Source organism: Sciurus carolinensis, chromosome 5 (genome assembly GCF_902686445.1).
Source record: "Sciurus carolinensis chromosome 5, mSciCar1.2, whole genome shotgun sequence".
Classification (NCBI taxonomy): Eukaryota; Metazoa; Chordata; class Mammalia; order Rodentia; family Sciuridae; genus Sciurus; species Sciurus carolinensis.
Window position 1 is genome coordinate 39942769 of NC_062217.1, and position 72089 is coordinate 40014857.

The window sequence follows — 72089 nt, forward strand, 5'->3', positions numbered from 1 at the left end:
TACTACAGATATACATTTTTTTCAAATATTTTTCATCTGCAGTTGGTTGAATCCATGGATGCAAAACCAGCTGGTATGGGGAGACAACTATAATAGAAATAAAAAATGCAAAATAGAAATGAAAAAAACAATGGATTAGTCACAGCCGAATCCAAATTAGGTTTATAAAATAGAAACCTATACCTCAACATGTCTTGGTATTATTTCACAACACAAAAGACAAAGAGAAAATCTTAATGCCAAACAGGGAGTTGGGGGAGCGAGCGGGGGAGGATCTCATCTGTGAGGCAGTATCACATGACAGTTTAGTGCAGGGGATAAGAATGTAAGAGTTAAGTGTGGTCGGTAGGAATGTGAGCTCTGGAACATATTGGCTGGGTTTCAATACTGGTTCTATCAACTGCATGTGTGATTTGGCAAGTTACTGCAGGCTACCTCTCTATGACTCAGTATCCTCATCTCTAAAGGATGCTCATTTCCATTCATTCTATTACCTGAAAAATGCACACATGCTTTTTAGAAAAGAGCCTGACATTAATAAATCCTACCTGCTGTTATTCAAGGAATGTCAGCAACAAGCAGCAGAGGAGAGTGATCCTGGCTAGCAAACTGGAATTCTGAATTTACACCCGTATTTATCCATATCTTTGCTCACTGTTTTTTCTTGAATTTGAACTGCCCACCTGTTACCAATTTTCTTTAGCCAAGAGTACAAACTTTGTAATTGCCTTTAGTGAGTGTAGATTTATTCATGGTTAACTCCTTAAATTTTCTGTATTTGAAAGTCATATGAAACCCCTATGTTTAAACAGGTTAAAAAATCTGACCATCTCAAACACTTCCAAGGAGGTAGATACATGGGAGTTCACATACACTGTTGACAGGGGTGTGAATTGGTAAAACCACTTGAGAAAAGAGTATTACTCAGAAGATGTTGGTCACAGAGACATTCCTAAGTATATGATCTGTAGAATATTTTATATGCATGTACTGAGAAACACGTATAAGAATATTCATAGGTGCATCATTCCTAGTGCAAAATATGGACAATAACCCAAATCTCCATTAACTGAAGTGTGGATAATTAAATTGTGCTAGTCATCTAAGCGGCAGCACCTGGACTGAATCTCAAAAGATAAAGATGAGTAAGGAAAAAATGGTTTCTATATTATTCCGTTTCTAAAATGTGCAAAAATATACAAAGCTAAATATTTTTGCATGGAATACATTTATGTGATAAAATGATAAATAGAAGCAAAAGAATCATTAGCATGCAATTCAGATGGGTGTTGATCTCTGAGATCAGGAATACGGAAATGATCATGGCAGTATGAATAATATTTTATTTCTCAGTCCAGGGAGTAAGAACATAGACAACAATTTTATTCCTATTTACACATTTTTGTCTGTATGAAATATCTTGTGAATGAAATAAATGAATGGAGCTGGGGTTATGGCTCAGTGGTAGAGCACTCGCCAGGTATGTGTGAAGTACTGGGTTTGATGCTTGGCACCACATAAAAAATAAATAAATAAAATAAAGGTTTTTTAAAAAGTGTATCAAGTTTTAGAAAAACAATGAGTGGAAACTTATAGTCAAAACAACTCCATAGCATCATACTTAATTTTAAGAACATTAATTTATATCAGATGTTAAGGCACCCATCCCATCAGGCTAATGGGAAATTCAGTCTTATGCATTACAAGTGTTCGCCAACTTGAAAGTTATACAACAGTTAGATATTCCCTAACTTGAGGGATATGCAAAGGTACTGAGGTCCCGCAAGAGCCAGTTCATCAGGGAGGCTTCTCTGGTCATCAGCCACAGTTCCACACTGGTCCATGAAGCCATTCTGCAGGTTCTCTTCATGTCTAGTGTGTCCCAATGTGTCTACCCCACACTTGGGATACAGAGTCTTAGCGAGTGGGGACTGGAGATCCCTGGGCTTGGAGTTCAGCCTCCTCAGCACATCATGCAACTAACCTTTCACAGGCCTTTCCAACTCCCCATGTAAATCAGTCTCTGTTTTCAGGCTGTTTCTTTCATATCTCTGTGGATTCTTAAGCCAGTGCTATACTCTAATTATTAGTGTGCCAAAATATTTATCAACATTGTAATAAGCCCTTTTTCATTGTGCTTCTCCTTGTGGCTTTTTTTTTAATTTTTTTTTTTATTTTTACAAACTGCATTTTGATTCATCGTACACAAATGGGGTACATCTTTTCATTTCTGTGGTTGTGAACAATGTAGATTCATACCATTCGTGTAATCATATGTGTACATAGGGTAATGATGTCTGTCTCATTCCACCATCTTTCATACCCCTGCCCCCTCCCTCCTCTCATTTCCCTCTATGTAATCTAAAGTTTCCCCATTCTTCTCTCACCTCCCACCCTGCCACCCCCATTATATATCATCTTCCACTTATCAGGAAAAACATTTGGGCTTTGGTTTTGGGGATTGGCTTATTTCACTTAGCATGATATTCTTTTAGGGAGGCATTTCTATTACTAAGTCCTCCTTTCTCAGGTGCTCAAATTTTCTATTTTGGAAAAATCATCTTGCTAATTTCCCACACTCTCAGGATTTAGAGGATATTGAAATATGATAACAAAATAATTACCAATTATTATATAAAATGATCTATCCTCGTGGCTTTTATTAGCCCTAAGTAATTGCCCCATCTTCTGTGGATGAAATGTCCTTGAAGTGAAGCTCTCTCATCTCCCCACCTCCTCATTCTCCCCTGCTGGGTCTCTATTTCCAAACTCTTTTCTAAAAAGAAAAGTGAGCAGGGCACAGTGGCAAACATCTGTAATCCCAGCAGCTCTGGAGTCTGAGGCTGGAGGATCACGAGTTCAAAGCCAACCTCAGCAACTTAGTGAGGCCCTAAGCAATTCAGTGAGACCCTGTCTCAAAATTAAATACAGAAAAGGGCTGGGGATGTGGCTCAGTGGTTAAGCGCCCCTGAGTTCAATCCCAGCTACCAAAAGAAAAGGCAAGTGAATTCTCTACAGAAAGTCATCAACCTCTGCCAATCTCCTCTCCTAACCCATTTTTGGTCACAATAACTTCATCTCTACTTGAGAATAAATTGTAATGATTAAATCTAAAACAGAGAATTGTTTCTTTAGCATAGTTACAGAATATAACTGGCACTTGCCTCTTAGGTCCCCGTTGAAAAAGGGCACTTCCAGAATCATAATTCTGCCAAAGTTTGCACAACAAACTTTCTTTCTCCCAGTTGAGCAATTTGTATGTTTGCTTGAGGAGCTATCTAATCTCTCAAACCAAAAGAGCTATATCTAAAACCCCAGGAATTTCTTGGCCTTCACTTTCTGAAATAAAGACTTCTGGGTTTGTTCTCTTTCCCAGGGGCAATATTCTTTACCAAATCAGAGACTTCTCCCTGATTAGAAAAAGGAAAAGTCTTGGGGAAAAGGAAAGCTAATAATTTATTAAGGCTCTCTCTCTCTCTCTCTCTCTCTCTCTCCTCGATCTCGCTCTCGCTCTTGCTCTCTTTCTCCCATCTGTATTCAGTCTCCATTTCTGGTGATCTTTGTATTCTCATTCCTTAAAAAAAAAACAAAACTAAAAAACTAAGAACTACTTTGAATTTTAAAATGTAATTTAACTTAATTTTTTAAATTTTATTTCAGCAACACACATTCACAGACAGTTAAACAGGTTTTAGAAGGAACACAGAAATCCCCACTTCCTTCTGCCACACCCAACTTCTATCTAGAGACAATCTCTATCCATTCTTCTTGCTGCTGTTTCTGGTATTTACCTCCTATTGCTAAATAACATGCTCTGCAGCTGTTTATCATTTTCCAGCTTTATTTGGGATACTTTCTCTCTGCTGAAAGATGGGAACTCAGGTTTCTTAGACCTGTGTCTCACACATATACATCATCTCTCCTATTTCCTGAAAAAAAGTGATATCACAGTATTTCTATATGTATAATACTCTCTATGGAAATATTATTCACAGCTGAGCCATGTAGTGTACTGTGGTTACTTCCCTTCTCTGATACAAGTTTCTTTTTCTCTAGATTCATTGTCTTCTGTATATTCATCACTAGTTCACCCGAAGCTATCCAAAGGAAGCAGAGTCCCCTCTCAATGGGTGTGGGTCAATTGGCTTCTTGTTTTTCTTGGATTTACCCTTCCTGGATTCCTCCTCTGACCTGTCTGAGTTGCTTTCTAACCCTGCCGCACATGCACATCTGGGAATTCTCTTCCCCTTTCTTTAGAGTCAGATTCCTTCTTTCTTAGCATCCATGTTTTCCTTTCTCTAGATTTAATCTCTTAGCCTGTCTTCCAGTTGCTTTCTGATAAAAATGCAAGGATGATAAAAATGTTGAGCCCTTTCATTCTGAAAAGGCCTCTATCTACTCTCTTGTTTATTTGTTTCCTCAAATGGACAGTGGTCATTGATGGCTGTTCATGATCAGGAGTGATGTTATAACCGGATGATGTGATACTCTAGTGAGTGGAAGAGATTCACTGCATGGCGGGCTTCACCTTCACTTCAGGTGGAAAATAAGGTAGATGCCCAGCTTTTAGGCTGGAGGATTCCCAACATCTGTCAGCCTTTTTTCTAGGATAGAGTAGTTTCCCTACAGGCAGAAGCTCCAGGGTCCTGTCTTGACAGGCATCTGTCTGTCCTCATTCTGGTAGCCAAATTAGGGAAGGACACTGGGTCCTCACTTAGCATGAAGCCTGCCTTAGTCTCTCAGAGCTTCAGAACATCAGCTCCCTCCAGCCTTCCACTACGCCAGGGATCAACTCCAAAGAGAAAAACCTTCATTTTCTCGTGAGAATGAGGAGGAGCATATTCCTGGTGGGAGAGGGGAGCTCTTATTCAGTCTTTCAAACAGTGTCCCTGGAGGTGTGTAAGGGTCCAGTGGGTATAGAACCCGGTCAACCCTTCTGCAGGGAGGGTTTCAAAACTCTCACTAGCTGTTTAAACTTAGACACATTTCTCAAAGTCTCCGAGCTCCCATTTCTTCATCTGTGAAATGAAAACTGACCCAGAACCACGTGTGATGTTTTGTGGGGCCAATGAAGGTGAAGTGCCCGGCACAGTCTGCCCGGCGCAGGGAGGGCGCTCAGCGGTTGGCAGTACCTTGTCCTGTTGGTGGGGTTGGTAGGATCCTCAGCCTGGTTTCAGTGGACAGAAAGGATCTCCTCCCACATCCAGTGCTTTTCTTTCCCCTCTGCCCAGGTTCTGCTGAAGTGTAAACAGGACTCCATGGGTGCCGGGTTTTCCACTCCACCCTTCCTGGAGTGCCCAACCCAAACCTTTAGCATCACCTCCTTTACTCTGGCTCCCACCCCAGGGAACTCCTGGCAAGAGTAATGACTGCAGTGACATCAATCCAAATCCAGGTCTCAAAGTAACACAGAGATATGTGTCATGACCCCACCTTCTCCCCTATTCCATGCCTGATTTCTCCACCTCCCCGCAGGGCCCAGATCCCCCGCCCACTCCTCCTGCCCTTCCTAACCCCAGGGCAAGAAAGAGGTCAAGGAAACATTCTGGGTATGCTAGAGCCCTTCCCCAGGGCCAAATGAAATCCCTCTTTCCCCTGCTTATCATCGGCTCTCCCTGACCTCAATCCTTCTCTCCTCTATTCTCTCACTGTCCTTGTTTGGGGCCTTGATAATTGCTTTGTTACAGGGAAGGCTTTCTCTTCAAGATGTCTTTGCCTGAATTCAGTAACTGGGATTGAACTCAGGAGCACTTAACTACTGAGCCACATCCTCAGCCCTTTTTGTATTTTCTTTAGAGACAGGGTCTCACTGAGTTGTTAGGGCCTAGCTAAGTTACTGAGGCTGGCTTTGAACTCGTGATCCTGCCTCAGCCTCCAGAACCTCTGGAATTACAGGCATGCAGCACTGTGCCCAGTCTCTTTGCCTGAATTCTTAGGAAAGGCTTCTTCTCTGGTATATTTGTTAATGGGCTGTATCTCAAGGGATTAATAGGGAAGGGGAGCTGGATATGCTGGGGAAGTTCGAGATGTCTTAAAATTAAGAATTTATAATGCCTGGTGGGTCAGAGATCCGGTTCAGAATTTGATGAAAAGCAGGATCCACTGTGCTTGACATTTTTTCCTCCAGTCTGACATTTCAGCATGCAAGACTCTACTAGGGGGTTTCTCCTCCTATATCCCTCATTTAGACTCAGCCACTGAAAATACACCCAATGAAATGTCCTAAGTAGGTCTTGTTAACAAAAGCCATGGTCAATAACATTTGTCAAGGGTAATGTAATTACAAAGTCATTTGGAGACTGAGTGAAGGAAGGTGGACACAAAGGTCCATGAACGAGCCTCATCTAAGAATTTACACCCTCGTTTCTGTTTTCAGCCACACACAAATAGGAAAGCTGCGCTCCGTCTTTGCCTTCTGCAGATGATCTTTTCTGAATACAGCCCTTAATTTATCCTTGAAATTTTCCCCAGCAAAGTAATAGAGAAAAGGATTGAGGCAGCTATTGGCTGCCGCCAAGGCCAGTGTGATAACCACAGCTTTGTGCAGCCTGTCTCCACATGAATTCACATTCCAAGTGACCAGGTGGAGGGTCCTCAGTGAGTGATAAGGCAGGAAACACAGGAGGAAGATGATCAAGGTGATGATGATGGTGGTCACCGCCTTCTTGTGAGAAGCCTGCAGACTTGATTCTGGGAGCTCCACCTTTGACAGGACCCGGATGATCAGAAGGTAACAGATGCTGAGTGTGAAGAATGGCACCAGGAAGCCTACCACCAAGGCAATGTGGTTCATGATCAGCAGCTTATTACGTTTTTGGGGATCCAGCTCCAAGCATGCTATGAGGTTGCCCTTCTGCTCAGAGCCTCTCTTCAGCAGCATCACTGAGGAAGCCATGATAAAGAGCCATATGATCCCACATAGGATCCAAGCACTCCTGATGCTGGTGACATGGAGAAGCCGAAAGGGGTAAGCAGTGGCCAGGAAACGCACAACACTCAGCACAGTCAGGAAATAAATGCTGGTGTACATGTTGACATATAAGGAATATGACATAATTCTGCAGGTCAGGTCCCCAAATATCCAGTTGGAGCCTCTGAAATAGTAGTCAGCCCTGAAGGGCAGAGTACTTATGAATAGGAGATCTGAGATGGCCAGGTTGAGCATGAAGACATTCACAGATGTGGCTTTCTTATAAGTCTGCAGAAAAACATATATGGACAAGCCATTTCCCAAGGCTCCCCAGACAAATATAATCAGGTATGTGATTGGGTAAAATTCTCTCTTGAAGTTTTCAATTGTGCAGTTCCTGAAGCTGAAGGTTTCATTTGGTTCCATTACTGATGTGGAGCTGAACAGAAACAAGGACATGAGTTTTCTCTCCCAGCTGTGTGAAAAAGAAACAGACACAAAAAGTTACTTTATGCATTTCTTTTTCCTTTTACTCACTGATTATATCTTTCCTGGTTTTCATGAAACAGAGAGAAATAGTAGATTTTCCTTGAAACTTGAATTGGAAAATATTGGTCTGTCTTTACAATAGGCCTCATTATATTTTATGATAAATTTCTTAATTTATAGTATAGAGAAGAACCAATAATTTATTTGACTGAAGCCTGATACTTGGGGAACTTCTGACCTCATGCTCATGTTGATATGAGTACCTTCCTGCGATACTGCAGCCTAAATCTCCTGGACAGCAGATTTCTCATCAGAAACTATGAAAGGCAAAAGGCATTTCTCAAGTGCTTGAAAGATCCTCCAGACTAGGATTCTCTATCAAACAAAAATATTTCTCAGTCATGAAGGGAAGATAGGGACTTCTCAGATGGTGGAAAACGAAGGGATTTGTTTTGTTTTGTTTTGTTTTTTTAACCACCAGACCTATCCTAAAAGAAAGACTAAAGGTAGTCCTTTAAACAGGAGGGAATTGATAAAAAAAGAAAACTCAGGACAATAAGAAAAAGTAAAAGAACACATCAGGCAAAATATGGGTAAATACAGCAGACTCCTCTTCTCTTTATGAGTCCAAATCATATTTAGGGTTTGAAACAAAAAACTATTAATACTCTCGTATGGTTTTAGATGGATGCAGAGGAATTATTTAAGATAACTATATTATACTTGAGAAACTAAAGAGACATAAAGAAGGTAAAGTTTCCTCAAATCATCTGAACAGATAAAATGATGGTGTTAATAGACTGTTTGCATAATGTGATATGTAGATCATCAAGTAAAAGCTGTATGAAGAGATACACTCAAAAACACTACAGATAAATAAAATAGGAATTACAAAAGATTTCAAGTAACCAACATAAAGGCAGGGAAAAAAATAACACAAATGAAACAATGGTAAATTTATCCCCAATGTTCAATAATTATATTAAATATAAATGGTCTAACAATTAATGGAGAAATTGACTGACTGGAATATAAAAAAAAAAAGTAAGACCCAACTATCTACTATCTACAAGAAATTCATCTCAAATGGCATTATTGGAAGGTTGAAAGTAAAAGAAAGGAAAAAACATATCATTCAAATCAAAGAAAGTTAGAAAAGTGAACTACAGAGCAAAGCAAATTATCAGAGACAAAGAGGAGCATTATATAATGATAAGAGCATTGTTCACCAAGAAGGCTCACAAGTTCCAAATGGGTATTAATCAAACAAGAGTTTGCAAAATATATCGAGCAAAACTGGTGGAACTCAGAGATGAACAAATCCACAATTATAGTTTGTGACCTCAAGGCCTTCACCCAACAATAGATAGAGAAAATAGACAAAAACTCAGCAAGAATACAGAAAAATGAAGAACACCCTAACCACCAGAATCTATTTGACATTTAGAGAACATGTCATCCAACAAGAGAAGGATGCATATTCTCTTCAAGTGACCTCAGAGCGTCACATCTTGAGATACAAAACAAATCTCAGCAGATTTAAAGAAATGGAAATCATATAGAATGGGTTCTCTAACCACAATGGAATAAGCCAGAAATCAGCAGCAGAAAGGAGTAAAATCTCTGAACACCTGGAAACTAAATGAGGCATTTCTAAAGAATCCATGGATCAAAGAGGAAGTCTCAAGGCAAACAGAAATAGTTTGAGCGCCTCTTTTCCTATTCATATCCCTTTAATGTTTTTCTTTTGCAGGAAGTCTCAACAGAAGCTAAATAATATATTGAACTGAATGAAAATGAAAGTGCAACATAACAAAATTGGTGAGACAGTAAAGTGATGCTGAGAGGAAACCATATAGTTCTAAAGATATATGTTATAAAATAAAAAGTCTCAAATCAATAATGTAAGCTCCACTTCAAGCTAGCCACAGTAACTTAGCAAGGCCCTAAGCAACTTAGTGAGACCCTGTCTCAAAATAAAATATATAAAAAATAAAAGACTGAGGATGTGGCTCAGTGGTTAAGTGCACCTGGGTTCAATCTCTGGTACCAAAATCAAAACAAACAAACAAACAAAAAAAAAAAACTAAACTAAAAAGAAAATCATAAAAAACATAAAAAAAAAACCAAACAAAAACTACCACCAACAAAATAAACCCAAAGTAAGGAGGAAATGAAGAGCAGAAGTCATGAAACTAGAAACAAAAATAATAGAGAAAATCAATGAAATAAGGGTTGTTTTAAAAGACCAATACAATTGGCAAACCTCTTGAAAGTCTGGAAAAAAACCAGAGCAACAGCAAATTACCATTATATGAAATAGGGAATATCACTAAACAGACCCTAGACATTAAAAGAATGACAACACAATACTCTGAACAACTCTACATAAAGTTGACAACTAAAATGAGATGGACTAATTCCTCCTAAAATACAAACTGTCCCAACGTACCCAATGTGAAATTGATGATTTTAATTGCTCAATAACTATTAAGAGGATTAAAATTTTTCTTTAATTCTTTCAAAAAAGAATTAGGTCCAGATGATTTCACAAAAGAACTCTACCAACTATTTAAATAAGGATTAACATCAATTCTATACATTCTCTTCCAGAAAATAGAGTACACTTCCTATTTATTTTATTACTCTGATACCAGAACCACACAAAGACAATATAAAATAAAAGACTACATGTCAATATCCTGTATGAATATAGATGCAAAATACACTTAGCAAAATATTAACAAATAAAATCTATCACTGTATAAAAAGAATTATTCACCATGACCAAATAGGATTTATTCCATGGACGCAAAACTGATTCAATATTCAAAATCAGTCAGGTAGTCCATATTAATTGGCTAAAGAAGAAAAACCACATTGATCATATATTAATACAAAAAAGCATATGGCAACATTCAATAGTCATTCATGGTCAAAACTCTTAGAAACATAGTAATAGAGAAGAATTTCCTCAACTTGAGAAAAAATATTTAAAAAATCCTAAAGATAATGTCAAAAGACTGAAGGCTTCCCCTAAAATTAGGAACAATACAAGGATGTTCATGCTCACTGCTCTTATTCACTAAAGTGCTGTAAATTCTAACTGGTGAAATAAGGCAAAAAGGAAATAAATGTCACACAAATCAGAAAGGAAGAAATAAATACCCTCTAGTTTCAGATGACATAATTGTATAAAGAAAAAATCTCAAGGGATCTACAAAACACCTGCATAGACACACACATACATGCACACACATACACCTTCTAGAACTAATAAGTGAATTCAGCAAAATTCAAGAGAAACATACAAGAATTAATTGTCAGCCTGGGAATATAGCTCAGTTAGTAGAGTATTTACCTTGGAAGTACAAGGCCCTGGGTTCAATCCCCAGCATTGCAAAAAAAAAGAAAAAAAAAGAAAAGAATTAATTATCTTCCTATATACCAAAAGGGAACACATATACCCATGGAAATTACAAATGCAATCCCTTTTTAAAAAAAAAAAAATTTTAGTTGTTGACGGACCTTTATTTTATTTATTTATTTTTATGTGGTGCTGAGAATCGAACCCAGTGCATCACACATGCGAGGCAAGCGCTCCACTACCGAGCTACAATCCCAGTCCATAAATGCAATCCCTTTCTACTCACTCAAAAATCAGGTGAAATGCTTAGTATGAATCTTACAAGACTTGTACAGGACTTTCATGCTGAAAACTACAAAATGCTGAGGAAAGAAAGCAAAGTTCTAAAGGAAAGGAGAAGCAGCCATGTTCATGGATTGGAAGACTCAGCAGAATAAAGATGTCAGCCCCTCCAAATTGATAAAAAGAACTAATGCAAATCTCAATAAAATTCCAGTCAGTTTTTTTTTTTTTTTTTTTTTTTAAGAAATGGACAAGATTATTCTAAAATTTTCATGGAAAGGCAAAGGAACTAGAATAGCTAAAACATTTTGAAAAAGAAAAATAAAGCAAGAAGAATCCATCCACCCAATTTCAGGACTTATTTTATAGGTATAGTAATCGAGACTATGTTGTACTGGCTGAAAAACAGACACAAAGATCAATAGAACAGAGTAGAAATCCCAGAAATGCACTCACACAAATATGCCCAGCTTATTTTTGACAAAGATGAAAGAGGCAATTAACTGGAGGGAAGAGAGCCTTTCAAATGTGCTGAGCAACTGGATATCCATAAGCAATGAATGAACCTTGCACTAAACCTCACGCCTTAAACAAAGATTAATTAAGATGAAATATGCACTTAATGCAAAATGTCAAATTATAAAATATTTAGAAAAAACAGGAGAAAATCTTTGGGATCTAAAGCTAGGCAGACACCAAAAACATGATCTATAAATGGAAAAATTGATAAATTGGACTTGGTCAAGATGAAAATTTTTTGCTCTGCAAAAGATCCTGTTAAGGGGACACAAACACAAGCTACAGATAGTATGAGAATATTTGCAAACCACATATCTAACAAAGGATGATCTAGAATATATGAAGAACTCTCAAAGCTTAAGAGTTAAAAATATACAATTAGAAAATGTACAAAAGACACAAACAGACTCTTCAGAGAATATACACATAATGGACAAGCACATTAAAAATTGATATCTCTAAATGTTAGGGAAATGTAAACTAACATCACAATAAAATATCACCACAAACCTGTTAGAATGGCTGAAATATAAAATATCGACACCACAATATACAGAGAAACTGGATCACTCACGTATTACTGGTGATAATGTAAAATGATACATACCGTCATTCTGGAAAGCAGTTCAGCAGTTACTTTAAAACCTAAACATGCAACTGCCATATAATCCACTAATTGTGTCCTCGGCACTTACCCCAGAGAAGTGAAAGTTATTTTCAAATGAAACTGTCTATGAGTGATTACGGCAGCTTTACGATTAGTAGCCCAAAACTAGAAATACCCAGCTATCCTTCAACGACTAACAAACTGTGGTACATATATACCATAGCATATTACTCAGCAATGAAAAGAGAACTATTGCTACATAACATAACTGGGATAAATCTCCAAGGAATTATACTATTTGAAAAAAATAATCTTAAAAGATTACCTGCAGTATGAATCCATTTGTACAACATTCCTGGAATAACAAAATTATAGAAATGAGATTAGCCAGGGACTGAGAAGGCACGAGGGTGGGAAGAAAGTGGATGTGGCTATAAAAGGGCAGTTTGAGGAATCTTTATAGTGATGGAAATGTTCTGTATCATTAATTGTATTAATGTCAGTATTCTCATTGTGATGTTTACTATAGTTTTGCAAGCACTTCCCATTGGGAGAAAGGGTGTAAGCAATCTCTGTGTTATTTCTTATGCCTGTATGGGAATCTATAATTATTTCAAAAAGGAAAGATTAATTACAATTTAAAGTTTAAGTATGGTTTGAACAGAATATCCTGGGAGAGTTGCAGAATTCCATCTAAAAAGAACGGCTCCAGAGTTGTTTTGTTTAGGAAATTGCTTAGATCCACAAGGTCCTCCTTCCCCCACACACTATTCCCACACCCCACCTCCCACCCTGGCCTGTCCACACTCCACAGCTGCAGAGGTGATCTCAGGGAAGTGGGAGAAGACCCTCAGGGGCCTGTCGAAATTAGTGATGAAGGCAGTTGTTCAATTACAAGGGTGTTTCAGGGTCCTGGGCTGGGGAACAGGATGGAGTTTCACCAAGATCCACCCGAAGTCTTACTGCCTGGAACAAGTGTCTACTCGGGGCAGACATCTGAGACCCCTGCCCCTGGCTGAGAGAAGTCCACCCTGAAAGGAGCTCTAACATGTGTTGAGGGAAACTCTAACAGGTTCTTGAGAACCTTCAGTGGTGTGTCTTTTTTTCCTCCCTAGGAATAAATCTTCCGAAAGCGTTGGTTATCTGATCAGACTTTGTAAAATCTGGTAAGTTGGAAAATTTGTTTTCTAGCCTTCTGTTTAATGATCTATTGTCCTGAATGTTGTTTGTCTGTAAGAGGGAAAATCTATAAGGAATGGACAAGCAAAAGCCTCGTAAGTCTGTCATCCGTCTGACCCCCAGACCTGGGAGTTCAGAAGACTGGCATTCTTTGCACAAAATGTCCTTTGGATAAACTGTGCGTCGTCATTTAAAAACTTTAAGAACTTCCTCTGCCTTATCTTTGTGACTGTGAGAACTACTTTATTTCATTTTTTAGCCCTTGATAGGAGATAACTGACCTTTGCCCAAATTCTAGAGACACAAGGTCCAACAGGCGACATCTTTACAAACCATTGCAGCATTTGTGGGCTCAGCTGAACCCAAAACTGCCCCTCCTCCAGGCCAGATACCTCTTCTTTCAATTTCCTCACTGTCACACGGATGTACATGTGATCTCCGTCTGACAGGTACAATTTCACCAGGGACAATATAGAATTGCAATGGCCACTTTGGAGAATTCTAACAAAGATTATTTAAGTGAGAGGTACTTTCAAACAAAAAGTAAGGAACCCTTCATGAGAAGATCGTCTTGTTTACCATGAGAGATTCTTTTGTCTAGAGTTGGAGATACAGTGGCTATTCTTTGAGTTCATTCTTTGGGGATCAAGTGCTGACTTTTCAATTATGTTAATTGATAAAATTGCCAAGGACTTAAATCAGTTGTAACATATAACTTTTTTTGTGTTATTTTGAAATTTTTTTTCTCTATATGACTTTATTCCCTCTTTTTTCACAGGGAGTATGATTAAGCTTTTTCATTTGCTAATTTTCGTATTCATCTGAAGCAGACTCCTCTTTTTCTTTTTCTCTATTCTGCTTCCTCTCTTTTCTCCTGTCCTAGATAATTAATGATTACCTTACCAAAAAGACTTTCACTTTTTTTTTTTGGCAGTGCTGGGGATTGAACACAGGGCCTTGTGCACTTTTTTTGTGTACATTCTAAGAAGATCCAGATAAACGGTTAAAATGTCTGATTAAAAAAAAAAAAAAGAGTATTAAACTTTGTATCTTTTTGTGGACCCTGAAAGTATATTTGTGTGATAGATTTCATTATTTTAAGATAAGACAAAAAGTCACGATCTTCAAGTTAAAAGAAGAATAAATTTTTGGCATGAGTTACAATATTCAGAAAATGAATATGAAATTTAATATCAACATAATATTTTGATTTGGACAAGGCCAGGGTTGAAATTCTTTTGTTTGAACTGGATTTCCTACATTGGTTGTATGATTCTACTATTTTCATAACTTATTTAAGACTTAATATTATACATATAAAATTATATTGATAATAAAGAATGCCTCTTAAAGGTTTAATTTTATGAAATTCTTACAGTGTTACAAATCATAAGGATTAAATGAATTAGCTAAACTTCTAATGTCCTGATCCTTTAACTAACTTTAAGACTTTAGACAAAAGGTTAATTAAAAAGTTGTGACTTGATGATTTCTAAATAAGGAACAGATACAGATACTGACCATTAAGTATCATTTTTACCTTTATTTCTGAAAATGGCAATAGACTAACAAAATAAGCAGAAGCCTTTGAATGACAGTATATGTTTATACATCAAAATTGCTTAAGTTATATGAAATAAATGCCAGTCGACATTTATCATCTAAATAATTTCTCTCTGTGTAGAAAAGGAAGTTGACAACTTGGGTAAAAGATGATTACTAAGGGACTGGGGATATGGGGATATAACTCAGTTCGCAGAGTGCTTGCCTGTCAAGCACAAGGTCCTGGGTTCAATCCTCCACACAGTAAAAAAAAAAAAAAAAAAAAAAAAAGATGTTTATTAATATACATGATTAATTCAGAGTGCTAAGGTTTGAATATGGATAGTAACCCCCTAAAGTCCATAGGTTAAAGTCTTTATCCCCAAGGTGGGGCTATTGAAAGATGCCACGGATTTCTAGGAGGTAGAGACCAGTGGAGGAGCCTTAAGTCAGTGGGGACCAGCCCTGGAAGGGGATTATCAATCCTGGCCTCTTCTTCTTCTTTTTTTTTTTCCTTCCTGCCTGATGAGATGTGCAGTCTGCTCTTCCATGTGCTCCTCTCATAATATTCTAAGGCCCAAAAGTATGATGCCATTTGATCATAGACTGGAACTACCAAAACCATGAACCAAAATAAACCTTTTCTCTTTTTATAAGTTAATTGCCTTAAGTATTTCATTATAGTAACGGAAAGGTGACTAATACACAAAGAAATACAAGTAACATATAGGATAGTAAATATGATTTTCTGATTATTTAGGAACTTTAGTAAAGTTGAAAGTATAGAGAGAGTAAATTTAATATGACACACACATTGATTTATTTAATAAATTTAATCTTAAAGCTGTAGTTAACACTTTAAATTCATTACTTATTTGTTTACTTATATATCTGTGTATGCCTAAATGGATACATGTAAAGGCATATTAATAGAATCTTTACTGCAGTTTATTACTGAATAATGTACAAAAAGTAACATTAGAGTTTGGGTCTTTTTAATATAAAATGATTAAGTTTTTTTATGCCTGTGTGAGTAAAGATTTCTTTTCAACAAAAAATCATTAACTTTCCATGCTTTTAAAAAGATTCCATGCTTTAATAAAAATAAAAGTTAACTTCCTGTTAACTATTGTTAACGTGTGTCTTCACAATGTGGCCTAAGTTATTTCTTGACCCTAAATAACATATGCCTTATATCTTGTGCCCTTGAGAAACTATTCTTGATTCTTTTGTTTATAAATTCAGGCTCCCAAAGCAGATAATCAAGCTCTTTGGGGCCTTACTATATTTCTTTGAGTTTACTACAATGGTCACTAATGAAGATTTTCTCCTTCATCCTATGACAAGAAGGACAAAGGGGACACTGAGATTTCTAAATATTCTTTGATATTTGTAACTATTAAACTATTACAAGCTGGGTGCAGTGGCACACGCTTGTAATTCCAGACACTCAGGAGGCTGAGGCAGGAGGATCACAAGTTCAAGGCCTGCCTGGGCAACTTAGCAAAACCCTATCTAAAAAAAATTTTTGTTGTTGTTTTATTGAAGGGTTGGGGATGTACCTCAGTGGTAGAGTGTCCCTGAGTTTAACCTCCAGTAGGGAAAAAAGAAAAAGAAAGATGATTCTGGATTGTTTAGCTAATCACCCAGTCTCCCACGAAGTTTCATTATTCAGGAAACATTATCACACACTGCCAACACTCTAAACCCAGTGATCCTTCTTCCCCCATCTGTAGAAAAGCAGCCCATCTGTGATTGGGTACCTCGGTAAGGAAACTGTCCATACCTTACAGGAAACGTCTAGAGTCTCTCTGGATATTTCTGACTTAACTTTGTTTGTTGCTGGTTCATACTAAAGAAGAAAAGTAGGTTATAGTATTATTGACTTTACCCTTGAAATATGACTTTTCCTAGAAATAAAATAAGTTCCAGCAGCTAAGTCAATTGCCCTCACACAGGCTTGCCAGCTGACAAAAGATAAAAGAAAACTACTTACACTGATATAAGGTATATGAATTTAAATAAGTCAGTCCATGGCTTCAAGACACTTTAAAAATAAAAAGGTTTCGTGAGACTACAAAAAGCCCTCTAAAATAGACGATGAATTAAGGAACCGTGAGCTTCTTTGGCATTACCTAAGGAGGGAGCCATAATGAAAGTAAAGTTCAGCAAAACTGCTTCATGATGTTCCTACAAGAGCAAAACTAAACTGGCCATGATCTTAACCCAACACTGAAGGGATAACTAAAGGCTATTTCCAAGGAAGTCCCCATGCATGCCCTGCTCACGCTGGCACAGTCATTTAATGTTGGGAGAAATCCTAGTTCTTGGCTCACAGCAGTGACTGTCTCAAGTGTGTAAAGGAAAACCTTCGCACATTCACGCACATTCGGGAAAACCTGCGGAGAGGAGCATTCCACTCTGGCCACCTAGGAAAGTAAACAAGGGCCCCAAGTTGACCTAGTGTTACCAAGGGAACCTGTATAGGAGACTGGTGGTCTGATCCCCCGTGGCACATTGTGATTGGGCAAGAAACCTATAAAATGTATGGCTATTCCCGCAATAAACGAGTTTGCAGGCTGCTCGCCACAAGCCTGCTTCCACCCAACTCCCGGAGTCTGGGGGCTTGACTCCGTGGCCCTTACCTGCGCCTGAGCTACCTGGCACCACTGCAGTTTAAGGTTGCAGAAGTAGAAGGTGAGGACCACAGCCTGGAGACCACTTTGAACTTCTCCCTAGGGCTCTGAAGACGTTCTGGTTATTGTCTCTTCGCAGAATGTACTCAGGCTTTTCTTTGCTGGAGAGCTATGTCTATGATGGTAAAACTTTTGCTTCATTTTATTTTCTCAATTTGGGAAATTCCAACTCTCCTGTCCGGGAATAGAGGCAGACACGCATTTCACTGCTGTAACTATTAAAGAACAGTCAAGTTTTGCCTTTCACATAGAAACTTCTCTGTCCTTATTGTCCACAAACACCAAGAAAAGTGAAGAGGACTAAAGGAATTCTAAAGTCCTCAAATGACCTAGAGCCACTGTATTCCATTGGCCTGACGGAGAGTTCAGCCTCCTGTAGAACTGGCCCATGGTCCCCTTCTGAGGACAGAAGGGACTGCCTCATGCATTCAGGATTTCTTCCACTTCTCGATTCCATCCTGTTACAATCTGAGGGGAAGACTGCAGGGAAATTGTAGTTTTGGAATATCGCCCAAAGCAGCTTCTGTGTGATCTGAACCCCAGATGTTTATTATTTTGGAAAGGACAACAGAGAAAAGCCCTTCAACCCTGATGGGAGAACATCACTGGGTACTGTTATAAAGGCACTGTTATAAAACCTCCAGTAGTTTAATCCTGGATTCATGTCTACAGCTAAAATGACATGTATAAACCCTGCATTCCAACTACTCGAAGCCCGTTCCTCCAAGAGTCCTTGAGCTTAAGACTTTTAGAAATTCCTCAGAAGCTGTTAATTTACAGAAGAGGACGCCTCCTGTCCAAAACAGCATGGCAGCCCACTGACCACAGAAACAGCTTTTACACATGAGAGAGAGAAAGAGAGAGAATTTCCAATTTGTTAGCACATTGTTTCTTTCATTTTCTCTGTGTCCATCCTATTTTTGTACCTGGGTCACCTCCCTTAACTGACATGACCTCCCTTATCTTCATCCTACCACTTTTGACCCATCGTGGTCTTTTGTCACTTTAGGGTAAGAAAAGAACAAAACTCTCTGGTGCATTTTGTTCAGATAATAGATAACTTTTGAATTTAATTGACTGTGGATGAAATTTAATAACTGGGTTAACTACTTTAAAAGATAAATTTTCTTCTATATATCTCTCTGATGTTTAAGTTTCTCTTACATAATTAATCCCAGATGCCAGTCTTATAAACATTGTACATTGACTCCACATCCACCAAAGACTTCTGCCATCAGCAAACCTAACCCTGCAGGAATGGGGACAAAGATCTGGCCTTTCCTGAATAAAAACAGTCACTCCATTTGCCTGATGGACATTCCAACTTCTCTAAAGGAATCTGTCCATCTCAAGTGACATCCCCCACAATCAAATACCAAATTGATGTTGTTGTGATTGATGATTCTTAAATGCACATTACCAATCCAGTCTTCCCCACTAGGACAGTCCTTGGACGAACGTTAGGCTTACTCCTCTCTGCCCCACATGAACTTATCTGTGTATTCAGGATAATTGTTAGAGAATTTCAGATGTTCTAAACAATCACCCCTTCAGTGGATCATGTTTTCCCTAAAAGAATTCATAGAAATCTCCAAGGCAAGCACAGGCTTCTAGAGAGTACCCAAGGAGGGAAACCTGACTCTGGGAACTGCCTGCCTTGTGTGCAATGACAACCACAGCTGGGATTACACAAGTGGAAAGGACCATCCAAAATTTGTCTCTGAGCCTGGAAAAAGTCACAAATTATACAACTTCTGCTCCGGAAGCCCAGTTTTAAATTTAAATTCATTAGGCAGAGTTGTCATGGATAATCATGTTGTCCTTAATTTCTTCTTAGCTAACCAAAGAAAAACTTATGTTAGAGTAAACACTTTGGCTGCACCTGCATAAATACTACAAAGCACTCTGTAACTTGGGGACAAAGGCCTCCCACATGTCCAGAGAAAAAGGCAGGTAGGTTTGGGAACATATTTTAATTGCTTGGGTGTAAAAATTTCAGAATCTGGGTCTTCATTTTCAGAATCTGTTATAAGAACTAATGACCACGTTTGTTTTCTAAAAAGTCCTGTTTTCTTGAATTCTATCCCCAAATTACCTAAAACAAGCACAAATCCTATAATAATTCCTGTCTAATGTTGTTTTTCTGAGACATCTGTTTTCAGTTATTTTAATTTAGAATCTTTAAGTTGGAGAGTACCCTTTCAATGATTAGGAGAGACACAGAAGAGAAATAAAGATTTTTTTTTCTCACTATAGATCCTGGAGGTCAAGCACAAGGAATTCAGGAAGTGCAGGCAGGGAGAGAAAGAGGGTCCCACTAGCCAATGTCTTTGTTGGGTCCTGGACTTCCTGTGGGGAGTTCTAGCTGGTGAATTTAAAGCAAACAGACATGAGTTCCAGGAACAACACTAAGACTGAGGTGGTCACTGTGACATATCCTCACAGTCCGTATGGAACATGGTGGTCAGCAAAGTCAGTCAAGTAGAAAGCATTAGCTGTCCTATAGGAAGCGGGTCACAAGGCGGTTGCATAGGCAGTTATTTGGATTGACCACACTGAGGACCTGGGGAATGGAGTGGAGATCTGGAAACAGTGTCAAGGGTGACTGAGTCCTGGTTTGAGTATGAATAAATTAAGTTTATATTTAAAAGGAATGCTTAGGCAACATAAAATTATAAGAATTCACTATACCAATGGTGTGCATTCTCCCTGGATGTAAGTTCATAAACCCCACTTTGTTCAATTATAGTTGTGTCCTTAATGGACTTTCTCTAGAAGACATTGACCCTAAAAAATCCACGTAATGACCAAAATAACAAAAGGGGTACAGTTCAGCATTAATTTACCCAGGCAAAATAGATGGTTTATAAATGTATATCTGATGCAGCAAGAGGAGGGAAGAAAAAAATAACAGAATGAATCAAACATCATTACCCTATGTAAATGTATGATTACGCAAATGGTATGCTGTTACTCCATGTACAAACAGAAACAACGTGTATCCCATTTGTTTAAAAATAAATTTAAAAAAAAAAGAATGTTTTTCATTTGTTCTTTATGGAAGATGTAACTCACAAACATGGTCAGTATGAAAATGATGTAATAAAAGAGAGAGGTTTTTTTTCTTTCATTGAGCACTTTCCAAGATATCTTCCACAGAACATGGATCCCATGAGATGCTCTGTAAAGGAAAAATCTTCCATAATCAACCCAGCTTGAGAAACATAGCCAGCTCTAATATCCCTCTCTTAAAGATTCATAATGCATTTTAAAGGCTCTTGGGATCCCACAGACAAAGATTTGTATACAGTTTCCCTCTCCAACTATTTTTTAATGTGAAAACTTTTTTTGCACATTAGCACGTTCTAACAACCTGCAGGACTAATGCTCTATACGCTCTTTACTTGGAAAATGCTAATGTTATTATATAATTTATCTAGAGTATGATTTTGATGGAAGAGAAAGGGAACCCCCTTCCTGATAGGACAGATCAACCAGCAAGGGAGTTGGGGCATGTGGCGTTCAAGTGTTTGGAATCAGGGACTCTAAGCACTTACTCTTGGCTAAATTAGCACTTTGGGACTTCCCTTACTTCATTTGTAAAATGGAGACTATACTATGTTCCTAGAGCTACCTTAGCAAAGTACCTCAAACTGGGTGGCCTAAACCAACACAACTTTATTTTCTCCCAGTTCTGGGGACTACTAGTCTGAAATTAAGTTGCAAGCATTGACGTGCTTCCTCCAAAGGCTCCAGAGAAGAATTCTTCCTTGCCTCTTCTAGCCTCTGGTAGTTCCAGCCATCCTTGGCTTGCCTTAGCCTGTAGACATATCACACCCGGCTCTCGACTCTCTTAACACATGGAACTTTCCTTCTGTGTCTTCACTTCATCTTCCCTCTGTGAGTATCTGTGCCTCTGTGTCTTCTCTTGTCTTAAGAACACTCGCCATGTTGATCTCAGGGCTCATGTCACCCAGAATGACCTCATCCTGTCATTACATCTGCAAAGAACTTATTTCCAAATAATGTCACATTCATAGTTCCTGGTGGTTAGGACTTGAACATAACATTTGGGGGGAACACAATTCAACCCTCCACAGGGCTATATAACATCTATTTCATGGAGTAAGTGTTATATGAGAGAGCATAGGTGCTACATAGGGTACTAGACAACTGCTCCCTCATTGCCCCAACCTCATGAAGAGTGTAGAGATGATCTAACTTTGACTTCCATCATCCCAGTGGCCACCAGGGATGAGGAGATGAAATGAACTCTCCCATTCACACGAGGTGTAAAAAGGAGACTCCACTTGGTGTCTATTAGAAAGACCCACTCTACAGGAACACTGATCACTCTCATATTATTCTGGCATGTTTATAATGAAAATCCCTCAAGACGACATCACTCCTTGGTCCTGATCTATTCCTTCCAGAGAATAAACTGATGTTGGAACCAGGATTCTACTAGAAGCTTACATCTAAGAAGCTGAGAAGAATCTGGAAAAGTAGAAATAGACTTGAAAGCAATTGAGTTCTCCAAGTCTTTAACTTGAAGACCACCATTTGTTCCATCTAAAGCCCAGCAGGGCTTGGGTTACAGTGAGAAGGGAAACCTGGAGAGTGAGGGCCCAGCCCTGGACTCCACCCCTGGGGGGGGTGTGGCCAACCTTCTGGGACACTATCTGCTACTGTGCCTGGAAGAAAATCCTTCAGCATAGGCAGGGAATGGAATCCAGCAGGTATGACTACAGATAAGAGGCCATCAAAAAAGATGGTAAGAGGTTGGTCCACTAAAGAATTGAGGGGAATATAGAAGATCACACTAGACTTCAGCCGCAGGGAATCCTTGAGCACCTGGGAGGAAGACAGAATTGACCGGGGTTATTCTGCACAGTAGCAAGGTCCTTACCACCAGGCCACAGTGCAAGCCAGGACTGTGAACCCAGGGGGAGGCCTGGTCAGTGCAAGTAACCCTGAGTCTTAGGGAGCATTGGAGTTAGGTGAAGCCTTGTGCACAGAGGCTCAGGACAGGGATGCTGGGAGGGAGGGCCATATCCCACAATAAGTTCAGAATCAAATCTCAGGAACAAGAGAAGAGCCTAATTTTAGAATCAAGGCACAAGATCTGAACCAAATCAACACTGAGGGTAACACTGAATCCCAGAGTTGTTTCAATTCCTCTGCCTGAAGTTGGGGTTGGTGCTGGGTTTCACAGGGCCTGGCTGGGTGGGGTGGGATGGGGTGAGGGTGTATGTGATGGGCAGCTGCCCAGCAGCCGGTGTTGGAGGAAGAGGCCCCTGTTGCAGGGAGAGGATGACCAAAGAAACTGAGGATATTGATACCAAGATCATCTTATTACCTGGAAAGTTAAAGAAAGAAAACACACAATCACCCTTCCTAGAAAAATCACGAGGCTAAAGACACCTACAAAAATAGGGCCAGCCCAGATTCAAAACTACATTTAGTCCAACATTATTTCTTGAGAAACATTAAGATGTTTTTATTGTTTTCTTTTTCTGTCCATGTAAAATACATGTGACAACGCCACACTGCAACCATTCCCTTGCCAGTAAAAAAATTTTTTAACTAAAAAGGAAGAAAACCTCCTTAGTAGATGTGACCGTAAAAATCAGCCAGACAATTCAGTATGCAACAGGATTCTGAGAAATCTATGAAGAGGTATATTCAAGAGAATCTGGAAAATAATTGGGTTGCATAATTTCCACTGCCTCATGGGACAGGATTGAGCAGAGGGGAGGTTTGGGATCAAGAAAGTATTAAGAAAAAAGAAGAAGAAGAAGAAAAGAAAGAAAGAATTAAGACTTCCTCTCCTGCAGCTTTACTGTAATTGAACAACAAGGAAGAAATAGGGATCAGCAGCAGAAGGTGGAGATTCCATACTTGAGTCATGAAGCAAAACCACACATGGGTTTTCAGTGGCCAGTTTAAAGCTGATGAGGATAAACAGCTTACATTGATATTTTACATATTTTCCTGGTTGTAGCAAAGCTACACAGAAATTATTTTTATTTATACTTACGAAAAAATATCTTTGATGCATTCTCATGGGATTGTTAGACCTTGGCACAGAGTCCTCCCTGTCTGTGGACAGTCACCTTGCACCCACCAGGTATACCCATCTTCAGTCCTCAGGTACAGACTGGGTCCTGCCCAGAGCCCTGGAAGACCCAAAGCACTCAGACGCAGACATACAGCAGCAACACACTGACTCCGAACAGCAGCAAGCAAGGTGAATCAGACACTCAGCTGCCCTGATCTGGTATATTATCTGCTCAAGAGCAGATAATATTCTGGAGAACGGATGTTGGTGCAGTATGCATCATCTTTACAAGGAACTTTTTTTAATTTGTTCTTTTTAGTTATACATGGCACTAGAGTGTATTTTGACATATCTTATACACATGGATAATAACTTTCCATTTCTGTGGTTGTACCTGAGGTGGAGTTACATTGGTCGTGCATTCATATATGAACATATGAAAGTTATGCCTGATTTATTCTGTCTTTTCCATTCCCATTCTCCCTCTCTTCCCTCTACTCCACCCTGTCCAACTAGTGAACCTCCCCACATAGCCTGTTGTGAGTCAGCATCTGCATATCAAGGAGAACATTCAGTCCTTGGTTTTTTGGAAATTGGCTTATTTCACTTACCGTGATAGTCTCTAGTTTCATCCATTCACTGGCAAATGCCATAATTTCATTCTTCTTTATGACTGAATAATATTCTACTGTGTATATGTACCACATTTTCTTTATCCATTTATCTGTTGAAGGGCATCTAGATTGGTTCCATAGCTTAGCTATTATGAATTGAGCTGCTATAAACATTGATGTGGTTGTGTCACTGTAGTATGCTTTAAGTCTTTTAGGTATAGGATGAGGAATGGGATAACTGGGTTAAATGGTGGCTCCCTTCCAAGTTTTCTGAGGAATTTCCATACTGCTTCCCAGAGTGGTTGTACCAATTTGCAGTCCCACCAGCAATTTTACAAGCAATTATTGATGCAATTTTGTGTAGAGCAGCCCTGGTGAAAAGATAGCAGCATCTAACCTGTCAGAAGGGTATATTTTCCATGTCAGAAGCCTCTTAGTTGCTACCGGATGACATTCTGAGTCTTCTGCTTGACCACTGTCTCTAAACTGCTAACGTCCACATTGAAAATCTGCCCAGTGAACTGACATCAGGACCCTTGGCTGTCTGGTGGCATCAGTCACCAGCACTGCTCCCCACTTCAAAGTGCCCAGTCTCCCTGCCCAAGGGCAGATCTGTGCTTTAAATAAGTGGTTCTTATTCACAGATGGAGGAAAGTTTGAAGGAGGCCAACCTGCATGCAGAGAGATGAGTAGGGATGTCCTTGTGATGGCCCAGGGAAGATGGTGTTAATTACCCCGAACCGGATTGAAAGGTATAGAGGAGTGAGCTGACCCCACTGTGGATGGGCTAGGTGTGGAAATCCAGGGAAAAGGGGAATTAAGGGTCTTCTTGGATATTTGGTGGTGGGGGTGGTGACTGGTACTTTTCATTAATAAAAGTAATGAAAGGTGCTATTGGGGGAAGAAATGAGGAGTTCAGGTTGGAGCATTCTGAACTTGAAGCTTTTTGTAACAGACAAGGGGAAGTGACCCACTGCAGTCTGGAGCTCGGGAGGAGCGTGTGAGCCTGGATGTAGGAACATGAGCACTAGGGGGAAGCTGAAGTCAGAAGAGTGAGCGAGCTCACACAGGGCTGGGAAAACAGAGAGGGAAGGAGGGTCAAGAACAGGACCTTGGGGAACATCAACCATTAAGGGACAGGTAGAGAGAAACAAAAGGCAGGAAAGAGGATGGGAAAGACTGGCCAAGCGGTAAGAGGGGAATCAAGAACGCACTGCCGCAGGGGGCCGGAGGAAGACTGCTTTAAGGAGGAGTGAGTGGGCTGGGGATATAGCTCAGTTGGTAGAGGGCTTGCCTTGCAAGCACAAGGCCCTGGGTTCAATCCCCAGCACCCAAAAAAAAAAAAAAAAAACGGAAAACGAGGAGTGAGTGATCCAGTCGTCGATAGAGATTAAAAGCGGATTTAGCAACAAGGTTATCAGAGGGGAGAGTGCAACGACAGGAAGCTGATAAAGGAGCAGCAGTTGAGAAAGTACCCACAGTGAGGGGAGAGAATGTTCTGTGGCCGCTGTAAAAGGTGTGCTGCAAAGGAGTCTGGGCCAGGGAGGGAAGACACATGCTTTCTTCTCTCTGAAGACACCTGGATTCTTACGCTCAGCCATCTCCCTCACGTGGGGTCAGTCTCTTCCTCTGTTCATCTCTCCTCCTCTCTCTTCAAACACCACACACCTGAGCCATGGAATAGAATGTATAGTTGTCCCCCCTTATCTGTAGGGACTATGTCAAGATCCCCGAAGGCTACCTGAAACCATGGATAGTACCAGACTTCTATGTCCTGTTTTTCCCTTTGTGCCCTGCAGCATGGTCACACAGTATCAGAGCGTATCTGTCTTTCCATGTTTTATGCTCTTGTGCCTCCTTTGCATCACTACTCTCCCACTTTGGGGCCATTACTAAGTGAAAGCAGGATCTTTTTGAACACAAGCATTGCAAAGCAAGACTCTCAACTGAAAGCAGAGATGGCTACAAAGTGACTAACAGGCAGGTAGAGTGTACAATGTGGATAAGCTGGACAAAGGGGTGATTCATGAACGACACAGGATGGAGTGGGACAACGTGAAATTTCATCATGCTACTTCTACTGGCATGGAATCTAAAACTTATTATTTCTGGAATTTTCCAGAAATACCTTTGAATTACAATTGCTTGAGACCACTGATGGGGGTACTTGAAATCCAGTAGACCTCACAACCCTCTCACTTTCTAGTTGTTCAAACTTGCTCTCTGAGCTTGAGCATCCTTGTCTCTAAATAAGGCTAATAGAGCTAGTCCTTTAGGATTATTTGGGGTTTTCAAATGAAACAATGTGTTTGCTTTGCATAGTAGGAGGTCAACCAAATGCTAGTTTCTTCCCCTCTTACCTGTTTTACCTGCTGAAATTCTGTCCCATTTCTTCTTGTCCTTTTACACTAAACTCCCTCAATCAGTGGGCTTGCTGTTAATATTTCTTTCCCATCTTCCTCTTCTTAATTCCTCTTCTACTCAATATGTCTGCCCTGCCCCATCCCTTCCACCTAAATGAGGCCTTCCTCCAAGGCTCCTGTGACTTAGATAAGGTCATTTTTTCCTGCTCAGTATCCAGCTGTACTAGTCATTTCTTACATTTCCTTCCTCATCATGCCGTGGAATTGGGTCCTTGCATCTTCGAGACCTCTGCTCCTCTGATTTTCGAAGCTTTATGCTTTCCATTTCCTGACTGCTCAGTCCCACTGAGTGCACCACCAGTAGCTAAAGCCACTACTGTCAAAGGACTACCTCTACCCTGGGGACTTTGCCACCATCTCTCTGATTCCCAGATGTCCCTTTTGATAACTCCTGTTTTCATTTTATGCTGTTGAAGCATTTTCTTCTCAGCTATCTCATTTGCTCTGCTTGACTATCTTTTGAGATAGACTGAGTTGGCATTATTATCTCAATTTTACAAATAAAGATGAAAAGTTGAGGCCCGGAAAATTTAAGAGGCTTTCCTAAATTCTAACCTGAGCTCTTTTCTCACACTTCTGTCTATAGGATAGTCTTACTGGAGCTTCTGCCTTTACCACAAATGCTGACTAAATTTACCCTTCTTTTTCAAATAGATCCTGCTCAGTCAGTAACCATTATAAGGGCATTTTCTTTAATTCTTCTTGTGCATGCCTAATCAATTTGGCAGAATTATGGCCTCCAATTCTAACCTTAATCCACAGATATAATGTCATCATCCTAACCTCAGTCTATGATGCCTAGAAATTCTGTCTCCTGACCTGAAGGCGTTGCTATATTTAACTCATTAAAACATTTTAATTTCACTGTGAACCTGAAATTACCTATCAGACCAAATGCAAATTCTTCAAACAAAAATATAAGACTTCCTACCACTTGGCCCCAGGGTCCCTGTATTCTCACTGATGAGAGTCAGCACCAAACACCTGAGAGCTGTACAACAAGGTGACGGGTGGCAGAAGGAGAACAGAGATTTGGGTCCTGGTCCGCCATTTTCTAACTTGGATAGACACTTTGAGGAAGCTTATTTATAAAATGGGGACAGTGAAGCCCCAACCCCATATCTGTTGTTGTTCTTGCTGTTCTTTTCAGTTACACGTGACAGTAGAATGTATTTTGACATATTTATACGTACATGGAGTATAGCTTCCCACTCTTGGGGTTGTACGTGATTGGAGTTACACAGCTGACCCCATATCTTAAGAAGGCTGTGAGAGGAAGAGACTTAATGAGGCATGAAAAAGCACTTTGAAGGGCTGGGGATATAGCTTGGTTGGTAGAGTGCCTGCCCTGCAAGCACAAGGCCCTGGGTTCCATCCCCAGCACAGCAAAAAAAAAAAAAAAAAAAGGCACTTTGAAGACCACAAGTTGGCCTTACAGTCACTGTTTCTCAGCTCCTCGAGACCAGGCAGCTCAAAATCTGGATTTTCACTTCCTCCACGTGACGACTCTCTTCAGTCTCTGGCCTGCCCCTCCTCCCCATCTCCCCTCTCCCCAACCTGCAAGGTGCTTAACTCTTACTAGGCCAAGTCCTCTTCAACATCTGTCTTGCTTTCTGTGCTTCACTTTAGCCAACTGACACGTCCCATGGATCTCTCTTTTTTAATTTTCTTATCACACTTATGGATAAACTACTGCAGCCTAAGAGTAGTTCTGCATGTGCTTTGGTAGATATTGATTAGGCAGATGCATCACATTGCTCTCTATAGATTATCAGGTTTATGAGAGGAAGGGACAGTCTGTCACCGATTTTGCATACCCTTCTCCACCAAGCACATATCTGAGGAAACCTGGTGAAGTGAGAAGGTATAAACGACACATCAAAATAACTTTAGTAAATGTAAAAATAAAATGAATTAAAAATGCATGGCATCTTTAATACTGGTATAAATAAAAAATAAAAATGAAATAGGTCTTTGGTGTGGAAAAGGTTGGTTTCTAGAGATGTGAAAATCAGAGGAGTGAGGACATTTGGCACAAGAAAAATGAAACCAAGCTATAATGGAAAAAAGAAGGAAAACACTTTTGGGGGCAAAAAGATCAATGTGAAATTTCCAATTAGCCAGATTACAATGTCATAATCAAACAAAAACCCAATAACAAAACCTGGAAACAAGTTATCCAGGTAGGCCACAAAAGCAAGGTTATGAAATTTGGATAATTTTCCATTAAGCGAGCACAAACTTCGGAGGCATAAAAACATGATAGCAGCTTTTCAAGATTAAGTCATCACCAAAGAACAAAAATGTCACTCAGAATTATTTAATTGAATTCTATCCTTTTTTAACCTAAGTTACATACAACTGGACTTAGAAATCACCCATAATGAAGATCCTACTCCTTTTCAGATGCTAGACACCCACTGAAGACATCCATCTTCCTGTTCCCTGCGTTTAGTAACTCAGTGCAAAACATACAAGCTGACTCATGTGGTCCCCATAAAATAAAGACTGGCATGCAGGACTTTCCAAGTACCATCTATCAGTGACTTTGGACTTGCCAATTTGTTTCTCATTGAAGGCTCAGAAGAGCTTAATATCAAGTATTATCTGTGGGTATAAAAAAACTAAACATCTTTCCTCAGCTTTAAGAGGATCATTTTATATTATCAAACATAGAAAACAAGTGTTACACAGTATTTGTTACTCACAAATTCTATATAAAATGTTGCACATGATTTAATGGCAGACAAAAATCTCTCTCGCTTTAGGTGAGATACCCTTGGTTTTCATTGTGAAAAATCATTGGAACTTACAGATCAAATATATTCAGGCTGGGATGTTATAAATCCCAGTGCAATAATGGCCAATCCTACAGTCCTTCAAGTAGATCATCACAGGCTTAAATCTAACCATCCTGCTATTGTGGGTTTAATTCTCCACAGTACAAGGATTCTGTTTCAATCACCCACCCTGAGATCCATGGACTCTTCCCACAATGATGCTCTTCATTTTATCCAAAAACTTTAGAGCATAACTTGGATTTTAGCTCCCAGACAGAGTGTATACTGTGGAATTACAAATAAGATATTCTTTTATAGTCCATAGAAATGTTCAGAAGAGAGAGTTTGTAGAAAGTGATAGAGTCAGATCTGCAACTTACTAGCCATGGAGTCTTGGCCAAGTGATTTGTCTTCTCTGAGCCTCAGTTTCCTCATCTGCAAATGCATAATGACAGTGATGTCTCTCACACACAGTGGGCACACGATGGTGGTAACTATGATTATTAAACCTCAAATTTGGGACTTAGGAAAAGTATCCAGGAGGCGAAACTTTCTCATATAAAAAAGGCCAGGACTGAGAGATCGCTTAATAAGAAAAATCATTCTGGAAGGCATGACAGTGTTTGTTCTCAGCCGCACAAAAGCAGCAGGAGAGAAACCGGGAAAACCACACTCTGGGGACTTGAATCCTGGTCCTTTCATTGACTAACCTGATGACAGTAGGCAGGTAATTTTATCTCCCCGTACCTTAGTTCCTAATCAGTGAAATGGAGATAATGATAATGCTAGTCCTTGCTTAAAGGATTGATTGTTGTAAGGATGCAATGAGATGATATATAAATATCACTTAGGCCAAAGCCTGGACAATAGAGAGCTTTAGAAAAATCTCCACAATAAGTGTCAGCCAATGTTATTGCAAAGACTCACAAAATCAGTTCAAAATCAGCAGAGAGAATGCAACCATCTGGAGGGGAAGATTCCACAGCACGTTTGTCCCTCAAAACCCCAGAGGCCCCTGAGTGTGAGTTAATGTAGTCTCCCAAATAGGGAAGTATCATCGAGAATCTATTCTTGCAATCCAAGCTGCTAACCCAGAACTTAACTGTAACAGGCCCCAAATGTCATTTTAGACATGCAGTGCTTTGGAGGTGTTTCTGGCCTAGCAGAAATGAAGTTCTGCTTTCAGAATTTTTTCAAAGGGTTAAAGTGAATTGAGTTCTTGGAGACCAAAACAGAAATACAGATTTAAAAAAACAGAAACAAAAACTACTGAGATTGCAACATCTTTTGAATGAGGAACTGAGCTGGTCTTTGGGCTCCCAGAGGGGAGTGACCCACACAGAGCCCCGTTTCCATGGACTCAGCACCTTGGGGAATTTTGCTGCTCTGTTTCTTCCTCTGGTCTGTCACACTCAAAGAGACCTAGAGTACAAGCCACTTCATGGGCTCTGGCTAATGACCCCTTTGCGTGCTAAATGCAATTTCCTTTCACTCATTGCATGACTATGAAGTTGCCACCTTGACCCATTGGGAAAATGGCTAGTGGTTTTTGTTTTGTTTGTTTTGTTTTTTGAGGTGCTGGGGATTGAACCCAGGGCCTTGTGCTTGTGAGGCAAGTGCTCTACCAACGGAGCGATATCCCCAGCCCTGGAAATCTTAACGCTCAAAGAATCCTCTCTTTTTGGATCCCAGCCAAACTGTGACTTGATTCACCCTGATGCTCAGTAGAAAGAAATTTTGGCATGTTACTCATGGGATTGCACAGATTTCCAGGGTAGCTTGAAGCCCCTGAGAAGCAGTCTCTGTTTGCCACTAGGGGAAAGATCTGAGCAAATCCTTTCAGGAAGAATGGTGTAGTTTAAGTGGGCAATTGCCACAACAGACCAGTGTCCCTAAGGGGCACCAAATGCACTGGGAAGTTTCTTTCTTGTCATTTCCTCATCTAATAATGGTACAGAATGCCATGTTACCAAACCCGCTTCATCTTCTCTCCTCAAATTCCTCCTCAGGAATCCACCAGGGTTGAGGTGGGACGGGGGTTCAGAAATGTACTAATTTGGTTATTGGTTGGTTTGTCTGACCTTCCTCCTGACTAAATTCTAGCAGGTCCAGAGAAAGTGTGCACATACAACATATAACATCGGAATTTCATTATCTTGGTTTCCTATTTTAGTTCTAAAGACCCTGCACACCATGTTATAGGATATGTTTTTCCAAATAGAATGTTTTCTTAACACTTTGGTTGTTTAGCTTCAGTGATTTCTCCCAATTACTCATCCACATGTACCCTTCAGCTTATATCTGCTTCCTTCTCTTTCTAGCACTTTCTCTGACCCGTGAGAATGCCTGAGAGCCATCAGACCCTTCCTTGCCTGGGTTCTGCTTAAGGTTCCTGTGGCTTCTCAAACTTTGAATGTTAGGCCCAGCTTCTTGGTGGAGCTGGCACACCATGTACTGGCTGTGGCCTTCTTCCACTGAAAGAAGAACTTTGCCCAGCCCATAGAATATGTGGTAACATGGCATCTTCCACCATCAATATACTGTACATGGACAGATGGAAGAAGAAATACCCAAGAAGACGTGTATTGCCAGAGGTCCACATGGAAAACGTGTATGACCAAAATGCCTAGTTTGGATGATAATTTAAAAATAGCTGCCTTTTTTGTATTTTTTACTGACAAACTTTCCTGCTTCATTGTTCTGATTGGTCCGTTTGCACATTCTCCACTGAAGTTCCTTTCTTGAGAATTTTCCTAGGCAAAAAGTTGCCTAAGAATCAGGTAGATTTGCAGAGAACTAGTCCCTTTAAATTGGGGTCTTTTCACAACCTAATTCTTTCTTGCATTATATTAAGGGACAAATGCTCCCAGAAAACACCTGGTCCCCAGGGCTGTCTCAGAAGCTGAATCCTGACAGAAGGTTGGCATCCAAGCACGCGAGGAGTCTTGAGATGCCTCTAAGAATGCAACTTATGGCAATATCTCCCACATACTTCATCCCACCTCTGATTTGCTAGTTCCTTGTTTTCTCTCCATCATTCTTCAAATGCCAACTTTTCTCCCATTTTCATCCATACTCAACCACAAACACAAACACAAATCAGTACAAAGAAAACACATATGGAGAGCTGTGAGCTCCTTGGAGATATGACTTCCTTTAAAAAGAAAACATTGTTTTGAGAAGAGTTGTCTTCTCCCTGGCTCTCATAAATTTCTTCTACTCTCCTTGGTTAATACAACATGAGTCCATGAAACATGCTGAGGGAGCTTGGAGGTATCTGTTATTAACCTAAGTAAGGCTACAGAATTATTCCACAACCCAGTCTCTGATTCCCAAGTGTTCTGATTTCCAGACCGAAGAAAGACAGATCAGCAAGTGCTGTCTCAGAAACCACTAGGGTTTGGTCATCATTTAATTTAATTTGAATGTTCCCCAAAGGTCCCCTGTAACTGAAGTCTTGGTCTGCAGGGTGGCTGTGTTGGGAGGTACTCTGGACCTTTAAGAGGAGGGGCCTAGTTCTTAGGTCACTGGGGGCATGCCTTGAAAGGGATTGTGAGACTCCAGGCCACCCCTCAATTCTCTCCCCTCTGGTTACAGAAGTGAGTGCCTCCTCTGACACATACTCCCACCACGATGTGCTGCCATCCATGGCCTACACCAGAGGCCAATCCAATGGGGCTGCCCAATCTGGAACTTTAAACCTCAGAAAGTACGAACACAATAAACCTTTTTTCTTCATAGTTAGTTTTCTCTGGTACTACATTGTAGTACCACAGCACTGATTCATACAAAACTTATTCCAATAAACTTCTGGGGGGTTAGTCAGCATCAGGACCCTCCCTTTCCATAACCCTGGTGCTGAAGTGACATGACTCAGAGACCTCCCAAAGGCCACTTATTCAATGTAAAACTCATTTTCTTTCTCTTATCTCCCACCTCGGCATTTTATATTTCACTATTAAATTAATTTCTTAGAGCAAAGGAATTATTTACAAAGGTAGTTTGTTAAACATCATATGTGTCTCCTAAAACTATATAGAGGTATTGCAATATCATGCAAAACCTTTAGTAAAAATCTCACTGGAACGAATTTCTAACTTAACTGTTTGTGACCTGCAGGATCATCAGCAAGTAATCAGCCTCTCAGAGTTAATGAGAGGACCAAGAGAGGCAACATGGGCAACAACTTCAAACACAACTGTGCTGCGTCCGGAGCACACACATGCAAGAGAAAGACAGAGGCTTGGGGCATGTGGGTGGTGTCTCTACTGCCTACATTCTCTGAGCTCCAGCTCAGCCCCTGGCTATCCTTTACCCAATCTCAAGTTTCTTTCTAAACACCATTTCCAGAAAAAGTCGTCTTTGACTCCTCTAGGTCTTGACTGGTTGCAGCTCCACAGTTTCTTCCCAGTATTTCTCCCAGGGACAGCAGCCACCTCCTGTCTGTCCCCACCCCCAGAAAATCTCCCCACTGCAGGCAAGAAGTGCTCTGGTCTACTGCTATTAGCCCTAGCCTGGCACACAGCACATAAAGGTGCTCAGATAAACGACCACTGAGCGAGCCAAGGAAATCATTAGCCAACCCTCTCACATGTGTCTCACAGTGAATATTTTCTGGGAGGAAAAAAAAAAAATCCCCCCTTGCTTTTTTTTTGGTAATGAAATGCTATTAGTGCATTTTTCCTTACAAACTTTCAGTCCCTGAAATTTAATTCTAAGATCTAGGAACTAGGAATATAGGGTCAATGGCATGAGGGCAGGGGACAACCATAAAAGGTACTCAAATGGTGCTCTGTTCTCAATTCTGTAAGAAGTGATGCTATTTATATCTCTGAGGAGAAAAAATTGCCTTTCGGATTCTGGGCCAACACATTCCCAGTAGGGATTTATGCCTGTTATAACTAAAAAGGGGAGTTGCCTTCAAATCTCTTGGAGAATTTACTAGAGAGCAGAATTATTAAGGCAAGACTCAAAAAAAAAAAATAACCTGACTTGCTGTAAAGAATCTGTGAAGGGTCGGGGATGTAGCTCAGGGGCAGAGCTGTCGCCCAGCATGTGAAGGCCCTGGGTTCCTATGATGTCTTCAGGAACTCCTTAGACCATTGTGTTTTCTATACCAGAGATGCAGACAATGTAAAATGCTATCTCTCCAGGCTCATGAGAGGAGGCGCTGGGTGGGAAATAGTCTATTTTTCAAGATCAAATAAAAAACTTTTTAAAACAATGAACAGAGGATGAAATAATTGTGAGCAGTGTTCTTTTAAATTCTCCCTGTTTAATTAATATTTAAATTTCTGAAGTAAACAGGCGACCCTCCCCTCCCCTTTCCCCCTCTCTTCCTCTGTCCTTGTTCTTCTTGGGGTCAGCTCCCCGACATTTCTTTGAAGTCTCTCTCCCTTCAGGACTTTGGAGTTTGTACTAAAGATGGAGAAATCTCTGTGTCTACCTCCACTTCTTCCTAAGGATTTGTCCAATTTTGGAATTCTTTGTCTTCAAGTTACTACTTAGGTCCTCATCATGAGCCCCTCAGTTAATAACTAGACTTATTTGTCAAAGAAGCCAGACTATACTGCCACCAAGTCATCAGTCCAATTGGAGAGGGTTTCCTCTAGATGTCAGCAAAGATTACATGTTTTCCAGGGGCCACTCAATAGAAAGAGATTAACGAAATTCAAAACGCAATTTTAATTTAACATTAAGGCATTAACATGAACATACTGTAAATAAAAGTCTACTTTCTCTGATGCATTCATTGATTTGCACACTCCCATTCCTCGCAGTGGAATGCATGTCCTGGGTATCATGCAGAGACACATGGTCCAGTAGAAGGGATGAGGCCTGCTCCTAAGTAACTGCAGCACAAAGAAGGAAGTGGTCAGTGCCTGGAGCAAAGCATTCGTACAGTGCCGGGGGGTTCTGACAGGATGTGAAAGCCTCTCTAGCAAAGCTGAGCAACCGCAGTGAAACGCTTGCCTTTCTTTGCATTATCCATCTTGGCCATTGCATTAGCAGAGTTCTCTGGGTAATTGCACAATCCCTTGTGGGGCTTTTATCTTGCAGACTGAGCTTTGGGGGCCAGTGGGTTTCTCATGTTTGCTGTGCAGGGCAAACTAGAAAAGCAGGAGGGGCCCTTGAGTCTGGAATACACACAAACAAGATGATCCTGACACATAGCAATGAGTACGAACGGACCCACTCTCCTCCAAAACAGGTCTTATTCATGATGGAAGGAGCCGAGGCGCATGGGGAGGCAGGATGGTATGATAAATGAAAACATGTGCTCCTTAAATAGAAGGGATCTGGGTTCAAGTCTCAGCTCTGCCTTTTGGTCACTTATTACGTCATCCTTCTGAATTTCAAAACTGTCAACAGCCAAGAGAGGACTGGAGTGAGAATCACTGACATAAATGAATGTGAAGTGATTGACTTAGATCCTGACACAGGCTAAGAGCTCAGCCAGTGGTAGTTAACCATGACACTACTGTGACCAGTAATGTGCAGCACTCAGAGAATTAACAGAGGGGCTTCCGTGTGGCCAAGTGAAAGAAGTTGGGACCATTTCATTTGGAATGAGCCAACCAGAAAGACACAAACAATTCTATTCAGTTTATTTTTATTACAAACATAGAGCATGCTTGTGGTTAAAAAAAATAAAAATCAAGGGAACACAAGTTGAAATAAACTTAAATTTTACCACCAACTAGACACATCTTAATTTTTATGAATTCTTTCTTTCATCTTTTTTTCAAATATGCATAATTATTTTTAAACAAAAATGGGTACATATTATAATGCTGTTTTGTACTTCAGTTTTTCTCGTCACTGTGTCATGTCATCTTTCTTGGCCAACTAATAAATATCATTGTGGTCATTTAACAGACTAAAGGTTATCCAACTACATAGATAAAACAATGTGTAACCCATTTACTACACTAGCTTTTATTCAAGTTATAAGAAAGGAGCCCTGTGCCCTCTGCACCAGTGCTGGCTCCACCTTGGGAAAGATCCTGTGTTCTCTGGTCTTCATATTTACCACCTTTAAAATAAAAATTATGCCCTCCAGCACTCAGGGCTATTTCATGGATCCAAAGAACTGGTGTATGTAAACATGTTTCTAAACAGAAAATTACTATGTGAAATACTAAATATTTATTCCCCTCTACTGAATGAAAACAAGAAGAAATCTGATTAACATGTTATGATCAAGTTAAATCAAAAAAATGTGCATACCTACTATAGATTAGGAAAGCAGTAGTAAATGCTTCAACTTAGTTTAGCTGCCTTTTGTCTGCCCTTGGTTCCCAAGGGGAGAAACCAGAATACAATACTGACATAAATTCTTTGCACTTTCCTTAGGAGGTCCTGGGATCCAGAAAAGGTAAGTGTTGTGCTCCTGAAAAACCTGATAAACCACCTCCCACCTCCAAATCCAGTCTTATCCGCCTTTGCTCCACCTTAGGTATGCCTATGACTGACTGATCATTAAATGGCCACCTGTGCTTCATTAAAAGGTTGCAAAAGACAGGAAGCCTGACTCCCTCAGCAGGTACTAGCAGACCCTGGGTTTAATTTTGATCCATTTTGAACATTCTAGAGCCTCAATTTCTCTAACGTCTAACTTCCCAAGCAAAAGAAACAAATCCCTCTCCTTAAAGCATCAGCAAATTAAAGTTCTCAGTTTTAGATGCTCATCTTGAGGGTTGATGTGTCTGAGATAAATGACAGCGATTTCTACAAGTCTTCTGTTTCCCACAAAATAACTCTGTGATTCACACTTTTTAAATCGTATTGAAAGGGAGGATTGATTGCATAGCTTGCCTGAAGTTGCACCCTTTTCTTTTAATACATATTGCTCTCAGGTAAGTGTCAAAGACAGGAAAATATTTCAAATAATCTCTGTCAACTTTTGCTGACCACTCATTATAATCACCTGGGAATTTTTTGGAAGATAAAATACTACAGATGGACAGACTGTTTCTCAAAGGTTCGGTTTCAATGGTTCTGGGGACAATTTTTTAATCTGCTCAGATTCAGGTGATTCCGACTGAATGTGCAGCCAGAGTTGAAAAACACTGTTGGGGACCCACAGAAAACAGACTGCAAACTCTCATCCCCACACCTTCTACCCAGAGTGCCTCGGAACAAAACTACTGAAATACACATCCTCAAAGCAAACCTCCTCTCCCCCAAAAGCAAGAATCCAAGTGAAAAAATGAATAAAATGAATAAAATGATTCAATTTATAAAGAATAGGGAAGATGCTGAATGGCCAAAAACAGAAGAAAGTTTGGGTAATGTATGGTAAATCTCAATGCAATGTATGAAGCAATGTAAAATTATGATTATGAAGATTCATAGCATGAATAAAATAAAAGCTGTGTTGAAAGAAATGAACATAAACTTATCCATACTGTATGGATTTAACCTGAATATCAAACTCTATGCACCAACTGCACACACACACACACACACACACACACACACAGAAATAACCCAAAATGTCAATAGATGCTGTATCTTGGTGATGGTTTTTGTTTTCTTCTACTTGTTTTTATACTTTCTCAATATTTTTTAAACTACCACATATATGATAGAAAAAAACATTTAAAGTAGAAAAGAAGACGTGATAATCCAGGCACAATTCTGAACAATGAATTAACAAAGCAACAGTAAAAATGCCCACCTGTACGTAGGCTTCTGTCCTGGGCTCCTTGCCTTCTGTCTCTCTCCTGCCTTTCTCCTCCGAGTAATTCAGCTTGCTCATTTGGAGGAAAAGTGAAACGGCAGATTGTGCTTATGAGCTGTGTCAGCCAATAGCAAGAAAAGAAGGAACCTTGGCCAGTGGGTCACCCGGGCTTTGTGGAAGCTGGGGTGGGTGTTGGCAATGACTTCTTTCTTAAGAAGGGAAGGTTTTCAGTGAGTATCTCTGTCTCTGTCTCTGTCTCTTTCTCCACTCTCCACTCTCCTCTTTTAATCAGCGTCTTTCATAAGAGATCAGGGGATGTGATGGGCTAGAGTCAGGGGTTTTAAGTGGCTTTTAGTTCTCCTAAAAGCTTTGTTTCCATGACAGGCGTGGCACCAGGGCTGCCTTCTGCATACAGATGGCTCTGTGGTGTCATGTAGAGTACTCCTATCGCCCACGTGCTTTCTCACTTCCGCTCAGGTGGAGGCCTTACTCGTTCTGCTGAAAATTCTCCGACAAGCTGACCGATCACCTCCTTGTTGCTCGTGTAGGATGTCTTCTCAGTCCTCATCTCCCTTTCCTTCTTCTTTGCACAGTTAACCATGAATATTTTATTGGAACTTTCTCCCTCTTGTTCCTGATTCTTTTTCTACCGCTCAGATTGCTTCTTCTTTGCCTCCCTATCTGATGCTTCTTTTTCCACCGGTTCTCCAAATGTGAATTTTCTGCAGGGATCTGTCTTCTGACCTCTTTCCAACTTCTTCTCTTGCTTTCATCTCCTTTATCCACAACCATGGCCGAAATTAATATGACCCAAACAGAACTTTTCTTTTCCCATCCCAAGCCTATATTTCCCCCATCTTCCCCCATGGAAGCAAATGGTACCACGTGATTCATCCAGTTAATTCATCCATAAACTTAGAAGCCATTCTTAATTCCTCTCTTTTTCCCACAGCCCAAATCCAACCTAATAAAGTCCATTTGTTTTGCCTGAAGAAATGTGTCACAAATCCATCCATTTCTCACCATTCCTATCCCTATTCAAACCCTTATAATTTCCTGGATAGAAAACTGCAGTAATGGACTGGAGACGTAACTCAGCAGAAGAGCGCTTGCCTGGAATGTACAAAGTCCTGTGTTCAACATCTAGTGTGTGCAAACATACACACACACACACACACAGAGAAAAATTTAAAAAGAAAACTGCAGTAATATTAGCAAATTTGAAATAAATAAGTAAATTATCTATGTACCTATCATCTTTTATGTAGAAAAACTTAAAGAACATGCACACAAAAAACTGTTGAATAAACAAATTAAGCAGACATGCAGAGTACAAAATCAACACACAAAATCCATTACATCTATATATCAATGATCAATCCAAAAAAATTAAAGAAAAACGATTCGATTCACAAAGCATCAAAAAGAATAAAATACTTAGGAACTAACTTGACCAAAAGGTGAAAGACTTATACACTAAAACTACAAAATACTGCAGAAAGAAATTAAAGGAAGACACAAATATGCCGAAAGATATCCTATATTCATGGATTGAAAAACTTCAATATTGCTAACACGTCAATACTATACAAACTGATATACAGACTCAATGCAGTTCCTGTTCAAGATCCCAATAATGTCTTTTGCAAAAATAGAAAAATCTATCTTAAAATTCATATGGAATCTAAAGTGACCTCTGAATAGCAAAAATAACCTTGGAAAACAATAATAAGCCTGGAAGTCTCACACTTACTGATTTCAAAAATTACTACAAAACAACAGCAATCAAAACAGAGTGGGTTTGGTATAATGACCAATACATAGACCAATGAATTGGAATAGGGCACCCAGAAATAAATTCAGTCAAATGATTTTTGACAAGATAGTCAGGAACATCTAATTGGAATGGGGAGTCTTTTTCAACAAATGATGCTGAGAAAACTGTAGAGCCACATACAAAAGAAAGAAGTTGGATACTTACCTGACACCATGTACAAAAATTAATGCAGATGGATAAAAGACCTAAATATAAAAGCTAAAACTATAAAAATCTTAGAAGAAAACCTAGGGAAAAGCTTTATGACTTTGTATTTAGCAATGATTTCTTGATTGTGACACCAAAGTCACAATCAAAGAAAAAATAGACAAATAGAATTAAAACCTTTTGTGCATCATAGGACACTAACGGTAAAAAGGCACTCTTCAGAATGGGAGAAAATATTACAATCGCATACATGATGAGGAAATAATATCCAGAACATATAGAGACCTCTGACAATTAAAAGAAACATTAAAATGGGCAAAGAACTTGAATAGACATGTCTCCAAAGATGATATCCATGTGGCCAACAGACACATGAAAAGATGCTCAATACCACTAATCACTAGGGAAATGCAAATCAAAACCACAATCAGATCCCACTTTAAAGGCAGCTATTTAAAAGCAAACAAAATAGCAAAATAACAAATGTTGGTGATGTTATAAATAAATTGGAACACTTATGCACTGCTGGTGGGAACATAAAATGGTATGTGTGAACATATCTCTAGAAAATCAAAAATAGCATCACCATACTACTCCTGCAGAGTCTCAGCCAACTTGGGACAGGAAAGGGCCAGATGAGGACCAGAGAGCGGCCTCTAAAGCATGTCTCCAGTACAGTGTCTCCTCAGTTCTGCCTTCACTGTCCAATCCCAACCCCATTTCAGTTCCCATTCCTGTTGGGTGTCCTCCAGCTCCTTTCCCATGCTCCTGTCAAACTGAACTATTTGTTTTTCTCCAAAAATAGAAAGCACTCCTCTAGCGTCTCAGCGGAGCCCATAATGGTACACAACAAGCAGTTCAGTTGTGTTTTGCTGGAAATTAGCAAACACTTCCTTGATAATAAACTAGGACGACCATGTTTGCTTTGCTTGTTTGTAGCTTATTTTCTGGAACTAGAATATACCTTCAGTATATTGTGAAGAAATGGAGGTCTAGGCGTGTTGAGCACCTAATTTGCAGCACATCACTAGTTAATGTCATTCCAGACCTAGAACCCAGGGCAGGGGCCTGGAAAGTTCACTAACAATCTGAAATGCTGCCAACCCTACTCTGCTCTCCTCATGCCTTCCTCTGCCCCCAAGACCATGAGGAAGCAACCCTGAGTTTGGCTACATTCTCATTCAAGTTCTCCTCGAACCCTTGAAACCATTAATTCAACACCCCACCCCCTTCCTTCCCAGTTCTGACCCCGGCCTGGTGCCAAGCACTGAACTTGGGAATTCTTCCTGTCCCCATCAGTAGCTCCCTCAAGTGCCCCAAATCTTAAAACTTGGTGAAAATAAAAAGTACCTCTACCTTCAAAGTTCTGTGCTGCTGCTGTAACAATAAAGAAGAAAGAGTCTCCTGGAACCATTACATGCATGTCCCAAAGCTCTCCAGCTATGGCCAGAACAACGTGGAGATCTTACTTCTCACCTAAGAACTGGGGTGAGGGTGGATAGGTATCTGTGCAGCTTTTTCACACAGCCTTGGAGAAGGGGCTGGGGCCAAGGTTGGTACTCTGGGGACAAGGCTCTTCCTGAGCTTGGGGACTCTGTTTCTAATATTTGATTGACCAATTGGAAACTCTCAGTGTACAAATAGGGTATGGCATGACTACGTATGGGGGAAAAAGAATATTTAATTCTGTAAGTAATCACTTAAGTAAGTTGGAGATTTTTATTTCTCCAACAAAATCTAATAAACCAACTAATGACTATTTATTAGAATAAATGAAGTGAAAAAAACTCAACTCTGAACCCCCAGAGTGCCCTTATGCATATCAGGTTCTCAAAGAGCACAACTTGACCTGTCAAGAGTGTGAGAAAGAAAATGAGGGAAACAGCTGTTTTAATTCCCTTCCTCTGAATTCATAAATCCCAGAGAAAGGAGTGGAAACTGTACTTTGAATTTTGATTTTGATATGTTCCCAAGCTAGTGCTAGATGGTCTGGTCCTCTCTTGAGATGCTGTGCTCTGGCAGCAGAAGTGACCCACAGCTTCCAGTCAGCCCTACATTTACAAGGGTAAACCCTGGTACACTACAGTGCGCTGTAATGCTAAGCTAGGATCTTCTGTAGATCAACTGGATTAAATGCATTTTCAATTCATGACGGATTTATTAGGACTACCCCATCACTAGTGGAGGGGTGTATTTTTAGGATAGCCAGGGATCTCTAAGCACTCCATAGGTAGTAGCTTCGCTGATAATTACCTATTAGATGCTCTCTCTGTTCAACTTGGTCAGAGGACAAGCACATGTTTCCTTATAAGAGGCTGAAGAGTTTCAAGAGACCCAGTCAGCGTTCCTTGGGATGGAGCAGGCCCATGTTCCATGGCTTGACTTATATAATAGGGTTTAGGTAGAACATTTTTTGTGAAGGGAGTCAACATTATCTTCATTCTTCACTTCCCTGAATCACGCCCTTCCCTCCCTTTTAGTCAACCTTCACTCAGACTCCTAAAAATCTCCTGCTGTTCATCCAAGGTCTTTCTTGTATTAAGGAAACAAATTAGTTAAGTGACTTAGGGTAAATGGTGACTAAGAATATAGCTGTCTTAGTCCATTTTCTGTTGCTATAACAAAACACTTGAGACAGAGAAACTTGTAAATAAGAAATTTATTTGGCTCATAGTTTTGGAGGCTGGGAAGTCTGAGTGCCCGGTGCCAGCATCCACTCAGTATCTGAAGAGGGTCTACTTGCTACATTATTACATGGCAGAAGGCCTCACATGGTGAGACAGCAAGTATGCTAACTCAGGGCTCTCTCTTTTCTTATAAAGCCACTAATGCCATTATAGGGGCCCCACCCTCATAAACTCATCTAATCATATTTACCTCCCAAAGACCCCCAACTATAAATACCATCAACATATGAATTTGGGAATAAATTTCCAACATGTGAATTTTTTTTTCCTTTTGGTACTGCATATTGAACCCAAAGACTCATAATGCTAATACATGTATACTCTACCACTGAGCTATATCCCCAGTTCTTTTAAAAATTTATTTTGATCTGGGGTTGTGGCTCAATGGTAGAGAGCTTCCTTAGCATGTGTGAGGCACTGTGTGCAATCCTCAGTACCACATAAAAATAAATAAAGTTATAAAAAAAATTATTTTTAGACTGGGTCTTGCTAAGTTGCCCAGATTGGCCTCAAATTTGTGATCCTCCTTCTTGTCTCCCAAATAGCTAGGATTACAGGCATATGCCACCATGACTCACTAACACATGAATTTTTGAGGCACATACTCAAATCACAGCAGTATCATTCTAGAGAAGGACCACAGAATTAGAAGCTCAGCAAAATGTACAGTACAGAAGAGATTCTAAACACATCAGCTTAGCTTCAAATATGTAATTGCTCATTGTACCCTTTTGCTTTCTTCCAAATCCTGACATTGGTGTCAAGATCCCTGCTTGACTAACAACTGAAGCTCTTTCTTTAGGATTCTGTTCTATTATCTGAGCAGATGAGTCCTTTTTCACTTCCACCAAGTGACCCTTGGCCCAGGTGGCACGTGGCCAGGTAAGAACACCAGACAGAGAGTCAAGTGACAGTCTGGTACTGACTCAGCATAACTGGTTGGATGGTTTAGAAAATAATCTGGAGACCCTTCCATGTGCTTCCTTCACATTAAAGGTCTACAAGTTCTGGGAATGGGGAAGGAAAGAGGATATAAGGTTAAATAAGAACAGTTCCTGAACTCAAGGAGTTTCTGGAGTAAACCTCATTTCTTTGCATGAAAACCAACCACAGTACCATCCCCCAGAAAACAATATGTTGGTGTATTCCCACTGGAAATTTTTCTATGTTGTTGTTTACTCATTTGTTGCTTCCTTTGTTTGACAAAATTTTGCTTTTACCATAAACTTTGTAACACAAACATTTTCCCATGTCAGTACAAATATTTTAATGATTGGATTATATTCCAGTAACAAGATGTGCCAAAGTTTGGAAAATCAACTCTTGTCATTGTTATTTTTCCCTAACACCATTTAGGATGGTAGACTGTTGTGGATGGCTTGGGGTTAGTGTCAGTAAGAGAATGTAGAGAGAGTTTGCAAACATGAAGTATAACATGAAGAAAGGACTCTGGAGAAAAATGGCCAATGAACTACCCCCCAGAATCCTAAAGAATGTTCTATCCTCTACCTCCCCTGGGTTGAGACTGAGTTTTAAGCCAGAGTTTTAAGAACTAATGTTGGTAACACAAGGAGAGGGTCCTACCTGATAACATACCTGGTGTTATAGGACCAAGCACCCTATGCTCCCCAAGAGAGCCTGAGGGGGTTTCCACCCAGTTCTGAGGCGAGTGCACATGCAAAAGCCACAATGGCGCCTAACTTCCCCCTGGGTTTGGCCCAACCAATGCCCTTAGGCATTTGAACAGTAATTGCAGCGGCAACAAGGGTAATCACTGCAGTGGGACTGCTGTCTCTCTTCCATTGCCATATGCAGGCAGGAAAATGACTTGGTATATTAGTCAGTTTTTTATTGTTGTGACAAAATAACTGAGAAAAAAACTTTAAGAAGAAAAGATTTATTCCGGCTAATGGTTTCCGAGGTTTCAGTCCATGATCAACTAGTGCCATTTTTTCTGGGCCTGTGGTTAAGTAGTACATGATGGTGGAAGGGCATTGTGGATCAAAGCTGCTCATCTCATGGCAACCAAGAACCAAGAGAGTGAGAGAGAGGAAGAGGCCAGGACGATATGTATCCTCCCAGGGCATGCTCCCAGTGATCTACTTCTTCCAACGAGGACCTACCTCCTACATTTCTACCACTTTCCAATATTCCATTCAATTATGAATGCACCAATGGATTGATTCACTGATGAGATCAGAGCTCTCATGTTCTAATTACTTCCCAAAAGGCCCACATCTGAGTATTGCTAAAATGGGAACCAAGTCTTCAATACCTTAGCCTTTGGGGGATCCAAATTATGACATCCAGCTTTAGCAGGAAACTCAGGAACACAGGAGACATAAAAAGGTATGAGGAAGTTTGGGGACAAGGACAGAAGAGGAAGAGATAGGTTGAGAACAAAATAGCACCCTAAATGAAGAACCCCCAAGCCAGACCATATTATTTGGTACTTCTCCCACCAAGAGGCACCTGGGCATATTTGCCCTTCAGTTTTCTTTATCACCTCTCCCCTGCTCTGCTTTCTGTGGAGTTGGGGTAAGGGTCTCGTTCCTAAAGCTCAGATCCCCATGCTGACTCAGCTTCTGACTGTACTTGGCACAAGTAGGAAGGAGGAAGGTGGAAGAAAAGGAGAAAACACCCATAGTATTTATCCCTATCAAAAGTATTTCTCCCCATCAGTTCTTCAGGTGGCAGTTCTGACAGCACCTGTATATCCTCTGTGGCTCCAGCTCCTGCCAACCTCACCAGTCATGGCCCCAGCATGAATGACCAACCACCCGGCTTGGGGAAAGCTATCTCCTCTCCATGTCCCTGTAGCCAAGGTGTGGTAATGGCCTCTACTGTGCTAGTCTACGTGTTGACTCAGTCCACAACTGGTTAGCTCTTTCAACGCCTGGGTAAACCTCCCCTGTTTTAAATATTCTGAATGAACTCCACGGTCCATGGGTCCCCAGGGTTGGCCTACTCTGATACATTCTTGGTTCCAGGAGGGACACACATTCAAATGCTCTGGCAACTACTGGACATCTTCCATCTTCCAGGTTCATGACACTTGACACTTACTCTTCACATAAATTACAATAATCCTGTATGTTAGATGTTGTCCCATTATACAATATCTAAAAGGTGAGGAAGCTGCATTTCTGAGATGCTAAGTACTTATACATCCTCCTACCATTAGCAGATTCTATGATACAAACCACAGGTCTCTCTGATATTATAAATCCATTTTACCACATTAGGGAATTTCTGCTTACTAAGAGGAATGATGGTCTTCTCTTAGCATTGTTGAGTATTTATATGATGCTTACATTAATTTGATGCTTCATATGTTTACATTAATCTTTGAAGATGAGGGCAATGGTTGCCTCTTAAACTGGGCATGTACAATAAGGTGGACACCAGCTCATGTCCAAGAAAACAATACTAAGAAATGTATGGTGCACTTATTATCTAAGGAGTACTTTGCAGTTGCTTTAATAGCTGGTGACTTCAGAATTCCACAGAGCCCAGGAAATTGCATTATTTTATCCAAGTCATTAGAGAGGGCTCAAGTACCAAGCTACTTAGGGCCTGCTCAGACTGACCAATTCACTTTGCTTCTCACAGATGAGCCTCAAGACTCCAGCTGATGACAATCCAGGGTGCAATTAGCACTACTCTCCACTCTGGAGGGGAGGGACAGATGCTGTGGAGGGAAAAATGTTCTACCTGTGAGGCCAGCCTGGGTTCCAGACTAGTAGGATATTGTGGGTGTGTCAGAGAAAAGACCTGATGGGAACAGGCTGCCGAGAGGCATTCTGAAATCCTGGTTTCTCACATCTCAGGGATGTTGGTGTTTATCAACTCCTACCCCCGATGTATTTACATTTCTATTTTGAGCATATTAAATCATTAGGAGTCTGGAAGTATGAAATCCCAGGAAAACCAGAAGGGTATTTTCAGGAACCCACTTGATGTAAGTCTGTAATTTCTTCTGTCTGTATAAAATAGAAAAAATGAGTTTTTCCTTGTGGGCCAGAACCAGAACATCTTTGTGCCTCCACCAACTACACTGTGACTGGCACCTTGTAAGTTTTTAATAAATATTTGTTGTATGGATAAAGAAGGAATAAAATAATCTTGCCAACATCAAGAAACACACTTTTCTTCATTCTCCCTTCTATTCATTTGCTCAACACATCTTAAGCAGATGTGTGACAATGCCCATGCCGGATATCTCTACAGTGAACTTTCTGAGAAAATGTCAAATTATTTTTCATAGTGACTGCACTATTTTATATTCCCACTAGCAAGGTGTGAGCCTTCCAATTTCACTACATCCTTGCCAATGCTTGCATTTTTGTGTCTGTGTTATTTTGTCAGTGTGTGTGTGTGTGTGTGTGTGTGTGTGTGTGTGAGTGTGAGTGTGTGTGATTCTAGCCATCCCATAGTGGATGGAAGTGGTCTTATCCTGTCTGTAAGTACTTTAGCACAATATGCTCACACATATTAAAACTGTAGTTCTGTATATATTCTATGCATTGGAGAACTTTAGCCACACACTCATTCAATCAAGATTTACTAGCTTTCCATCACATGCCCAGCACTTCTGGGAAGGGTTAGTATGCTAGTCAGCTTTCTGTTACTGTAAGAAATACCTGAGATAATCAACTTATTAAGAGAAAAGGTTTAATATGACTTGCAATTTTATTTTTGTGCTAGGGATTGAACACCGGGGTATTTAACCACTGAGGTATATCCCCAGTTCTTTTTCTTTTTCAAGACAGGCTCTCACTAAGTTTCTGAGGTTGGCCTTAAACTTGCAATTCTCTTGTCTCAACCTCCTGAGTTGTTGAGATAACAGGCATGTGCCATCATGCCCAACTTGGCTCACAGTTTTATTGGTTTCACTCCATGGTCCAATTGGCCCCTTTGCTTTTGGGCCTCTGATAAGAAAATACACATGGTTAGAACACATAGTAGAGCAAATCTACTTAACAAAAGAAAGAATACAAAAGAGAAAGTGGAAGAGACCAGGGTCCTACAATCCAATGACCTTAAGACCTCCCACTAGGCCTCTTCTCTTAAACTCTCTACCACCTTCCACTAGTGTCAAGTTGGGGTCAAAGTTTTTAATACATGGGACTTTGGAGGAACATTTGAGATTGACACTATAGCAGACAGGGACACAGACAAAAAGAACAAGGCAGTCCTGCCCAGTCTTGCAGAATTTACATTTGGTAAAGACCTAGATGAAACATGAATGAAATTGGTTGCACACTGGAACCAGCCTCTGAGGGACAGGAACAAGGGCTGAGGTAAAGAACGGTCATGTGTGCACAGGCGGGTGAATTTCTCAGGGTTCTTCTGAGAAACAGACTCAACAGCTTGTGAAATTTATTTTAAGGAATTGACCCATGCACTTGTGGAGGCTTAGTGAGTCCAAAGTCTCATGGGAAAGGCCAGCAGACTGGAGGCTCTGGGAAGAGCTGCAGTTGGTAGAGGCAGTCTTCTGTGGAACCAGGAGGAGCCCACGTTGCAGATGAAGTTCAAAGACCATCTGCCGGAGAATTTCCCTTTGCTCAGGGGATGTCAGCCTTCTGTTTTCTTTTCCAGGCCGGCTACTGATCGAATGAGGCCCAGCCACAATAAGGAAGGAAATCTATTTTAAAGTTCATATATTTAAATGTACATTTCTTCCCTAGCACCTTTGCCTAACAGAAACATCTAGAATAATGTTTGCTGAAATATCTTGACCCAGAAAACTTGACACATAGAAATAATCATTGCAGGGTTTTGGGGTGTCCACAATAAACAGATAACTGGAAACAGGTGATACTTACACTGAGATCTAAAGGGTAAAAGAAATCAGGTCTGTAAAGAGTAGGAAGAACAACCAGCAGAGGATCCTGGTTTCTGTGATTTTCTCTCAAACTGGATTTCTCTTCTTTTTATCACCTGTTATCAAGGTCTGTAAAAAATAAAAGGGAATAACAGCTGCTCCTTTGGTGAAATCAGGGATGTGGCATCAAGTGACCAGGGTGTGTATGGGGGGATTCCCCTTCCTTTTCCAAAATGGGAAATTTTGTCCATTTCCAAAGTTGGATATGAGGGCAACTTTCCAAAAAAGCAATGGAAAAAAGGGCACATCTCAAAAGTTCCAAAAAACATGTTTGAGACCATAAGGATTTGCCTTCAAAATTTCCTTGGAAGTCAAAAGTTAAACAGTACTTGACAAATAGGATCCAAATTATTTCTGGAAAGGCAGAGCCTGACCAGGCACGGTGGTGCACACCTGTAATCTCAGGGAGACTGAGGCAGGAGAATCTTGAGTTCAAATCCAGCTTCAGCAACAATGAGGGGCTAAGCAACTCAGTGAGACCCTGTCTCTAAATAAAGTACAAAATAGGGCTGGAGATGTGGCTCAGTGGTTGAGTGCCCCTGAGTCCAATCCCTGGTACCATTAAAAAAAAAAAAAAAAAAAAAGGCAGAAAAGGCAGAGACTGTTCTCACCATGAGGAGTCACAGATCTGGACCCATCCTAATAGAGAGAGGGTGGGATTGTTCCCCACATGTTTTTGGTGCTTGGACACATGTGACCAGGGACGTGCTTTCCTCCACTTTATTGAGGCTTCAGAGCTCAAATGGAACAAAACAAGGAACAGGAAATTTGACCCAACACATGTCCCTCTTCCATGCTGCCTGGGTTTGGATGTATGCCATTTTCTCCACAGGGATGACCAGGGTGCCAGGATGTGTGGACTCCTCTGAGTCACCAGTTTTGAAATTTCTTGTTATAAAACCTGATTCATTCATTAACAAATTTCTACTTAAAATTGGTCAAGGCATCTGTAAGGAGCTTTGAGCAAGTCTCTTAATCTCTCCAAGGTTACTTCCTATTTTGTAATTGTCAGGGTTCTTTCTTCCTTGGGTGAGGGGCTGGTAGTTTCCAAGTCAACCAATGTGTGGTAATTATTTGCCTCTCTGATAGTCTATCTAGCAAAAATCCATGTCCTTTTTTCCTTGGTTCTCTGCTCTAAGGCCTTTCCTCCCTCCCTTCCCTTCCTCTATCTCTCTTTTTCAATCAAGGAAGATCCACAACATCTCTCTGAAAGAAGTATAAAGAGCTGCGCTGTTTTCCTAGTCAGCCTGGGCTCCTGCTGTATGCTCCTCTTCAGAAGGAGCGAGGCCCTGTCTGCCCTCTTCTTCAGGCTAGGGGTTGACTCTTGATTCCAGTACCTCAGCTTCCACAAGTAAATTTACTCACCAGCCAGATTACGACTGTTTTAGAAATCTTCCCCAAAGCCGGAGGAGCTCGTGTAGTTTGAAAACACTTGAATGAAAATATAAATTCTGGCAAATATTTTAGGTATGGAGATGAATCATAGGGGAGACATTCTCTGGTTGAATGTTAACTCTAAGGGTATAACAAAGTCAAAAAAGAGGTCGTGGTACCTCTTTTCCCTTTCCGAAAGTAATAGCAAACATGTGGCACTTTTGATGTACCAGGTATTTTTTTCATGTATGGTGGGGGTTGAACCCAGGGCCTCTCCTGGGACACTGGGGAAGAGCCACATCACCAGCCCAGTGAGTCATCACTTGGTCTCTTGAGATAGGTAGTACTGTCCCTATTTTCAGATATGGAAACTGATTCACAAATTGCTTAAAAACTTGCCCAAAGAAGTAGTGGAAAGTCAGAGTCCACTACACAAATTTTTAATCTAAAGATCAAAATGTCAAGCAGGAAACATAGTAGAGAGAGTCCCTTATCATGGTGGCCCTGAGTGAGGGCTTTCTGGACCTGCTCCAATCAGTGACCAGGGAGGAGGCCTGCTGGAGCGATTGTTGTGACTTGGTTCCTTTTCTTTTTGATGCTGGGGATGGAACCCAAGGACCTGTGCACCCCAAGCATGCACTCTGCCACTGAACTATACACCTAGAACCTGGGGGTCACATGGCTGTCACCCTCTCATCTGCAGGAATTAAATCCTGTTCCTTAAAGCGGTGCCTAGAGCCAGTGTCTCCAACAGCCAGATGCAAAGTATTCACTTGGGATGCAGTAAGAGGGCAGGTTTTGACTTGGCTGGGTGGGCATGGGGTCTTAGGCTGCTGCTGGTCCACTGACCGGAAAGCAAGGTCCTGAATTGCTTCTTGATCACCATTAGCAACCTCAGTGTTTTCAGTGTGAAGGAATTTTCTGCTAAGCCTTAGCTCTATATTTGAGCACATATTGACCTAGTTCCCACTCACCATCTCTGTTTTTAATCACTGAAGTGGTTGTTTTCCATTTACAAGGCTGTAATGGGCTGAGTGGTATCCCCTCATGATTCATATATTGCTGCCCTAACCACTGGTACCTCAGAATGTGACTGTAGCTGGAGATATGGCCTTTAAGCAGTAATTAAGCTGAAATGTTGGGGAGGAAGTGAGCCAATCTGACTGGAATCCTTATAAGAGGAGGGAATTTGGGCACACAAAGAGACACCAGGGAAGCATGTGCGCAGAGGGACAAGCACGTGAGATGCATCAAGGAGCCTTCTATGAGCCATGAAGGAAGGTCTCAGGAGAAATCAATCCTGCCTAGACCTTGACCTTGAACTTCCAGCATGCAGAACTATAGGAAATAAATTCCTGCTGCTTAAACCACCCAGGCATGGAGTTTAGTTATTGCAGTCTGAGTTGACTGATGCAGAGGGTATCCATCATCTGAGACCCCTCCTGCATCTGAGGAACCCGCCACGGTGTGAGTGTTGCTAGGAGATAGGCCTGCACCTTCCACTAGGAGAGCTCAAAAGAAGATGGTTGTTTATCCTGTCCCTCTACAGAGGGGACAGGTAGCCTAAGCCTGGCTCTTTCAGGGACTCTGAGTTTGATGTGAGGTCACCCACAGGCCAGGGCAGCTGTGGTGGCACCCTTTGTCAACCTAGTGACCATGGAGGAATGCAGTGCCCAGTGGTGGTAGGGCTGCTGCTGGGTTCCAGGGCAGTATGGAATGTTCAGGGGCAGTGGCAACAGTGTCCCAAATGCACTGTCCTGGGTGAGTCCAAGAGGGGTCCTGGCCTGGCTCCCTGAGTTCCTTGCCTTTCTTCTAAACTCAGTTCTGCAGCCTTCCTGACAATGCTTCCAGCTCCCCAAGTCTTTCCAATTGATTCTCCTTCTACTTAAGCTCCCTAAAGCTGATTTCAATTTTCTCAATCAATACCTTTGACTTGCATAGATTTGTTCAAAAATTTTGGAATAATCGACCTTTTTGTGCTCTTAAACATTCTTCAGCTGGCATTCGTTTTAGTCATCAGCGTCTGTCACCTTCCCATCACAAGCAGAGCAATGACATTTCCTCTGTTTTCTATTATACCTAAGCATAATCTGGGATTGTGGACCATCTGGAGAATCACCATGCTCAGCATTCTAGCCAGGGAGGGTGAAACACATGTGGGTAGTAAGTCCACATCATAATCTGCAACCTGAATCAAATGTCTCTCTCATTCTGTCCCTTACGCCAGGGTGTTAGCACTGAAAATGAAGAGGAAAATGAACCAGACTTCTTCCAGTAGAGTTATGCAGAGATTTACATCCGTGGAGACCTGCCTGCACGATAGTCTCACGTTGGTATTAGGATTGATCTTGCCCATAGTTTCAGCACCCAGACCTCTTTAGTTAATCCCTTCTCCTTGCTCCAGTGCCCCTGAGTCACTACTTTTGAAATCTTTTATTATAAAACCATATTCATTAATTGAAACATTTATATTTAAAATAAACTGAGGCATTGCTATGGAAGTTTGGGCAAATCTCTTAATCTCCCCACGTCCTGGTTTCATTATTTACGAGAGGAATAGGCTTCAATCTTGCAGGATGATTTAGATTTGGCAGGATTCTAAGTTCTGTCCACCACTGGGGTCAGGAAAGGTCACAGGGGTTTGGAGGCCTTGGAAGATGGGTCTGCTCTGAGTTTATCTGCTAGGAGCTTGGCAAGCCTCCTCAGATGGAACTTTACTGAGGCTCAAGCAAGACAAGTCAGATGTAGTCACAAAGCTTCATCCTGGGGAAGGGGGTGTGACTCCCTGTTCATTGCATGTCTGTCCTGTGACTTTGCCTTCCATGTCCAAGTCTGATGGAGTGATAGTAATAAAGGGAGGAGAAAAGAGGAAGTGGCCACCAAGGCCCAACAGAAAGAACCACTTTTCTAGAAACCAAGATACTGGGACACAAATGGCATTGTTGGGTATCCATCTGATAGAATGTGGAGGTAGATATGGTCTCTGCATCTTTGCCAGAGTCCACATGCTGTTCAGCACCTCAAAGCCTCCAGTTCTTAGTAGCTGTTCCTGAAGAGAAGTGGGAAGAGCCGAGGTGTCCACTGGGCAGTCAGTGGCTAATGGCAGTCATGTGGCAGTGATCAGTAGATGGAGCCACGACAAATGAGACCAAAATTGGCAGAATTGATGGAACCGGAACTTCTGTGAAATACCCCCAGGGACTAGAACTTACCTCTGTACTGTGGTCCTGCAACAATAGGTGGGATCAGGGCTCAGAGAAGACTGGGAGCAGCACAGGTATGACTTTGAGCACAGTGCTGGTCACAGAGTTGGTGGAAGAGTTGTGGAAGCTACCAGCCCATAGAATATCCACACAAATTGTGACTAACCATTGATGTCACCTGTTTAAGGAGATGGCCTTGTGAGGCCCAATGGGGTCTTAAGTTTCTATTTTTTTTTTTAATAATGAAAAACACTCCTAGACTTTTGTTTCTACCTTAATGGTTGCCTGGGGGGAGTCTAGGGGTCCAGGGTCTTCTCTTCAGAGACCACGAAGGATATGAAGGGGAGGGTAATGTCTGTTCTCCATGTCCTGTGCTGAGGCCAACCAGTGATTGCTGGCAAAGGCCAAATGATACATCATGGCATCATGAACTTTAGGTGGTCTGTTTATCTGCCTAGTGGCAGAACCTACAGGCCTTGTGAAGCATTAGAATAGAACTTCTGGGTTAGGGTCATGAAATTGAGAAAATAAATAAGATTGAGTGTTGGAAAAACATTTGTGGGCTCTAAGTACTATTCCTGGAAAAGATTGAGATGCAACAATTTGAAGCATTTACTATCAGGTTGATTAACAAACTTTAAAATGTAGTAAAGTATGGTAAAGGAGGTTGTCTTGTTGAGGAAGGTTGAGCAATCAATAATTTTCCTTTTGTAATCATAATTTTTGTTGTCTTAGTGTTTGGGACAGACAAGAATGTACATTTACTTTTTTTTTTTTTTTTTTTGTGCTAGGAATTGAACCCTCGGCCTCCCATTTACTAGGCAAGTGCTCCACCACTGAGCTACATCCATAGCCTTGCTCCAGTGTTCAGATAAGCCCTCTATGCACGTGCATATGTGTGTGTACACACACACACACACACACACACACACACACACACACACACCACAGCTTGGTCCTCACTTTAAACCAAATCTGTGGTTTAAGGAGTTGTTGAGAATCCTATAGGAAAAGCCTACATGTATCGCCCATCACAGATGAATAAATCTAAGGGATTTGACAGCAATAGTGGAAGCAAAGAAGGTTGGGAAGGAATTGAAGATAGGAGAGGGAAGAGCCGGAAGGGGCAGGTTCAATTTCTATTGGCAAGATATAATATTTTAATTAATTTGGGACTTGATGGAAGTGGTGGAGAATATTTCTTTATTCTTGCTCTCATCCAGTATTCTTTTTTGTCTTATTCTTCAACATATAACTTAATTTTAAAAAATGGAAAATAACCATTTACGTCTTAATCAGGAAATTATTAGACATTTCCCTTCTTAATGCCTCCATATGTAATTTTATATTTAGGAAAGTAGACATCCTGTTGTTGACTTGTCACATTTATTTAACTCCATAATTGATTTTTTTAAATTTGCTAAAATACCTGGAGATAAAGCCACAATAGCATTTGATTTGAGTTTATTATGTGGTAAGCATTATACTGAACACTTTATATATATATATATATATATATATGTGTGTGTGTGTATATACACACACACACATATATATACATCGTTTAATTCAATGCTTATAACAATCTCACGAAGTAGGTATTATTGACCCATTTTATGACAGCTGAACCTTTCTATCAGAATGAATACTTACCTGGATGGAAAATGCCACACTTACGCATCATGGTCACAGGATCTTTTTTTCTTAGTTGTAGATAGACACACAATGCCTTTATTTTGTCGATTTATTTATTTTCATGTGGTGCTGAGGATTGTACCCAGTGCCTCACATGTGCTAGGCGAGCACTCTACCACTGAGCCACAACCCCAGCCCAGTCCCAGGATCTGTAGTGGTCTGTTTATATGGTTGTGCTGGATCCATATACCTTGTGAGGCCTTATGAGATCTTGGAATAAATAGAAATAGCAAACTTCTGAGATAGGGACATAAAATTGAGTAGCTTCAAGTAGCAGAACACTTCGCTCAAAGTGACTTAAGCAATGTAGAATTTAATAGCTCATGATGTAGAAGTCGAGAGGTTGCTGTGGGCCAGGCATGATTCCGTCAGGACTCTCTCTCCATCTCTCTGAGATTCTCTTGGCTTTGTTCTCATCTACAGGTCAGATTCATCCTCAGGCTGGTGTCCTGGTAACTGTAAGAATTGTGGCCCTCACAGTCACAGGACTGTCACTTTCCCTGTAGAGCTCTCTGAGGAGTGAGGAAACAGAACACCTCAACAAACTTCCTCTCATATCTCATTGACCTGAGATTTTATCACCTGCCCAGGGAGCAACCAGAACTTGTGACTAGTTGAATGTCTTTTGCTGATTGTCTTGGGCCCAAGTTTCTGAACTAACCTTAGCAAAGAGCATGTAATTGCTTTTAGGTCAATTAGAGTCAGCTGTGTAAAATTGAGTTCAATAAATTAAAAGGTATTTTGCAAATAGCAGGACAATATGAGTGAGAATGTGGAGACTCTGGCTCTGGTCTCAGTTATGCACCCTTGGCTGGGTCACTGATCTAACCTAAGTGTCATTTTCCTCAACTATAAAATGAAGACATCCCTCTACCAGATGATCTCTAGGTACCTTCCCACTCTAAGCACCTCTGGGCTGATCACCTTCTTTTCCGTCCTCCCCTGACCTTGCCCTCCCATAATCCTCCTGGTCAATGCTGAGGCACTGTTGTTCTTTTCTTGAATACTCCCCATTTCTCAAAATTGTAGCAGCCTAATCCCCTATAGTTAGTAATTCATTATATTAAACTTTGCCTGTTCAACTTCTATCTTGCCAGTGAACTCTGAAGGACACAATGCTAACAGCTCACTCTTAGGCCATCATAGGATGTGACCCTCATCCTCATGGTCCAAGACAGTATCTGTATCACAGGCATTCAGATAGAGGAAGGGATGAAGAAGAGACAAAGGCTGATTCCTTGACACTTCTATTTATATCCAGTTGGCCTGTTCTACACTACAAGTTCACATTTAGCTGCAATGGAGGCTGAAAAATATAGTCCATATTCTGAGTAAACATGAGTCCAGTAAAAATTCTATTATGGAAGAAGGGGGAAATGAATACTGGAGAAAAATGGCAGTCCCTATTACATGGGTTAGAAATGAAATCAAGGAATCAAGAGTAATTGCCAGATTTTTGCATAAGCAAAAAGCATAGATGATTGCATATTGAGATTGATATTGTCATTAGAAACTAGAGTTAAGACCTTGATTTTAGGAACTCAGAGGAGTCATCAGCATATAGGTGGCATATGGGTCTGTGATTGGCTGAAATCATATAAAGAAAGAATTTAAAAAGAGGAGAACCCAGGGCACAGCCTGAGGCACAACATTTAGAGGTCAGATGTGTGTGTGGGGTGGGGTAGCAAAGAAGCTAAGAGGAAGTAGCCATTGCTGTTTGATGACATTAAGGAAAACAGAGAAAGAAGGAAAGTAGTCAGAGGCGTGGAAGAAAGGACTTTACTTCAATGAGTCTGATGGAAGCATAAAAATATGTTGACTGCTATACCCAGAGGAAGAGGTTGATGTCAATAGGAGGGAAAGAAGGTAGGATGGAGAGAGACTGGCCTTGGAGAGGAGCAGGAATCTTTCTTCCTTTGTATCAGGTGAGAAGACAAAACTATGTGGGTCAAGTTACATGTTTGTGGGTTGGTGGTAGAAGAGGTGGTATTAGTTCTCACCTAATTATAAGTATTTATGAGTATGTAATGAGGTCATGAAAGCAAGGAAAAAAAGGTTCGTGGAGGCTTGGGGAGAGAGGAGAAGGTGCCAAATAGTCTCCTCAAAGAGAGGAGATTAGTCAACAACTGGAGATAGTCTAAATATTTATTGACCGATAAACAAAATGAAGTATGCCTGTTCAGTGGCATATTATCCAGTAAAGAAAAGGAAAAAATTACTGGTCCACACTACAACATGGGTAAACCTTGAAAGCATTATGCTAAATGAAAGAAACCAGACACACAAGGTGACACATTATATTGTTCCATTTATGTGAAGTGCCCAGGCTAATCAATCCATAGAAATAGAAAGTAGATCAGTGGTTATCAGAGCCTGGGGGTACATGGAAATCAGAAACGACTGCTAATGGGGACAGGGTAGTGTTTAGGAGTGAAGAAAATGTCCTGGAATTAGATAGTAATAGTTGCACTACTTTGTAAACATACTAAAAAAACACTGAATTATATACTGTCAAACAGTGAATTATATAGTATGTGAATTTTATCTCAACTTTTTAAAAATAACGAGTTTAGGGAAGAGATCTTACCATCCAGTGGTGGGACAGGAGGCCACCTCAAGCTCAACGGAGCCTCAGCACCACAGCCACTCCCCTGAGCAGCCCCACTTTCTGTTCAAGGGTGTCTCTAAAATGAGGATTGAGTTCATCATCACAAGGAAAGGCGTATTAATACTGCTCTCTGGTTTTCCTTTTGGTATATAAATACACTTGAGGTGCTACAGCATTCTTAAAACTTATATTATAGGGCTGGGGATATAGCTCAGTTGGTACAGTGCTTACCTTGCAAGCACAAGGCCCTGGGTTCAATCCCCAGCACCACAAAAAAAAAAAAAAAAAAAAACAAACGTATATTATAGGTTTAATGAACTTTGGATGTAGCCCCTTTGAAAACCATGTTTGAAAACTACTTCTACTGAGGACACACAGTCCCAACTTCCTTCCCCACCCTTTGTTTACATCTCCTCCTCCAGATGTAAATCTTCACAGAATTAGTTACACAGGACACTCACCTACCACAAAAACAAAAGACTCCCCATGTGTCAGCTTCCGGGAGGAGCTCTGCAGAGGGCCCTTCGTCAACCATCTCATCTCAACCACAGAAACCCTTCTGGCCTCTGCCCTCAGTCACAGTGCCCTGACTGATATGACTTCATTTCCTGTCACCTCACTTTCTGTCACTGAGGCCTAGGCACTCCAGGCATCTATCAAAGGCAGCTGAGAGAGAGGCAATCTCCTGGGCACCTTAGGGACCCACAAAAGAAGCCACAGCATCTCACGCCCTTGGGATACCCCTCTACTCTTGGGGGTACATTTGTGGAGAGGCGAGAGGAATTACCCTGCAGAGGATTTGCTAGGCTGCATCTCACACTCACTTGGAGAGCCCCCTCCCCTTGAAGTGTCTGCTCCTTTAAATGGGAATTTAAAGGGAAAGGGAATGAAGCTTTATGAGGCCTTCTGTCTCCCAGATCTTTCGTGAGCACAGTAGGAGTCATCGGAGCCCCCTCCTCACATAGGAAGGTCACTGAAGTTTGGTTTAGGAAAAGTTCATAGGCTGAAGGATGAGTGCAGGAAGGCTCCAGCTGACCAGTGATATCTGCCTGGCCCACGCAGATATCCCAGCTGCTCTGGAGGCTGAAGCAGGAGGATCATAAATTACAGGCCACTTAGGTAACTTAGCGAGACCATGTCTCAGAATAAAATAAAAAGATTGAGGATGTAACTCAGTGGTAGGGTGTTTGCCAGCGTGGGTGAGGACCTAGGTTCAATCCCAGATTCCAGGGGTGGAAAAAAACTAGGGATAGAAGAAATTTATCTCAATGTTATAAAGGTTACATATGACAAACCCAATGGTGACATCATACTGAATGGAGAAAAACTGAAAGTACTTCTAAAATCAGGAACAAATCAAGGATGTTCACTCTCACCACTTCTATTCAATATAGTTCTCAAAACTCTAGCCAGAGCAATCAGGTAAGAGAAGGAAACTAAAGGGATACAAATTGGAAAAGAAAAAGTCAAACTATCTCTGTTTGCTGATGGCATGATCCTATATTTAGAAGACCCAAAAAATTCCACCAGAAGATTTAAAGAGCTGATAAATGAATTTAGCAAAGTAGTAAGCATACAAGATCAATACTCATGAATCCATAGCTTTTCCATACTCCAACAGTGATTCAACTGAGAAAGAAATCAGGAAAACCAACCCTTTCACAATAACCTAAAAAAAAAAAACAAAAAAAAAAAAAAACAGGAATTAATCTAACTAAGGAGGTGAAAGATCTCTATGATGAAAATTATACAACATTGAAGAAAGAAATTGAAGAAGACCTCAGAAGATAGAAAGATCTCCCATGTTCTCAGATAAGCAGAATTAATATTGTCAAAATGGCTATACTACCAAAAGCAATATACAGATTCAATGCAATCCCCATCAAAATACCAATGACATTCTTCACAGAATTAGGAAAATACGGTCCTTAAGTTCATTTGGTATAATAAGAGACCCAGAATTGCCAAAACAATTCGGAGCAAGAAAAGTAATACTGAAGGTGTCAAAATACCTGATCTCAAATTATACTACAGAGCTATCGTAGCAAAAACAGCATGGTATTGACGTCAAAATAGACATGAAGACTAACGGAACAGAATAGAAGACAGAGACAAATTGACATACTTACAGTGATCTGATACTTGACAAAGGTGCCAAAAATATATGTTGAAGAATAAGATAGCCTTTTAACAAATGGTATTGGGAAAACTGCATATCCATACGTAGAATAATGAAACTAGATTCCTGTCTCCCACCCTGCAGAGAAATCAAATCAAAGTGGATTAAAAACGTAGAACCCTTACAAATGCTAGAAGAAAACATAACTGACACTTGATCAAAAAGGTGCAGGTACCAACTTCCTCTACAAGACCTCTAAAGCTCAAGGAACAAAACTAAGTGACAGTAAGTCACTTAACTAACAATAAGTGAGATAGTATTAAGTTTAAGAGTTTCTACACAGCAAAGGAAATGATTAAGAGTGTGAAGAGACAGCCCACAGTTTAGGGAAAAATCTTTGTCAGATATTCCTCTGATAGAGGATTAATATATAAAAGACTCAAAAAATTCAATGCCAAAAGACCCCCCAAATAACCCAATCAATAAATGTGCAAAAGAACAAAACAGAACTTTCTCAAAAGAAGAAACACAAATGACCAAAAAATATATGAAAAATATTCAACATCTGTAGCAATCAGGGAAATGCAAATCAAAACAGTAAGATTTCATCTCACTTCATCAGAATGTCAATTATCAAGAACACAAACAATAATAAACACTGGTGAGGATGTAGGAAAAAATATACACTGATACATTGTTGGTGGGGCTGCAAAGTAGTACAACCACTCTGGAAAGCAGTGTGAAGATTCCTCAAAAAACTAGAAATGGAACCACCATAGGACCCAGCTATCTCAGTTCTGTTTATCCAAAAGAACTAAAATCAGCTTACTGTAGTGATAGAGCCATTTAAATGATTATAGCAGCATAATTCACAATAGCCAAATTACAAAATCAGCCCAGATGTCTATCATTAGGTGAATGGATCAATAAAATCTGGTATATATACCCAATGGAGTTTTACTCAACCATAAAGAAGAATAAAATAATGGCATCTGTCACTAAATGGATGGAAATGGAGAACATCACAGTAAGTGAAATAAGACAGACCCAGAAATTTCAAGGGTCAAATATTTTCTCTCATATGTGGAAGCTAGAGCAAAAGAAGGGAAAGAGGGATGTGTGGCAGGGTGGAGAGGGGATCTGATGTCCTTAATATATAGGGAAGATCAGTGGAATAGAAGAATGTTAAAGTGAGAGAGGAAGGAAGGGAAAGGGGAGCAAAAATGGAATGAATTTAATAATATCATGTTATATGCACATATAAATGCACCAAAGGGAATTTTACTTTTATGTATATGTAGAAAGTACCAAGCAAAAATTTTAAAAATAGCCAGGTGCCATAACACATACCTATAATCCCAGGAGCTCAGGAGGCTGAGACAGGAGGATCAAGAGTTGAAAGCCAGCCTCAGCAATTTAGTGAGGCCCTAAGCAACTTAGTGAGACCTTGTCTCTAAATAAAATATTTAAAAGGGTTGTGAGTGTCACTCAGTGGTTAAGTACACCTGGGCTCAACTCCCAGTACCAAAAACAATAAATAAATAAAGGAACAAAAGGAAGATCCGTAGAATGGAGGGAGAATAGGGGTAGTGGCAAGGGAAGGAAAAGGTGGGGGGGTGCAGATGGAAATCAGATTCCTTACGTGTATTATTTTGTCAAAATAAACCAGAGTATTATGTATAATTATAATACTCTAAGAGGGGAAAAAAAAAAAGAAAAGAGAAGGGAAGGGAAGGGAAGGGAAGGGAAGGGAAGGGAGGAAGGAAGGAAGAGGCTCTAAAGTCCAAAAGTTACCAGGTCAGTACGATGGTCTGTTCTTTTGAAACCCCACTTCAACCAAACACCTCTCAAACCCTCATAGCAGCATATGCTTCCTGGAAAGGAGGTGGTCCTAACATCCCGTGTGGGCATTATTCAGAGCAGACAGTGAGAGCCTTGGGTTGAACAGCCAATCTGGCCCTGGGGCATCCTCTGGAGTGTGAGTGGGGCAGCAGGGTACCAGCAGTGGTGAGCAGGAGGACCACCAGACTTACCAGAAAGTCCTACCTCAAATGAGCAGAAATAGATCTCCAATACAGAAATACTGAAACCAATTCCATGAGATGCTGAATCACAACTTGCCTCCTAAGAGGGTGGGAGGAAGCGCCTTCAGAGCAGTCAGTACAAAAGCATGAATTTGGGGGATTCTGAAAGTAGTCACAAAGTAGCAGAAGCTAGGGGCAGGTGGGTTAGTGACATCCACATTAACAGTCTATCTCCTACTAATGGGACTAACTGTCAGGTTAGAGGAAGCATGGAGAAGAACAAAGCATCACACTGACCAGCTCACACACCAGGAATCTAATCATGGGGAATGATCAGCCAAGCTCAAATTGAGGGCCCATCTGTATCTCACTGGCCTATACTACTTTAAAAAAAAAAAAAAGTCATTGTCATAAAATACAAAGGCTGTAAGTTAGAATCTAAAGAGATTTGACAGCAAACATAACACACAGTTGTAAATGTTCTTTCTCTACAAAGTCTATTTTTAGGTCCACCAACAAAATATGTCTAAGATTTGTAGACTGGAGGATAGTATTTTATGAATGTCCATTTCTTAAGTTTGATAATTATGTCGTAGCTCCGTGAGGAAATTCTCACTTCCAGAAAAACATGCAGTGAAATATTTAGAAGTCAAGGAGTATCACATCTGTCTTACTCTTAAGGGATCCAGAAAAATGAGAGAGAGAAAAAAAGAGAGAGAGAGAACAGAAGAGGGGAGGGGAGGGGAGGGGAGAGGAGTAGAGAGGAGAGGAGGGGAGGGAAGAGGAGAGGAGAGGAGAGGAGGGAAGAGGAGAGGAGAGGAGGGGAGGGAAGAGGAGAGGAGAGGAGGGGAGGGAAGAGGAGAGGAGAGGGGAAGGGAGGGGAGGGGAGGAGAGGAGAGGAGAGGAGAGAAGAGATGTTGCCATGAATAAAATCAAGATTCTGCTCATAAGAATGAAGGGAAGGATGGACTTAGGACTGCGAAACCTGTACACAGACCTTCATAAGTGTCCTATTGCTGGGAAAATAACCTGGATAAATTCAACCCTGACCTATGAAAATGTGCAATGATATATAATAGAACGTCAAGTGAGAAAATTTTCTATATCCTGATATTATTAAGAGACAAAAAAAAAAATCAGAAGTGTTAACCCCCCACCTCCACTCGGAGAACTGCCATCCACTGGCATCAGTTGCCTGCAGGGCCTGGTGAGAGGCACCTCTTATTTTCTCTCCTCCACTCCACCTCCACCTGGTGACTGTAAGAAGCTTGGACAGGAGGGGCATCCTCTGCATCTTACCCACTGCAGTCTTCATGGAAAGAAGCTCTTTCCTCTATTTCCTCCTTCCTGCTCTCCAAAGTCAAAGGACCGTAGGAAACCCCAAGAGATTCAGCTCTCAAAAGTTGGGGAGAACTTTATTTTAGCTCCTGGTGGGACTTACGCAGCTGCCCCTATTTGTCTGTTGGAGTCTGATCATCCATGGTCACCGGCTCCAGCTGGAGGATGATAGAAACTGACACAACAACTTAGTAAGTGTTGGGCCTAATGACACGTTAACTAACTCAGGCCGACTCCTTATTTCCTGGCGGGTGAGCAAGATCAAGGCTCAAAGGTGGTTCAAAGGTTCATGATGATAAATCGGACCACCCTCAGGGATTGGTTAACAACAGTTCCGCAAACATGATCAGCTCGTGCTTGCCATATAGTCCTATGGGACTCTCGCCTGCATGAACCCCGTGCCTTGCTGACCTTTAAGTTGATTGGTTCCCGCCTAGCCTCTACCCTACATAAAAGCTGTGCGATTTCCTCAATAAACGAGTTCCTGCTGTGACTGGTCTCCCTGACCATCTGATTGTCCTCTGCCCGGAGGGCTGGGTGCGGGTGGTCAGTCGGCCCTACCTTTCCCGGTCTGGCCTTGTGGGGAGTGTCCCCTTCCCTTGTCGCTGGTCGAGCAGAGCAAGGGGGCTTAAGACCCCAACAAGTAAGCATTCCTTCCCGAACACAAAGCTGCTTAAAAAGTCAACCATGGGACATAGAGACCCCATGTCAGAAATGATGGGTTGAGGGGAATCAGAAGTTAAGAATAACATGCACAGCATGACAGTCGGGCCTGACGCCAACGGGGGAAATTGGAGATGATTTGAGCAATGCGCCCTGAATGAGAAGCATTTTTATTTTTTTGATAGCTCTACAAAATGAATGTGGACATTTGTGCGGTTAAATAACACTGCGATGGGATCCGATTCTGCTGTCAGACAAACGTAGAGTGGAATCTCCACGGTGCCACTTGAAAGTTGAATGTCTCTAACCCCTTTAAAATTAGGTTTTCTCTTCTGTAATTTAGATCCAATCTCAAAGGGTTATTTTAAGTAATAAATAAAAGAACGTATTAAATGAATCTGGCCTATAGTAGAAACTCAATAAACGTTAGCTATTATCCTGATTAGCCAAGTTTCTTTGGAAGGAGGGTGCCTGAGGCTTATGCTGAGAAACCTGACAAATGCTTTTTTCTCTTAGTCTTTTTCAAAGTCAGAATCACGTCCACGAGTCCAGCTACAGTGTTCACATAAATATTTTTATGATAATATGTCCATAGAACAACCAAGAGAGGCAGTTCATCATCCATATGCCAGTGGCTCCCAGTTACATCTCTAGTCCAAGCCTCTTCTCCAAACTGCTCGGATTTATAGATTAAGTTTCCTACTTCACATCTCCATGTGGATGCCTAAAAACTGTCTTATACATGTTCAAAATCAAAGGCCTAATCTTCATCTCTCCAAAACACTCTTCCCACAGCCTTCCCCACTCCAATCTGTGGCAATCCTAACCTTCCAAGTGCTCAGGTGAGAAACCTCAGGATGTCCCTTTCTCTCACACATCTTATTTGTCAGGAGAGACCATTGATGCTGATCTCACAATACATCCAGAACTAGAGAACTTCTCGTTCCTCTTCTGTCACAACTCAGGTCCAAGCTCCTACTGTCTCTGCTCTGGGTTGATGCTGATCTTAACTGGTCTTTCTGCTGGCCCCTTGCTGTGGGTTGGAATGGGAGCTCCAGAAAAATATGTTGAAGTCCTAACACCCAGTACTGTGAACGCGATCCTATTTGGAAATAAGGTCTTTGCAGACATAATGAAGTCATGAAGGGGTGGCACTGGATCAGAATGGGCCCTAGGCAATGACTAGTATCTTAATACTATAGAAAGAGAGAGGCAAAGGCCTTGAAGGCCATGTGAAGGAGACAAAGACCAGTCTTACATAGCCACAGACAAAGGAACACCCAGGAGCATCAGCAACCACTGGAAACTGGAAGAGGTGAGGAAGGAGCCTCCCCTATAGCCTGCAGAGAGAACATAGCTCTCTCAACACCTTGAAGAATTTTTTTTTTTTTTTTTTTTTTTTTTTGCTTCTAGGCTCCAGAACTGTTAGAGAATACAAATCTATTATTTTAAGCCTTCCATTTGGGCTGCTTTGTTATGCTATATCCAGAAAACTAACATAGCTCTTCTATGGTCTATATTAACACAGACCCAAGAGGAACCTTTCTAGAAGTTCATTCAGATGGTATCATTCCTCCAGTTAAAACCCTCCAATGGCCTCTCTGTCAAAGTCCTTCCAGATGCTAAGAAGGTTCTCTGTGATCTCATCGTCCTCCTGTTTCTCTCCCCTTGTTTACTACATGACAGTCACACTGGTCTCCTTGCTGTTCCTTGAACAAACCAAGAACTCTCCCATTATGTGGTCTTGTCTCTGCTCAAAAGGTCCTTCTTTGCCTCTCCATGGGGTTCCTCCCTCACCTGCATCAAGTCTTCCCCCTGACTACCCTGTTAAAACTGCAATCCCAAACCTCCCAAACCTCTTTACTTAGCTCCATTTTTTCACCTTGTTTAGCACCTGCTCACATATCATGTAATTTACCAATCTATTTTGTCTTCTCACAAAACTAGAATAAAAACCTCCCAGCACCTTGGATTATGAAATTTTATATTAATATGATACTAACTGTACTTGTGGCCCTTAGATCTGGGATATATATATCCCATCCATTTTATGGGTAGTATTCTTCAATTTAAAATTCCAAGTATTCTACTAAAATTTTTAATCTTAGTTCTCCTATCTTTTATTTGTCAGAGCTTTTTTTGTGATCTTTAAGCATTTTTATAGCATCTTTGTTAGTACATGTGTATACTATCCTCTTTTGTCTCCCTAAAAACGTTTCTAATATATTTTTTCTTCTGTTTCTTGTGTCTCTCTGAGTTCCTTTTATCCTTCTTTTTGGTTTGTTTGCTTACCTCCATATTTCATGTTAAGGCTTTTCCCAATTGTATGGGTGACCCTCTGTGTTCATCTTGAGGACTGAGACGTGAGAAATTCTATGATATTCATGGAATATGTTTTAGAATACTGGTTTGCACTTCATTCCCCTAATGTAAGCAGTCTATACTTCTAATCCCCATTATGCCTGGACAGTTTGACATATTGGACTCCATGCAAATGTTATAGGACAGGCTATATGGGCAATGACTAAACAGACTCCATTTTACCTTGAAACTCCATGTTATGTAGGAAATATTTCTCCCATGGGAACACACCACCTCTGTACCCATTAACAGTTGCTTAGCATGACGTGTTTGGCAACACAAAATGGCAATTCTTATATGATGAAAAATTGTTCTCTTTTTGATTCCTATTTTTCTTAAACAATGTGCCATGTCAACAGTAATTGTCTAGATGTTAGTAACCATTATTTAATTTGTACCTAAGTAAGGTCATCTTGACCCACTTCCCCTTCTGCTTATGATTTTAGATTTCGTGATGTTAGTTTATAGTTTTGAATCATAGCAACAGGTACGTATGATTGATGTACTGACTTATGATATAAAAACCCCTGCAACCCCATGGTTGGGGCTGTTTTTGCGATAGCCATTTTCGGGGTGTTATGTGAGACAGTCAGCTGGTCGGCTAATAAAGACTCTCAAATTTGGGGAAAAAAAACCCTCCCAGCGTAATGATCTCCATCTGGTTTTCCCATTAAAGCTGACACATAAAAGGCACTCAGTAAATATTTTGAATGAATGAATAATTCTGTGGAGACAACACCGATTTCTTAGCAAAAGTCACCTCTTAAGGATGGATAATCCTCCTCCCAGTGGTTTGTGAACACTCAATGCCTGGGTCGATTAATCTTTAGGCCACATTCCTCCATATCCAACTTCAGTTGGTGTTATAGTTTGGATAGAAGGTGTGCCCCCAAAAGCTCCTGTGTTAACACAGGAAGCTTCAAAGTTGAAATAGTTGGATTATGGATTAATGGGGTGGTAACTGTAGGCATGTCTGCAGGATATGGGTCCACAGAGGTGTGCCCTGGAAGGGTGTACCTTCCCTGAAGCCCCTTCCCCTTGCCCTCTCTCTGCTTCCTGGCTGCCATATCCTGAGCTGCTTTGTTCCACCACACCCTTCTACCATGATGCTCTGTCTCATCTCCCACCCAGAGCAGTGGAGCCCCCTGAAATCATGAACCAGATAAACTTTCCAACCTCTAGGTTGTTCTTGTCAGGCATTTTGGTCACAGTGATGCAAATCTGACTTACACGGCTTGGATCTTTCCAAGTCAATTAAATGAGGATTAAATGAGGAAATGTATGAAAACACAGCTAACACTGTTCCTGGCACAGAATTGGTTCCTAATAAATTGTTTCCCTTCTCTTTTCCAACAAGTATGGGACTTGATTCTCCTAAAGGAGTGGGTCAGGGGCTTCTTTCATGAGTCCTTCTTGTGACAGGGACAAATGCTTGGGACAACAGCAGCAGATGGCCTTGGCACCTATACCAGAGACTGCTCTCCTAAGCTTGTGGGTAAGCAATGACAAGGACATGTGGACATGATGGGAAGACAGCACCACAGAGGTAAGTTATAAATTTCTGGTCTCCTGCAACAACAGGCCATTTAAGTGTGTGTGTGTGTGTGTGTGTGTGTGTGTGTGTGTGTGTTGGTGTTGCTTACTGTTTGTTTTTTACTGTTGATGACCCCGTGCTTGCTCCTCAGTGCCTTCTGGCATTTTGTGTCAGAGTACTGTATCAGCATCAGAGGACCCAGGGTCAAGAAGCAGTAGTGTGTCTACCACCAGGTACTGGTGCAATGAGTTGCAGGTTGACATGGTCTCCCAGCCCTGGGGACTTAGCTTTCCTGCAATGAAGTCACTCGGCAATGGCTGTCTCTAGTGGAAGGAGACTTGCATCTCTCAAAGCAGAACCTGGGGAGATGACATTTGTTCCAATTCACCTTCTCTTTTCTTTCTACCTTATATTGAAATCATGCAAGATTTCATAAAATATTTCTCTTCACATTTTCCATTAAAATTCAGCTATAATGTCAATAAGATATAGACAGTACCCTGAACTCCCTGAAAGAAGTATCCTGACAAAGCATTTGAAAATTTCCAGAGAAAGAGAGAATGCAAACGAGATTGCATCTTACTCTTATGTACACATTATCTCATAACCCTCTCAGGGCGTAGGTATTACCATTTTGTAGATGAGAAAACTATGGACTATATTGTTTAGAAAATGTCTCTAGGTCACTGTGTTACTTTCTTGGGGCCACCCTAACAAATTCCTACAAACGTGGTGGCTTAAAATAACAGAAATGTATCCTCTCACAGTTCTGGAAACCAAAAGGCTGAAATCAAGTCTCTGAAAAGATACATCCAAATCCTGACATCAGTTTTGTCTCAGCAGAATCATTCATTCATTCAACAAATATTTTCCTAGTGTTCTCTATGTGTTAGCAGTGTTGTTTGCTTCTGGAGATTCTCCTTGCCTGCATCTCCCCTAGTCTCTGGTGACTCCAGCAGTCCTTGGTGTTCCTTGGTGCATAGACACATCATTCCATCCTGTCTCCATCTTCACGTGACTTTCACATTTGTGTGTCTCTGTGTGTCATGTCTTCCTCTCCTTTCTCTTACAAAGGCAGTACTTACTGTATTTAGGTCCCATTCTAAGTTTTGGATAATCTCATCTCTAGAACCTTAATTTAATCACATCAGTCAAGACCCTATTGCCAAATTAGGTCGCATTCACAGCTACCTGGGATTAGGACTTGGACATGTCATTTGGGGGCCATTCAGGACTCTGCAGTCACTAAGAAATAGGGAAGCTGTGGACTGGGGATATAGCTCAGTTGGTAGGGTGCTTGCCCCGCATGCATAAGGCCTTGGGTTCAATCCCCAGCACCACAAAAAGAAAAGAAAAGAAAAAAAAGGAATGGCAAAGCCAAAACTCAAACCCAATTCTATCTGGAAAATCCACACTGCTGCCTGGTGACCCCAGGGGAACCAGCACAAACCACACTGGACCAGTAGATGATGTCAGGACCAATTCCTCTTCACTTCTTTTCCTGAGAGAAAAGTTCTATTTCTAAGTTCTCTTACTTTATCTGAATTCACATGGAATGTAAGTCCTTCTGAGAATTACTTGGGAAGTATGCGGTTTGCGGTTCTAATGCTAAGTATGATGTATTTGCACCATCCCTCTTCCTGTGAGGAGTTGGAGCTGTCCTGAGAGCATGCTGCAACAGAGCTGCTAGGAAGAGAACCCAGTCGGGCGCTGCATTTATAAAGGTGCTGCCAACGTCAGGGGTGGAGCTCTAGACCTGTCTATAATGTCTGAATATTATCTAATATAAGAATGCTTTTCTGGATACTGTGCAGTAAGGATCTCAGCAAGTTCCAACTCTGCATGTCTCAAAGAAAGTTTGCCCATGCTCAGATCCTGGGAGATAACCATAAAGCCCTTGGACCATCCTGCATAACAAGAGTGTTGTTGTTCACCTGAGACCCGCCCCAGGCCACATTTGATACTTAATGCTAATAATGTGACTTGCTATGGGGATCTTGAGCCATCTGATTCAACTTGATCTCTGGAAGGGCTAGAGTAGGGTGAACCATGTTGGGAGTCTGCCAAGCCCAAGTGACAACCTCCCGCAACCCCAAATACCAACTCTGGACACCAAGGCTCAAGTGAGCCTCTCTGTCGGCAATGCTTTGCATGTGTTCCCACATGTTGTTGCTGGGAGCAGTGAATATTGTCCGTATGTCTCCTCCAGGAGAGAACAACTAGATGTCCATGCCTGAGTCTCCCCTGGATTCCGTCCTACACAGCCTTTTCTTTGATTGATGCTAATCTGTATTCATTCACTGTAATAGACCATAGCCATCATCATGACAGCTTTGCTGAATTCTGTGATTCCTTATAGTGAACTGTTGAACCTGAGGGTCATCATGGTTTCTAAACACAAGAACAACTGTCTAATAAAAGTCCAAAGTTTTATTCTAACAATGCATGTTTTCTTCAATATTCAATTCTTGCAAAGTCTTGTTGAATCATAAAATACATTACAATGAGCACTGTTCCTTTCTTTATTCATCTTCACATCTCCCTCCTCCTTACAGTTCATTTACAGAGTTTCATATGTACTTGGTGTTCAATGAAGATCAAATGGAAAGGAAATCCAAATTCTGAGACTGAAGTAAAACCAGAGCTGTCTTGCACGGTTCCCACAGGCCTTGGTGAGCCTCCCTCTAAATACTCCTCTGAACAGGCCTCTACCCTGGGGGCACATCAACCACACAATGCACACCACCTGAGGCTGAGTGATGTGCACCTCATCTGATGAATTTGGATGACAAACTCTTCCAAGGTCACTCTTCTTGAAGCCTCTGTGCTCAGCACTGCAGCATGGTCAAAGCTGGAGTATCCGAACTGACCTTGTGGGAATACGCATTCCCTCTTCTCCATCAGTATGAAGTCCTGACTTTGCAATGGACAGCCTTTGTGTTACAGTTTCTGCAATTTAGGACACATGTAGTGCTGTTATGTTGTATTATAAATGGATGATCTCCCTGAATTGAGAAGTTTAATGAAACCCAAGGCTAAGCAGCTTCTTAAGTTGTGGCCTTGAAACAGATACCATGATCCCACAAGAAAAACTACAACATCCTCAACAGGTTAGTCATTTATGATTAGAATTTTAATAGACTCTTCCAAGTTTTTTGAAAGGCTTAGTATTAAAAGAAATAAAGCTGGTGGTTGAGTTGTGGAAAATAGTAGGGCATCTCCAAATGGCTGGAAATCGTATATTTCTCAAGGGTTTTTCTTTTGTTTGCTTTGACATAGAACTAAACCTTTTCAGCAAACAATGGCAAGCAGTCACCTAACAGACAAATCAGCCAATAGGCAGAAAATAGCTTATAAACCCTGAACATGGGGTAGAGACTGTGCTCTGCTGCCATCCAGAAATAGTTGAATATGTTACACTGCTTGCTTTAGTTCAGTTAGTCTGTTCATTCATCTGTTTGTCTTTTTCTCATGTCAATATCTTCACTGGCAAAGTTGGGATATCTAAACTGAACAAAATGAGTGAGTTGATTTTCAACAGAGTACTAAGACAATTAAATTGGGAAAGAATAATCTTCAACAGTGGTTCTGGGACAACTGGATATCCACAGGCAAGAATGAAATTGGATCCTTATTTCACATCATCATAAATAAAAATTAACTCGAAGGAGCAAAGGCCTAAACATAAGACTTAAAACTATAAAACTCTTAAAGGAAAACATAGGAGTTTATCTTCATGACTTGGATTAAGCAGCCGTATGTTAAATATGACACTGTAAACGAAAGCAAGCAACAAAAGAAAAAAATCAATTTAAAAAAAAAGGTATCATGAAATTTTTAAAATTTTGTGCATTAAAGGATACTAATCAAGAAAGTGAAAAAAATAAATCTCAGATGGGGGAAAATATTTGAAAATATGATAAGGGTCTCATATCTTACAATTCAAGAATAAAAAGACAAGCCTATTTTTAAATGGGCAAAGTATCACATTTTTCCAAAGATATACAAACAGTCAATAAACACATCAAAAGATGCTCAACATCATTAGCCTCAGGGAAATGCAAACCAAACCATGTTCAGATATATCAAACCCGCTTGAATGGCTAGAATCAAAACTCAGAGAGTAAGGGCTGGCAAGTGTGTGGAGAAATTGGAACCCCCACAAACCACTGATGGGAATGGAACTATACATATGCAGTCACTTTGGAGGAAAAACCTGGCCATTCTTAAAGTGGTTAAATATAAAAATTACCATATGATCCAGGAACTTTATTTCTAGATATACACCCAGGAGAAATAAAAGCACATGTCCACACAAAACTTTGTATGCAAGTGCTCATGACAGCATCATTGATAATGGCCAAACAGTGGAAACAACTCAAATGTCCCTTCTATGTATGGATAAATAAAATGTGATTTATCTGCCCAACAAAATATTATTTGGCAGAAAAAAAATA

General features: G+C 40.8%; 1 protein-coding gene across 6 annotated transcripts; it reads right to left on the reverse strand.

Moving 5' to 3' along the window:
• Positions 1-3606: 3606 nt before the first annotated feature.
• Cysltr2 (cysteinyl leukotriene receptor 2) lies at positions 3607-38263 on the reverse strand. Of its 6 annotated transcripts, none has more exons than XM_047553267.1 (4): positions 38153-38225; positions 29850-29904; positions 12500-12529; positions 3607-7385 (listed from the first exon to the last, which is right to left on the reverse strand). In XM_047553267.1, exons 3-4 carry the CDS (start codon positions 12514-12516, stop codon positions 6353-6355), a joined length of 1050 nt encoding a protein of 349 aa, XP_047409223.1. In that variant the 5' UTR covers positions 12517-12529; positions 29850-29904; positions 38153-38225; the 3' UTR covers positions 3607-6352. The 6 variants fall into 6 exon arrangements, 5 of the variants coding, with proteins under 5 accessions (XP_047409223.1, XP_047409226.1, XP_047409222.1 ...); XM_047553270.1 differs by lacking the exon at positions 29850-29904 and adding an exon at positions 10761-10777 and having other exon boundaries at positions 38153-38184; XM_047553266.1 differs by lacking the exon at positions 29850-29904 and having other exon boundaries at positions 38153-38245.
• Between the last annotated feature and the right edge of the window lie 33826 nt (positions 38264-72089).